This window comes from Bos indicus, chromosome 2 (assembly GCF_029378745.1).
Source record: "Bos indicus isolate NIAB-ARS_2022 breed Sahiwal x Tharparkar chromosome 2, NIAB-ARS_B.indTharparkar_mat_pri_1.0, whole genome shotgun sequence".
NCBI classification, from domain to species: Eukaryota; Metazoa; Chordata; class Mammalia; order Artiodactyla; family Bovidae; genus Bos; species Bos indicus.
Window position 1 is genome coordinate 125,823,144 of NC_091761.1, and position 69,609 is coordinate 125,892,752.

Here is a 69,609-nt window from a genome sequence, read left to right on the forward strand (position 1 = left end):
CAGAGCATAGAGTCTAGGCCTACGAGCTTCAGTAGCTGTGGCACAAGGGCTTAGTTGCCCCTCAGCATGTAGGATCTTTCCAGACCAGGCTTGGAACCGGTGTCCCCTGCACTGGCAGGCAGATTTTAACCACCAGAGCACCAGGGAAGCCCACAGTCTGGCTAGATTCGTAACCTTAACTTTTCTGTTCTACTGCATGGTCCAGGCTGGGCCTTGGTTGTCCCAGGTGGTTTTTCCCAAGGGCTCTTTCTTGGCACTGCCATGTTGGTGCAACCTTCTCCAGGCTGCAGAGGATCTCAGGGCTGGTATTTCCTGGTCCTCATGGGATCTGCTACTTCCCAGGCTGGTACCCAAGGACTGACTGAAGACTGGAGTGATGAGTCAGAGAGTGAGGAGGGAATGTTGCCCTCAAGACTGGAAAGAACTGGGAGCTCCCTGATGGTCTAGTGGTTAGGATTCGGCACTTTCACTGTCGCAGCCCAGGTTCAAGCCCTGGTCAGGGAACTGAGATCCTGCAAGCTGTGTGGCATGGGGAAAAAAAGGCTGGAAAGGTCTCAGGGTTCCCTCTCCATGTCACCTGCATAAAGTCCCTCCACTAACCCCACATTTGCCCTTCTTTTTGCTGTATTGAACCTGTGGTGTTTTGCAAGAGCTCTGGATTAAGATGTAAGAAAACTAACTTAAATCCTGGATCTATTATCTAACAGCTGTGTTATCTTGGCCAAATGGCTTTATGTTTAAATCTTCACTTTTTCTCCATCTGTAAAATGGAAATGCGAGTAATGGCTACCGTTGAGCAACAGGACTCGGTACACTGATAAACCTGGAGAACTTGGGTGTAAACTGTTTAGGACTGAACCGTTGTGAGGCATAATGCCATCATTCTCATTCTTGCCCCACACGCTTTTCTTCTCTTCGGTTATTTCCATTATAGCTGATGTTATCCTTTCATCTGCTGTCAGGTGACACAAGGCCCTTGGCTTTCTCTGAAGGCTCTTCTGGGCTCTTCTGTCATCTCGCAAGTAGCTGGACCTGTGCCAGGAGAATGTGAAGTGCAGAGAATCGGTTTAACGTTGGCACCTTCAGTCACAATCACATCACCCTCGTATCATTGGAATATACCTCCTTGTGAAAGGAGAGCATATCTTATGAAAAGTGCACAGATCATGAGCACTCGGTGGGGAATCACAGTATAACCTTTGTATCCACCACCCAAGAAAGAAAGGGAACAGTGTCAGCCCCTAGAAGCCCTTGTTGTACCTACTTTGTGCCCCCTCCCAATCACTGCCGCCTCCTTCCTCCCCATTATGTCTGTGTTGCCAAAGCCTAACATGAATCCTTGTCAAGAAGCCCATAAGCAGTTGCTAAACTGAACCGAGCCCCTTTGAAATCATTTTGTGATCTCAAGGTAATCACTTCAACTTCCTTGGCCTTGATTTACTCTTCTGAAAAACAGGGTTGGCATTTCAGTATTTTCAATAGTTTTCAATCCTAGCTGTACACTAGAATCACCTGGGGAATCTTTTGAAAAACTGTCCACCGCTCTTGGGCTCTGGCTACGAACCTCTGAAGGTCCCAGGCAGTGGTAGTTTTTCATAGCTTTCCAAGGATTCCAGTGTACAACCATGATCACTTGAATCTTACCAATTCCAATCAATACACATTCACATATACATTCAAATCTCAGTTCCACCCCTGCTGTGGGTTGAATTGTGTCCTCTGCAAAGATGTTGTTTCTAACCCCGAGCACCTGCGAATATGGACTTATTTGAAAACAGGGTTATTGAAGATGAGCAAACTAAGATGAAGTCGTTAGTGTGTGTGTGTGTGTGTGTGTGTTAGTCACTCAATTGTGTTCGACTCTTTTGTAGCCCGCCAGGCTCCTCTGTCCATGGTATTCTCCAGGCAAGAATATTAGAGTGGGTAGCCATGCCCTTCTCCAGGGGGTTTTCCCAACCCAGGGATCGACCTGGGGGCTTCTACATTGCAGGCAGATTCTTTACCATCTGAGCCACCAGGGAAGCCCAACAGGTCTTTAGGGTGGGTCCCTAATCCAGTGTGACAGGAACCCTTGTAAAAAGAGGAAATCCTGGACCCAGAGACAGAGGCCCAGGGAGATCACCAAGTGAAGATTGGCGTTACCATGGAGCATCAAAGATTGCTGCAAACCACCAGAAGCTAGGAGAGAGACCTGGAAGAGATTCTTCCTCAGAACCCTCAGAAGTCCTCTGCTGACCCCTTGACTTCAGACTCTAAACTCCAGTATATGAGACAATAAGTTTCTATTCTTTAAGCCACTCAGTTTGTGGAACTTTGTTACAGCGGTCCTAGAAAATCAACATAACTATTTTCATACTAGCCAAGGAACTCTCTTGACCTGTTTCTTCATCTGCAAAGCTGGAGGCATAATCATGGTTTCACATCCTGGGCTCCATTCTAAACACTTCGCATAGATTATCTCATTTAGTCATCACATATACTTTACTACTGACTTCCCTGGTAGCTCAGTTGGTAAAGACTCTGTCTGTAGTGTGGGAGACCAGGGCTCGATCCCTGGGTTGGGAAGATCCTCTGGAGAAGGAAATGGCAACCGACTACAGTATCCTTGCCTGGAAAATCCCATGGACAGAGGAGCCTGGTGGGCTGCAGTCCATGGAGTTGTGAAGAGTCGGGCACGACTAAACCACTAACACAACATACTTTACTACAACAGGTATAGGTACTCCTGTTATCTTCACTTTTTCAGATGAGATAGCTGTGGAACAGAGGTTAAGTAATTTGCTCAAGGTCACATGGTAACTAAATGTCTAAGACAATAAAACATCATTCACGTTTCCTGGGAAGTCTCCATGAGACTGCGAAGGTGGATGTGAACAGCGCTTTGTAATTAGCAGAGCATTTTACCCTTTTTAAAGTTAGAATCTCTGTAGATGCTGGACTTTGGCTATCTCTGACTCTTCCCTTCTCTTTCGACGCGATACTTTCTTTCCTCGGCGACAGGGGTCGCTGCATCGCGCGGGCACTGACAGGTCCTTCTAGCCCGCAGCGCCGGCTGCTCGCTGGTGCCTATAAGTGGCAGTACAGCGCTCAGTAGACAGCAGTCAGCCGCCGCCGGTGCCAGGGCCCGGGCTGCAACTGGAAGCGGAGCTGGATGCGGAGAAACTGAAGCTGGGCCGGGGCGCAGCGCAGCACCGCGCCGGGGCCGCAAGGAGGGGCGTTTCGCTGCTGGCCCACCGCGAGCCGCCCCCAGCCCGCGCCAAGGCGCCCTTTCTCCAGGCCGCCTGCCTCCGCCTTCCGCCTCCCTCCATTTCCCCGGAATCTCAGCCCGGCGCGCCTGCACCCGGGTTCTTCTTTGGGTGGGGAAGCTCCCGGCCGCTCTCTGGTTTCACTCCTTCCTCGCAGCCTGGGCTCTCAGCTCCCTTTCTTCTTTTCCTGGACTGGGTCCCACCCCCTTCGATCCCCTTCTTTTAGCTCAGGCTCTCTGCTCCTTCCCTTAGCAAGAGTCCCAGCAGCTCAGCCACTTTTCTCAGCAGAGGGTCCCCGCCTTCCCTTTTCCTTGCCTGGGGTACCCCCCATTCTATTCCTTCCTCTGTCCCTAGGGTGCCGCCTCTCCCCTCCCCCACCCTCTTTCCCAGGCCTGGAGTTCCAAACCTTTTGGTCTCTTCTTATGGTCCTAAATAGGTCCTGGTCCCTCTTCCCCAGTTTGGCGTTCTAGATCAGGAACCCAGCCTTCTTTCCACCTCCAGAGGACTGCTTCCACAAAAACACATCTCTCAAACATGAACTTTGTCTAGAGGCTCTCCTGCCCCCTCCTGCTGACCCTTGCTACCTATGTCCCAGGTCTTACTCTCATTTTGCTAAGGGTCGGGGGGGGGTGGGTAAGCAGCGGGATGCTTCTGTGGCCTGGCGCCAGTGGCCTCCCTCCGCCTCGAATCTTCCCTTCGTTGCTTGTGGTGGTAGCCTTGGTGGGGCTGCTACCCGTTCTCAGAAGCTATGGCCTCCAGATCAGCCCTACCGCCAGCACCATCAGAGGCTCAGAGCCGCCCCGGGAACGCTCAATTGGGGATGTCACCACCGCCCCACCGGAGCTCGCCCCCGAGAGCCGCCCTGTTAACCATTCCTTCGCTGAACATAGCCCAAAGGCTCGAAAGGCCTTTCCAGTCCTGGGCATCGACTACCAACACGTGCGCATACCCTTCGAAATCGCCCTCTGGATCCTACTGGCCTGCCTCATGAAGATAGGTAAGTCCACCTCGCCCCCGATGCTTCCGCTGTCACCTAACTGATGAGCCTGTTGCCCATCCTTACCACTTGAAGCTGCCCAGGAATGAGGGTCTGGACTGCTCCTGTATAGTAGGCAGCCTCCATCCGGCCATCCTGATGCTTCTCAAACTTGAGCTCTGCGGCCTCCTCACATGGGAGCGGGGTATTGTTCACGGGAGAGAGCAGGACTGGAGGATGCTTCTGGTCCTAGGTACTTTCAGCGAGGCTTCCAGGCCTGGCAGGTCTCCTCTGGAGCCAGGTGCCCAGCTGTGTGTGTGTGTGAGACAGGCGTGTCTTCAGCAAGTGACACAGTCTGCTCTGTCACCAGCCACCATTGTAATTACATGCTTCATGGAAGGCTGTTTCAGGACGGAGGATCTTTCTACTTGGTTTGCCTAAGGAGTTTGAGTAGAGTGGGCAACGTGTGTGCTGGAGACTTACAGGTGTGGTGGAAGATGAGGCATCACTGTATTCTCACCTTCCTTCCTTCATCCCGGGAGTGTTATCCGTCAGCTCTGCCTGCCCAGGCTGGTCAGGAGCCCCTGAGTCAGTTTCCTGCCCGGGAATGCCATTCTTTATACAGTTTATGGGACAGGGGGCCTTGGGAATTCCTGAAGTCTGGTTTGAGGCGGGGGAGGGGGAGTGGAGCACGGTCAGGCTCACCTCCAGGTTGCACCCTGCAGTGTCTCAAAGTGCTGTCCAGCCGGGCCAGTCATGGTGGCCTGCCTGCTACTCAGCCAAGTGGGAGAGGGACGGGTGGAGAAGCTCAGGATGTTCTGATATGAAGAGACTTTGAAATGTTCTTTTTGGAAGAAGGAAACAGAAAAGTGGTTCCCCTCCAGAGGCTGTCTCCCCGCTAGGTCTGGGCACTCTGTTCTGCTGGGTGATAGATGCTGGAGATGCTCCAGCTAATAGATGCTCCAGATGCTGCTGGAGCTCACCAGAGCCTGTCCAACCCAGAAGTCCCTGGAAGTGGTGTCCTGGGGGGCTTTGACATCCGCCTTTACCTTTTTAGCCCCCAGCCAGCTGTGGAAGGCACGAGGGCCTCGGACTCTGCTGGTTTGGGTTTGGAGAGTTTGTGATTCTTGGCAGGATCCTTGCAGCTCTCCCAAGGACACGCGGGAGCTGAGGGCGATGCCAGGCTGGTATGAGGCAGGCTCCGGAACATGCTGCAGGAGGGCTCGGGTGCTTCTGTCGTTACAGATCTAGGAGCTGGCTTCCTGATTCAGGGCTTTGGTGCTGTGACTGTGGCAGGCCTGTACATGGGGCTGGGCCACCAGCACCTATCCCCTGATGGCAGCCGGGAAAAAAAAAATCAAGGCCGGGGCGAGGGGAGTCGTGTGTACTGATTCTGACAAACACATGACCTTGAACAAACTGGGCTTTTTTCTGCAAGTCTCGCCCACCTGTGAAACTGGCAAGAATCTCTAAATTTGACCATATCCATTGAATCCTGAAGCCCCTGTGTCCTATTTTGCTGTAAGAACCTGAAGTGACTGATGTGTCATTTGCCTGTGTGAGACCGGGAAGAGGCCTCACAGGCACTATTTATAAATTGCCCTCCTCCTCTCTCCAACCCCGTCACCTCCCAGCCGCACCTGGCATTGTGTTAGGGCATGGGGCGGGGGGCTAGGGGACTAGTGCATGCGCGGTGGGTCTCAGTGACTTCTGGTAGGTCGACAGCATGACCACTGAGCTCCTACTCTGGACAGTCAGGAGTTTGTCTGTGCAGGCCTAACTCCAGTCCCAATGGGACCAGGTTTGGCCTGATTTGTCCCCGCCAAAACTGTGCCGGGGCCCCGGGCAGTTGGCAGAGGTGGTGCCATGACACGGGTATCAGCCTAGAAGTTAGGAAACTTGGCCTTTTGTCCCGTCTCCCTTGTGACCTTGGGCCAGTGACGCCTCTCCACTTGTCAGTTGATCTTTGTGGCTTCTTCCAGGTCTGACATTTCTGCCATTCCACTGACTTGGGTAACCCTGGCAAGTCATTCAGCCTTGGGCCATAGTTTTCCCATTGTAAAAGTGAGGATGCTGGATATGATCTCTGAGGGCCTTTGCAGTTGCGAGAGACTGTGTGTCTGCTTTGACAGGACGTTTTTCTGCCTCTGGAAACAGAGGTGCCCTCACACCTGGCCATCCTGGGGAAGAGAGTAGAGAGAAAGGTGATCTTAAGGGTCCCTGTTCAGGTGGCCAAAAGCGAAAGCCCATTTCCCCCTCTTTGTTTGGCTGTTTGTTTTTTGGCCACACAGCTTGAGGGATCTCAGTTCCCCACCCAGGGACTGAACCGAGGCTGCAGCAGTCAGCCTGGAGTCCTAACCCCTCGGCCACCAGGGAACTCCCCCGCCCCTTTGCAGTGTTGAACTGAGGTTGGCACCCCTCTGCCCCTTACCCTCTCTGACCCTCAGTTTTCTCAAGTATAAAAAGGGGGAAATACTAGTATCTAGTTATGGTGCTGCTGACGTGGTGAGGACAGAAATTAACACGCCTGAAGCTGCCTTTGTGCTCACAGGAAGCACTCAGTGAGGCGCAGCCACCCCTGTTTGTAGTTCAACCACCTCAGGTAAACGCCTCCCCACCTCAGCCTCCTAGAGCCTTCCTCGGAGGCTGGAGGATTACGGATCTCTCGGCCTAGGCTGCCGCCAGGAGCCCCTCCTTCAGGTTTCAGGAAGGACTGAAAGTCAGTCCCACCGACTTTATTCTTCCTTTCGCTTTAGCAGGTCCTGTGGGGAAGGAACATGGTGCCAGCTGACTCCGGGGGTGGGCTGGGCGGCCGAGGCCATGCTCCCTCTCTACTACGCTCTGGAGCCTTGGAGTTCATCTTGGGGTCTTGCCCCTTCTCTCAGTGCTCCAGCGTAGGTAGGCGCCCTGTTGGAGGCCTCATTCTGTCATCTGTGACAGCTGCTTCCCTTGCACGTCACCTCTCCTTTAAGAACAGAAGGTTCTGTGTGCAGTTCTACGCTTGTCCTGGTTGTGGAGCTGAGCCTCAGGTAGACACTGGCCGAGGGCGGATGGCGTTAGAGCCTAAGATTAAAAAACAATTCTTCACCTGTACACCCATGGCTGATTCGTGTCAATGTATGGCAAAAACCACTACAATATTGTAAAGTAATTAGCCTCCAATTAAAATAAATAAATAAATTTAAAAATAATAATAAAGTGATGCTATTAAAAAAAGTTATTTTGGCCGCACAGGTGTGGCACGTGGAATCTTAGTTCCTAGCCAGGAATTGAACCGGTGCCCCCTGCAGTGGAAGCACAGAGTCAACCCCTGGACCTCCTGGGGAAGGCCCTAGAGCTGAAGTTCTAGAGGAGATGCTTCTGGGTTCTTTCTGAGTGACTCAGTGGGTGACATGGGGCAAGTCTCTTCCCTTCTTGGGCCTTTCCTGTCTCTCTGACAGTCTCCTTCTCCAGGGGATCTTCCCAACCCAGGGATTGAGCCCAGGTCTCCCGCATTGCAGGCGGATTCTTTACCAGCTGAGGCACAAGGGAAGCCCGACAGTCAGAGATTCTTGCCTTTTTCCTCGTGGGGAGCGCCTAGTGATGTGAGTGGGGGGTGAGCCCACTGGGAGAACTGTGAGAACGACTCCAAGCCCTGGGTAGGACCACTCCGCATCCCACCCCACCCCACACTGGGGTTTGGACCCTGCATGAATCCCGCTTTGTCTCTCTATTTACCTGGCTCCCAGTCCTGTGTGTGTTTCAAGGGAGCGCCTCGCTGTAACCCAGCTCTCCACTGGCACCCCATACAGTTGTTCACCCACGTCCAGCTCCTGGCAGCCTGTGAAGCAGGGATTCAACTCGTCTCCTGACCGCAGACAAAAAAAAAAAGCCTTCCTTTGTCCCTTCACAGCTTATAGCTTTTCTTGGTTTTGGTCTTTGCAAGGTGCGTCCTGACGTGTCCTCCTCAGAACAGGTCTGTGAGGAGGGGAGATGGGAGTCGTTGTTGCCCAGTTCACACATGTGGATATCAGACCCAACGGCTGGTTTCCTGTGTAAGACTAGAACTCGCTTCTCTCACTTCTCAGAAGGAGAGAGGAACAACTTAAAGGTCACCTTGAAACTGTCCCTAGAAGCCCAGGTGGAACTCTCCAAAAAGGAAAAGGTGACCTTTTTCTCTTTGGGAAGAAACAGCAGAATACCTGCGGGACAGTGTGGGGAGGTCAGCTGGGGCCTAGGAGGGAGTTCAGGTAGGAGCCCTGGGTCCCGGGGCTCCAGGACACTTGGAGGGCCTCTGCTGGTCGTGTGGCTTGGGCTTCACTCAGCTGAGCCCCCATGAGATGCCCCTCTCCTCTCTGTCCTGCCCCTTGCAGCCGCTCCCCCTCTAGTTCTGGTGGGAAGGACAGACAAGGTCACAAAGTCGAGGCTCTGTCCCTGGTACCTGCGTGACCAGGCACCTGGTGTCTCTGAACCTGACTTGCCTCATCCGGAGGGTGAGGATGCCTTCTCTTTCTTCCAGCATTGAGACAGAGGCCAAATGTGGGATGCCCAGCACAGAGTCCAGCGCTGTGGCGGCTTTTCAGGGCCTGTTCAGGTTCCTCCCCTTTGGGCGTCTTCCCAGGCCACTCCAGCCCACAGCCATTGCTTTCATTTCTCCCCCAAAGCCGTATCCCGTATTGTTTATCCACAACTTTGGCGTCCGGCCTAGCCTGCCCTGTGACATCTCTTCTGCTGGGGGGGCTGTGTGTTTTAAAAAGAATTACCATTTATTGAGTATATGCAGAGTAGTGTCAGGCAGAAGTAATCTCGTTTAATTCTTACTAAAATTGGATGAGATAAAGGCTATCTCTGTTTCGCAGATGAGGAAACAGCTCAGAGGGCTTATCCTCTGTGATGTGGAGCTGCCGTTGTCTACTTGAGTCATGGTACAGCTTCCTCTCAGGGTACAGCTGCATCTCCCACCCTCACGTTCCCCTCAGCAGATGCCTGGCCTCTGCAGGGAGTAGCTGCCCAGCTCACCATACCTGCTAGCGGGGATTTTAGTACTCCCTGTCGGAGCTGGCGGCTTCCCAGGTGGCTCAATGGTAAAGAATCTGCCTGCCAGTGCAGGAGACGCGGGTTCGATCCTTGGGTCAGGAAGATCCCCTGGAGAAGGAAATGGCAACCTACTCCAGTATTCTTGCCTGGGAAATCCCAAGGACAGAGGAGCCTGGCGGGCTACAGTTCATGGGATTGCAAAGAGTCGGACATGACTTAGTGACTGAGCACTCACCCCTTAGGGGCTGGCACTTGTTGATGGCAGGAGCTCTCTCCCTCCGCTCAGAGAGCCATCGGGGTTCTGTGCCGGCATCCTCTGTCCCCATGAGCCTGCATGTGTGCACCTGAATCCCGCAGGGCTGGGCCTATCCTTTGTCCTCTGCTAGCGACCCTGCCTGCCATCTATTTGTTCTCTCAGTGGTCTGATCCAGAGTGCTTCTTCCCTGCTTGGACGGGGGAGGACCAATTAGAGGGTCATTTCCTTTTGCCAGCAGGGGTGGCTAACCTTGTGATTACCATCTCCTGCCTCTGGGTGGGAAGGGTGCTGGGCTGCTTTGGGTTACCCTTGGGGCCCAGCAGGGTCCCCAGAGAGGCAGCCTCTGTGTTGAGAGCAGGTGGCACAATTGTCTTTAGCCCTTTAAGGCATGTGGAGTTTAGTACTGATTCTCATTAGTATTGTAACTTGTTTCCAAAGCACTTGCATATACATTGTTTAATTCTGATCTTCTCAGTGGTCCTGTGGGCTAGAATAGCAGGTGGTGCTTTTGTTTTCGTTAATATTTATTTATTTGGCTGCACTGGGTCTTAGTTGCAGCACACAGGGAGCTTCAGTTTTCGTTGTGGAATGAAAATTCTTACTTGCGACATGCGAGATCTCGTACCCTGACCAGGGATCGAACCCAGACCCCTTGCATTGGGAGCACGGAGTCCTAGCCACTGGATCACCAGGGAAGTCCCTCGCAAGTGGTATTGATGTACCACTAATGACATCTGATGTACCAGATGTCATGTTACATCTAAGGAAACCTCAAGTAGGTCACTTAACAAGTAAGGACTCAGTCCCCAGACTTATAACCCAAAACCCTGTCCTCTTTCCTGCCTGGTCAGGTCATTGTGAAGACAAAGGGAGACCGGAGGTCCCAAGAGGCTTTAGCTAGAGTAAATGACCAGACGCATCCCTGTTGGTAACCTGAACGGTTGACAGGAGGGACAGTTTCCTCTTGGAGGAAGGAAGGGCGAAAGGAGCATGGTGGTTTGGGTTGCTCTGGAGCCCAGGCCACCTCAACTCCAAGTCCTTGACCCCTCACACACGCCTAGTATTTGTATGAAGAAAGAGCGTGAGCGTGTGAAGGCTGACTCAGCTTTGGAGTCTGTCCTTCTCCTAGTCTGTGGAGCAGCAAGCTTTTGAAATGGAGAGCTTTCCCTTTCCCTTGATGTGTTGTAGGCCCTCTGGGAGGAGAAAGGAGAGGCAGAGGAGTGAATTATAGCAGAAAACACGTGGGATGGGGCAGAAGAGGGAAAGTCGAGAGACCTGAGATCTGGTTCCAGCTTTTTGCCGCTTGTGTGACCTTTTAGGCAAGGTGCTCTTCTCTGAGCCCTCATTGCCTCATTCGCAGTGTTTATGTTAGATACTTGTTAATTATGTGAGCCGTCACATATCAAGCTCCTGTTGGAGACACTGTGTCAGATATTGCCCAGCTGGAAAGCACTGGGGCTGAAGCTCAGATCTGTGTGACTTTGCAGCTGGTGTTTTCCATCATCATGCCCTGATTCCCTTTCAGTTCAAAAGTTTTCTTTTTCCCATGATCATTTTAAAATAGGGAGGGAAGGAAGGCGTTGCAAGTCTTGGCTGCTCTCTGTGGATCATTTCTTGGGTTGAGGGGGTGGTAAAACTGTGCGCCCCCGTTCCCTGCAAAGCCTCGCTGTGAAGCAAAGAGGCCTTCTCGGAAGTGGTGGCATTCGGAAACACGGGAGGGACCTGGGCTCCCTTCGGAATGCCAGCCTGTGTGCAGCTGGCTGGCAGGCCTGCCTCTCTCCCTCCCTCCTCCTGTCTCCCTGCCCTCCCCCACCTCCCCCCTTTCCTTCCGTGGTGGGGAGAGAAGGCTCACTCAGCAAACCCAGGACCTGGGTTATCCCTGAGTCATCCATCGCCTGTGTGGGCCTCCTTCTGCAGCGCTCACTGCCCCTGCAAACGTCTGAGTCAGACACGTCTCCCCAAGGTTGTCTGCACACACCGCGCTGGGCCCGACCATCTCTTTAGATGCCGACAAACATCAACTGGTACTTTAAGGCAGCCCGTGATTACATGTGGGTATTTTTAATCTTATAGGCTAATCTAATTTTAACTGAACTAGGTTTTGAATTGGGCTCGGATCAGTGGGCTGCCCCCACCCCCTTCCCTGAGATCGTGCTGACTTCATTTCCTTACCCCCTAAAGTTCTATCAACATATGAGGCCAGTTTGGGGGTCTGTTAGGTCAGACATGACCCCTGAGTTCTGACACTGACTTGATGAGAGCCTGGAGTTTCCCCAAATTACCCAGTCAAGAGCTTTCCTGAAAAGATAGCATCCTTAAGCAGCTCTGAGCGAGATTCAGAAGAAGTCCTATTCCTTCCCTAGTCCCCTTCCCAGTCCCTTGTGGGGGACACTTGCCCCTAAGCCCAGACTGGCCCTTCCACAGCGCTGGGCCTATTTGAGACCAGGTCACAGAAGGCAAAGAGACAAACTCACAGAGGCTCTGGCTTTGGGCTGGCCAGCCAGGACTGAGGGCAGCTAATTAATTTGTCTGTTCCAGCTGAGGTCGTAGAGGGAAATGAGCCGAAACCCACCAGCAGGCTCTGAGCTTGGTGGCCCATCCGGAACCAGGAAGAGTGAGAGACCCAGGCCTGGCTCACCGGGACCTTCCAGTCTGCTTGGAGAAAATGGTCTCTGTGTGCTGAGGGCTGGGCGGACTCCCGGCAGAGGCAAAGTTCAGAGGGAAGAAGCAGTCCCCCGAGGGCACAGATGGTTAGGGAAGGCATCTCAGAGGAGGGGAACTTGAGCCAGTCTTGAAGATGGAGAGGAATTCGGGAAGCAGGCAGGACAGAGATCTATTCTTAGTACGCGATTCCTACGAGAATGTCAGCCCATTGAGGGCAGAGCCTTCGTTTGCTTTCTCCTCTGTGCCTGGCATGGAAGAAGGGCTCTGAAAGATCTGAGGGGACAAGTGAGCATATGACTGACTTCCATGCAGAGACAGTGTCCATGGGAAGCGTTTGAGGCAGCCAGGACACCCGCCTGACACAGGGATGTCGGGCGTCAGCCAGCCCGCGTGTAAGTGCCTCCCGCCTCTGCCTCTCCCATCTCCCTCCACTTCGCGCTAATGGAGGGTCTGCAAGGGCATCCTCTCTGAGCTGGGTGGGGTCTCTTTGGGAGAGTCTGGATCCATTTGGTTTGCCCTCAATTTGTGTAAGTAAAAGCAAGATACCAGAGCTTCCTCAGGGAGCTGCCAAGAGCCCTAATTGAATTTAGCTTTTCCCAGTAAGATTCCTCAAGTCATCACCCGCAGGATGACTGTGAATTAATGAGACCAGTGGCCATAAACTATGCAAAAAGGCAGTCTCGCTAATTTATAGTTTACCCGGACAGGAGGACTTAAGGCTTCTCTTCGTTTCTATTTATGTGTTGGGGGTGGGCTGGGGCCAGAATCTCCATTCGGTGGCAGATTTATTTTTATAATTTGAATACGTAAAACACATTCATGGTAAAACAAAACAAACAAAAATAAAATCCAGCAGTAGAGAAAGGTATTAAGGTAAATATTAGCCTCCTCACTTCTCTGACCACCTCCACTATCACACTCCCCAGAGGTTACCCCTGTTAACTTTCTTGTGCACCTTTTCAGAAACTCTCATGCATGTACGAGTGTGGGAGGACAAATTTAGCTTTTTTTTTAAGTGTATTTTTAAAATTTTGTTATTTATTTCTGGCTGTGCTGGGTCGTCATTGCTGTGCAGGCTTTTCGTTGCAGCCAGTGGGGCTACACTCCGGTTGCAGTGCACAGGCTTCTGATTGCTGTGGCTTTTCTTGTGCGGAGCACAGGCTCTTGAGCAGGCGGACTTCAGTGGTTGCATCATGTGGGCTCAGTAGTTGTGGTTCCTGGGCTCTAGAGACTAGGCTCATGGGCTTAGTTGCTCCATGGCATGTGGGATCTTCCCAGACCAGGGATCAAAGCCATGTCTCCTGCATTGGCAGGCGGATTCTTTACCACTGAGCCACCAGGGAAGCCCCCAGATTTAGTTTTTATCAAGCCACCTGTGTAAGGTAAAGAGCTCTAGGCTTGGACTCAGGGACTGGGTCTAGTCCTAGCTCCGCCTCTTTCTATGAATATTGATCTATGGCACGTCATTTTGCTCCCCTGGGCCTTAGTTTCCCTGTCTGCCGGTTTCAGTTGCTGAAAGGCTCTCTGGGACATTCCAGTAGGAAAGGCAGTCATCCCAGGGGAGCTCCTGCTCTTGTGAGGCCTGCGCAGACAGGCTCTTGGAGGGAGATTTCCGCAGCCCCACTGTTCTGGGGAATGCGCCACTGCTGTCATGAACCTTGGCTTCAAAGCACAGAGTTCTCATGTTCATGACCATGGTCATCTCCGACTCTGGTTCAGGGTTATGGGGTTAAATAAGTGGGTCCACAGAGAGCCAGCTCTCTTGCTTGGGAACAAAATACAGGTGGGAACTTGTGTGGCTCTGACTGAGATGCTGAGGGGCTCAGAGAGGAGGAGAAGAGATGAGGGAAGGCTCCCTGGAGGAGGTGATCTTGAGCAGTGGGCCAGATGAAGAAGAGGAACATCACTTGATGGAGGTGGGAGGCTTGCTGTTCTGTCAAAAGAGCTGTTCCTGGCCAGGAAGCCATTTGGCTTTGTCCAGACAGGTCCATGCAGGAGAACCAAGTGCAAGCCTTGCAACCCAGAAGCTGCTGCTCTCACCCATCAGATTCTTCAGGCCTTTGACTCTTTTACAAACCAGCAAAGAGCCTGAGAGCTCTGCTTTTTATTGGATCTTTGCCATCAGTCCAGGGGATGAGATCTTATCTCCTGGGGCCAGGGCCCACAGGAATCAGGATGTCATACCATGTAGGCAGGATGCCAGCATGGAGGTAGGGCCAGCTCACCCCACTGAGCCCAGCCCAAGGCTCTGAGTACAGCTCAGGGCAGGAGGGGAGTCAGCACCCTACCACAACCCTCTGGGCCTGCCTGACTGGTGGAGCTAATAAAGACGCACAAGAGCTGCTTCTCTCAAGGAGCTTAAGGACTCGTCTGAGGAATTCAGTGTAGATGCAGAAGAGTCAGGCAGTAGAAACTGGGTGTGAGTCGAGGTGCAGATAGAATTCTTTGAGGGTAGAGAGGAGGCAGAAAGACCTTCCTGGGACTTGCCCAGTGGTCCAGTGGCCAGGACCCCATGCTCCCAACGCAGGGGGCCTGGTTTTGATCCCTGGTCAGGACTCTAGATCCCACAAGCCACAACTCAGACCCGGCACAACCAAAATTAAATAAGTAAATATTAGAAAAAGAAAAAAAGGAAGACCTTCCTACCTCGGAGGACCAAGGAGGCTTCGTGGAGATGACTGGTGAGCTAGGCCTTGAAGAACAGGTAGGATTTAGATGAGACGCTTGAGTGAAACGGGGCTTACTGGGCACAGCCCAAAGCTTTGACTCGGGGCAGGACTTTCGGACTGCAGAGAGTGGCCCAGAGCAGTTTCCTCAGGAAACATGGTAGTTAGGAACAGAGGCTTTGCAGCTTGACAGACCTGGGTTGAAATCTTAGTTCAAATCTTAGCTCAATTCTGTAGTGACTCAGGCAAGTCACTTTCCCTATTTGAGTCTCAATCTGATGATTCCCGACATGGGGATCTTCCCAGGTGGCGTGAGTGATTAAAGAACCTGCCTATCAGTGCAGGAGATATAAGAGATGGAGGTTTGATCCCTAGGTCAGGTAGATGCCCTGGAGAAGAAAATGGTAACCCACTCCAGTATTCTTGCCTGGAGAATCCCATGGACAGAAGAGCCTGGCAGGCTACTGTCCATGGGGTCACCAAGAGTCAGACTCAACTTAGCATGCACGTGTGCAAGCATGGGGTAACGCCTGGCAGGGGTGTCGGGAGGATTCAGGGAGAGTGCCCTTGTAAGATGCGTGGCATAGAGTTTGACACATTCTGAACATAATGATCAGTGATGGCACTTAGGAGTCCTTCTAGGATCAGGAGGAGGAGAAATAGTGGCTTATTTTCTGTGACTCCTGAATCTCCAGCAACTGAAAAATCACTCAGCAAGACTTCCTGATCCCTGCTGGGCATCCAGTGCTGTGCTAAACGCAGGGGTGAGGTGGCTGCGGATAAATAAAATTTATTATTTCAGTGAAGTGGGTGGAGTGCTTTTGAGCATGCATCAGAAAACCTTTTGGAGAGATACTGTCATTCTCCTTTATACAAACGAGCAAAAGAAGGCCCAGAGCACTTGGGTGACTTGCCTAGGATCACATAGCCTGACTGTGGCACAGCTGAAGCCAGACCCAGGGCTTCCCATTCCAAGTGCTGCTGTATCTCCTACGTAACAGTCCTTTCCCCACCTCGCTGGAGTAGCAAGACTTATCACTTGAAGCATTGAATGAGCAAAGCGAGATTTTGTATGACAATTTGATATGTAACTATAAAAGCACTGAATTTTGCAGAACAGATGATGATTTTTAAAATAGACTCAGCCCTGATGAGGTGCCAGGTGATCTGTGCCAGTGTTAAGGGCAGAAGATTCTGCCAGTTCATAACTGCATCACCTTGTCTGAGCCTCAGTCTCCACAAGCAAGTGGGATAATGTCTGTAAAGCCCCGAGCACATCATAAGAGCTCAGAAATGGGAGTTACCACCATCCTGTATCATTACAGGAAGAGGAGGGAATTCCCTGGTAGTCCAGTGGCTAGGACTCCGTGCTCTTACGGCTGAGGGTGTGGCTTCAATTCCTGGAAGGGAACTAAGATCCCACAAGCTACAAAGTGTGACCGGAAAAAAAAAAAAAAGAAAAGAAATTGTTTTAAAAGAAGAGGAGAGGGTGAAGTCTAGCAGTGGAGGATGATTTTAGGTAAGGGGGCTGGAGGATGTTGGGGTAGGGCTGACTGTCATTGTGACTGGGATGAGCATAGAATGAGACCATGAGCTGAAATGTCTGAGTTTGATTGTCAGTTGGGAATCAGTCCACCCTAAAGGGAATCAGTCCTGAATGTTCATTGGAAGGACTGATGTTGAAGCTGAGACTCCAGTACTTTGGCCATGTGATGCAAAGAACTGACTCATTTGAAAAGACCCTGATGCTGGGAAAGATTGAAGGCGGGAGGAGAAGGGGACAACAGAGGATGAGATGGTTGGATGGCATCACCAACTCGATTGACGTGAGTTGCGTAAACTGTGGGAGTTAGTGATGGACAGGGAAGCCTGGTGTGCTGCAGTCCATGGGGTCGCAAAGAGTCGGACACAACTGAGCATCTGAACTGAACTGAACTGGGAATGGGGAGAGACACACTCAGTTAACACTGATTCATGCCTGATAAATGCTGTGCTAAAGATGGAAAGATGAATAAATATAATCCTAGCCTCACGGGAGAGGCTGGTGTATAAACAGGCACTTGCCCTGTGCTGTGAAGTGCCGCAGCAGGGCCCCCAGAACTGTGGGCGCATGGGGGGAGTTGGGCCGTGGGCGATGGATCAGGAAGGCTTCCCGGAGCTTGACGGTTAAGCAGGAGTTTGCTCATCTCGCATGGAGGGGGTGCTGGGGCAAGGTAAGACGTGGGTGATGCGGAGCATAGATGATGCAGAGTCACCAACTTGTGCTTTTGAAATGCACGGCGCATCCTGCATTCCCTCCATGTCACCCCCAAACGTGCTTCATCCCCCTGCCTGGCTGGGCAGAGAAGCCGAGCCTCCCTGCGGAGTAGTGAGCACCCGGGATGGGTGTCCTCAGACACAGGTGGTCAGGGAGGAGCTGCCCTTGAGTGAGACCTCCGGGTGCCTGGCCTTGTGCTGAGGGCTTCACGCAGCCTGTCATGGTCTGAGTGTCCCCACAACCCTGAAGGGTTCGAGTCTGGTGTCTGCCTTTATCCAGCTTACAGCTGCCTTGGGAAAGTGAAAAAAGGGAATAATGACATGCTCCCTGATAGCTGCTGTGGTGGTGGCGGTTTAGTCACTAAGTCGTGTCCCACTCTTGCAACCCCATGGACTGTATCCTGCCAGACTCCTCTGTCCATGTGATTTCCCAGGCAAGAATACTGGAGTGGGTTGCTGTTTCCTTCTCCAGGGCACCTTCCTGACCCAGGGATCGAACCCAGGTCTCCTGCATTGCAGGCAGATTCTTTACCAACTGAGCTGTGCCGCTGCCTGAAGCCCAGAAAGACTTCAGGGAGGGGAGAAATGAGGCTGAAATGAGCAGGGGTCTTTGTGCCGGTGTCTTAACCCTCACATGGTGGTGGTAGGGAGTGGCAGGTCAGGTGAGGGTTGCAGCATGTGCTGTGGGCATGGGTGGGCATGGGTGGGCATGGGTGGGCAGCTGAGAGGAGGCCGAGTCAGCTAGGGGGAAAGCCTGGGCTAGGGGTCGCTGAGAAATAAGATTGGGTAGGTGGGCTGGGATGGATTGCAAGCATCTAGAACTCCAGCCAGGGGGCTGCTGACTCACAGGCCTCTCTGGCTGGTAGGACAGACGGCTCCATGGGTCGAATGGAGCCCCTTCCTTGTGTTTCCACCTTTGACTAAGCCACGACAAGCATCTCTAACCCGGTGACTCCAGCAGTCTCCTGGCCCACTCCCCTCCACAGAACAGCCAGTGCGGTTCATTTAGAAATGTAACCCGCAACATGGTGTTCCTGTGTTTGCTGACAAGTGCTCAGTCGTGTCCGACTCTTTGCGAGTCCATGGACTGTAGCCCGCCAGGCTCCTCTGTCCATGGGATTTTGCCAGGCAAGAATACTGGAGTGGGTTGCCATTTCCTTCTCCAGTTCCTATGTTTAAAATCTTTCAATTGCTTCCTGATGAACTTGGGATAAAATCCAGGAGAGGTGTAGCCCATCTACCCCTCTCTCCCTCACTCCCTGCTTTTCTTTCCCCTGCTTCACTCACACCAAGCTTCTTGGGTTCCTCAAACCAACCAAGCCTTCCTTACCAGACCTCTTCCTCCATGGGGCCACGGCTCTTGCTTTCCCCCTCCTGGAAGACTGATTGGAGACGGCCACAGGCTGGCTGCCTCATTCAGGCTCTAAATCAGATGTCACCTCTTCAGATAGGCCTTCCTGGCCACCTAGTCTAGCATGTAGCACCCCTCACCACCCCCCACCCCAGCCCACACGCTTCTGGGTGCTGAGGTCACAGCTGGGAGCAAACTGAGGAGGCTCCTGACATCAGGGGGCTCACAGGCCAGCGCGGGGCGTTGGACAGTGGACACAATGGCAGGTGGTGATAAGTGGCCTGAAGGAAATAGATAGGAGAAAGATGTGCTGCTTTGGATGGTCAGCAAAGCCCTCTCTAGGGAGCTGGCTTTTGAGCTGACCACATGACAAGAAGGAGCCTGTCTTTCAAAGATCAGGGCCCCTGAAGAGAGCATGTTTGAGGAACCTGGGGTAGAGTAAGAGAGAGGGGGTGGTGTGAGGACAGAGAGGAAGGTGGGAGCCAGACAGAGGCTGCTCGGCCCGTGGGCCTTGCGTTAGGCATCGGACTGGGTTCTGGATGTGCTGCCGCTAAGCTAGGCCGGTGTGCAGATCACTGGTCTGACCCGGGGAGGGATAGGGCTAGCATCCTAGGGGTCAGAGATGGCTCCCAGAGCTGGCCGGGGCTCTGGGCTGGCCACAGCGAGCCGAGCAAAGCAGGACACTGGCCCAGGGCTATTCTGCCAGGTCTGCGAGAACAGGAGCAGAGCTTGGGAACAGTTACCTCTGGCCAAGCCAGAAGCAGGAAGGAGAGCCCTGTTCAGAGAGAAGTGGACCGGGAGTGGGAGGGGGGCGAGAGCTCTTGGGGTGGGGAGGGGCCAAGTGAGGTGCCAGGCTCTGCTGGACTCCTGGCCCAGCCCTGCACCCCCCCGCCCCGGGCAGGATGTCACCAGACCTGTCGTGTGGGAGGCGTGGCACTGCTGAGCCCCAGGACCCTGACATGCCTGTTCCCGGCTGAACCCTGGGCCCACGTGGCCTGGGGAGTTATCAGGCCCAGAAAGGGCCGGCCTGGAATCAGAGAATTAGCCTCGATTGTTGACAGGGATCCTAGAGACAGAGTCAGGAGTTCAGGGGGTGTAATGGAAAAAGATAAGGGCGGTGGGGTTTAAGAGGCCTGGACTCGAATCCTGGCTCCTGGTCACCCAGCTGTGCGGTGACTGATGGGCGGCGTTGGGAGGTTCGGTGACGGTGCTGTGGGGAGCACGCAGCAGCAAGGGCTCATCCGTGTCTGGCCCAGCCCCCTGTGTCACAGAGGAGGAAGCAGAAGGCCAGGGAGGAAATGGCTTGCCCACAGGCCACAGCGGGCGGTGGCAGAGCTGGGTTAGTTCAGGTCTCAAGCCCTGGTCTGGAGCTCTTCGGCGGTGGTGGGAGTGGGCCTTCGCTCCTGCTGGGTTCCAAGGGGTGAGCCCGCTGCCCCCGGCGCCCCACCTTCTCCCCGACTCGCCTCTGAGCACCTACTACGTACACATCTGCAGGGCTGTGTGGGAGGCGGCTGACAGTTCTGTGTGGGAGATAGACATGCAAACAGCTTAAATACAAGGCAGGCCGGAGGGACACCGGCAGGAGGCGCGATGCCGCGTGGGCCCTGGTGGCAGACGGGCTCCGTTCTGGCGCCGTCTCTTAGAACGGAGTGGTGCTGGGGCCCGGACCGGAGTCGGGCCCCCATGGAAAGGCCTCTGGTCCGCGGCCGAGCAGTGAGGATAACAGTACAGTGGCAGCAATTGCGGAGGTTTGGGAGCGAGGCGTGACTCCCTTCAGGCCGTGGCTGAATGGCTTGTGTTTAGGGCGAAGGCCCTCCTGGCGGGTGGAGAATGAACTCGGTGACGTTTTCCCCCATGTTCTTGGCTCAGGGAATGTTCCGCCTCCTCCCTCCACGGATGATCATCCTTCCTAAGAAACTGATCAGATGGGAAGCTGCAGGAAGTGGTTTGGGACAAGGACTGTGTAGGAGTTGGGGGGAGAGCAGAAAGGATGTCGCAGAAGGGGGATCAGTGCCAAGCAGCAGGAGGTGACTGTCTTTGGAGGGGGTGGGGGAGCCTGGGCAGGCTGGAAATTTAAAGCACAGGGCGGTGGTTCTGGGGAATCCAGCTTCCTCAAAGCTCCTCTGCCCCTGGTCCCTGGTGGGGAAGAAGGTGAGATCAACTGGCAGGGTCTGGCTTTTCTGAGTCAACGGGAGCTGGGGTCCTAATGGGCTTCCTGGGTGGCACTAGTGGTAAAGGACCCGCCTGTCAGTGCAGGAGACATAGGATGCCAGGTTCAATCCCTGGGTGGGGAAGATGCGCTGGAGAAGGAAATGGCAACCCGCTCCAGTGTTCTTGCCTGGGAAATCCCATGGACAGAGGAGCCTGGCGGGCTACGTTCCATAGAGTTGCAGAGTTGGACATAACTGAAGCGACTTAGCACTGAGAACAGGGTCCTAATGGGAGAATGTGAGACAGCAAAGTCAGATGGCTGGAGCACTGGGCCAGGGGTTTGAGCTAATCCCAAGCCCACCTCTGCTGCTTAGCTGTCCTTCCACATTTGAAATTCCATCGTTGTGGCCCAGGGCCTATTATGGCAGGTGGGTGGGTGTGTGCAAGGCTTCCTCTCCCTGCACAGAGCACTCCAGCCATCCCAGCTCCCAGTAGGCTCAAGACTTTAGTTTTGGGCCTGGCCTCTGCTCCCTTTTGGCCTGGCGGGTTAAACTGCAGCCCTCAGTGTGCTGAGCCTTCCGGGGAGCCAGGCTCCACCCACTTGATGTGAGCAGGTGACTGAACCACAGTGACTGGTGGTTAATATTGAGGAGCAAGCCAATCTTGAAGCCAGGGGCAAGGCTGCTTCTGCAGAGAGACACAGGGACTCTTTGGGGAGATTCGGGGCATCCTTTGGGCAGTCAGGGTTCAGTGTGGCCTGGCGGCTTAAGGTCTTCAGAATCTAACAGACCTGGTTTTGAACCTCAGCTCTGTTCCCTTCAAGCTGTATAGCCTTGGGCTAAGGACCTGTGTGACCTGTGAGCATTATTTTTTTCTGGAAATAATTCTCACCTGCATTTTTTAAAAAACCTTTCCCCCTCTGTTTATTTAATGGAGGAGTAATATACATCCATGGGGCTTCCCTGGTGGCTCAGGGGTAAAGAATCTGCCTGAGGTGCAGGAGATGCAGGAGACACTGGTTCGATCTCTGGGTTGCGAAAATCCCCTGGAGGAAGGCATGGCAACCCACTCCAGTATTCTTGCCTGGAGAATCCCCATGGACAGAGGAGCCTGGCAGGCTACAGCCCATGGGGTGCAAAGAGTCGGACACGACTGAAGCGACTGAGCACGCCTGCACCTACATACGTACATACAGTAGATTACACTGATCTTAACGTATACATACAGCTTGCTGATTATTTACAAATATTTGCACCCAGACGGAGATAGAGGACGTCTGTGTACCCCGCCAAGTCCCCTCTGCCTTCCCCAGTTTGTACCCCGACGTGCCGCCGAGAGAGCCACCGTTTTGACTTCCGTCATTGTCACTTGGTTGTACCTGTTCTTTGACTCTATATACCTACAGCCAGACACAGGGACTCTGTATCTGGCTTCTCTTGCTCAGTGTTTCCTGGAGGTTCCCCTTTATCCTCGCCTGTCCCAGCGGTTTGTTCTCTCTGTAGCTGTGTATGGTATCGCCTTGTGTGAGTAAGCCATAGTTGATTCATTGTGCTGTTAATGGGCATTTGGGTTGGTTCCCTTTTTTGACAATTATGAATAAAGCTGCTATGAATATTCTTATACGCCATAGGGTCTTCGTGAAAATTGAGATAAACAATTACAGCAACATGTTTAATACTGAGATTTTTTTAAAAATCATTTATTTATTTAAAAAAAAATTTTTTTTTTTTTTGGCTACACCATGCAGCATCCAGGGTCTAGTTCCCCAACCGTGGATCAAACCCACACCCCCACTTTGGACCACCAGGAAAGTCCCCCTAATACTGAGTTTTGACCTAGATCTGGTGCTCAGAAAATTCTGCCCAGATTTTTGTTGTTGTTGTTTGTAAAAAGGAAAATAACAAAAACAAACCAACAAACACTACATGAGTATTTAAAGAAAAATATTCAGGTCATATCCTTTTCACTCCACCTCTCCTTACCCGCCCTGCTCCCCAGAGTCACCCCCCCAAAAACCCCCGCTTAGAACCGATCACTCTTCACAGTTCAATGTGTCTGCCTGGACTTTTCCCTACAGTTGTGTGATGTTCTTTTTAATAAAAGTAGTTTCACGATAATAATCATGCTGTCCATAATATTTTGTGACTTCACTTTCGTCATTAAATCTGCTCTTTTAAGAGTCCCCTTATCCGCCTCAGTGGAGCAGTTTCGAGAGAGACAGGCTAGGTGAACTCTTGAACTGGTCTCTCGGGCCTTCCACTCTAGCCTGGCCTGACTGCCCTCGACTTTCCTCTGTGTGGAGCCCAGGGTGCAAGGTCTGGCTCAGTTGTGCCCTATGTGAGTATGTTCTTGGGCATAAGTGCCTTGAGCTTTGTTTTTTTTTCTTTTTTTTCCTATCTTTGACTTGGGAGAATCCATACTTGCCTCAGAAGGACGCCGTGATGTTCATATGAGACCGAGTATGGGGAAAGGACAAAGCAAGATGGAAAGTGACGCATGTGTGCTGTTTATCATGTAAAGTCAGGGGCTGTCAGAGGTAGAGGAGGCCTCTGAGAAGCTCACTCAGCCCATCATCCGGCACGCTGAGGAAACAGTGGCCTGGGGAAGGTCACAGAGCCAGCAAGTGATGGAGCCAGCCCCGAACCGAGGGAGGTGTTGGAGCTACAGCGTCCCAGGGGACCTCCCCCAACCTCCGTTCCACTCTCTCTGGACCAGAGCTTGGTCCACTTCCTACCTGAGGGGACTCCCTGCTAGGGAAGAAGGGTGGTCTAGAAAATTTCCCAGGCTCAGTCTCTCCCCTGGTTCCTGGCTGAGGCCACTGGGTGCTAGAAATTCCAGGCAGTGGTCTGGTTCCCCACCCTTCCCTGGTTCAAGAGTGCAGAGATGCAGGAGGGTGGGGGACAGAGGAGCCTTGGATGGGAAGGAGACGCAGCCCTGGTCTGGGACCTGAAGACCCGGGGCTCTGTAGCTCCCAGGGCTCTCCATGGGGCTCTGCCCCATGGAGCTCGCTTCTTCCCCCTTAGAAGCCAAGCTAGCACCCCTGCCCCTGTCCTCTCAGACAGACAAGGCCTGGATCTGAGTAGTCAGCTTGTAGCTCATTGTCCAGGTCTCCTGAACCTTCACCCTCACAGCTTCTACAGGAGAGTTGTAGGAGGTCTCCCAGGCTGGGGAGATTACAGCCTAGGCTGAGGTCAAGAATCTGGAAGCAAAGGCCTGACCAGCGTGGGCTGGGCCTCTGTCTCACCACCCGGCTCCTTCCCAGGAAGCATTTAGTGTGATAAGATATGGGCCCAGGTGGGCTGCACTTTGCTTGGTGTTACCGCCTGCAGTGCCAGGCACACAGTGGCGCAAGTGCCTCCTGTGCTCTGGCTCCTGCCTGTCTAGGAGGCACGGCTCATTGTGAAAGCACCCCGGGTGGTGATATCAGGGAGCCGGGCAGGCCCTTCCTTGGGAGTGCCCTGTTGGTCCAGGGTGGAGCCTGGGGACAGCCTCTGAGCCCTGGTATCTGCCTTCAGGGCGAGGTCGTGGAGTGCCACGTCTTCTAGTGGCGGTGACTGGTGGCGTCACAGGAGTCCGGCCCAAAGAGTAGGGGGCACCTCCACCTGGTGCCCGAGCCTTGCCCTCCAAGGCCCTCTCTGCCTTCCTCAACTCAGTGGGCCTCACCTGACCCTGTGAGGTGGTGGAGGTGTCCCCATTTGTAAAGGAGGACCCTGCGGTCTGGAGAGGTTAACTACTTACCCAGGGTCACACGCACCAGAAAGCAGAGGAACTGAGTGACTTTGAAGTGTAGGAAACCAGAGTGAAAGAGCCCCTGAAGTTCCCTGGTCCTTTCCCTCCACAGGGGAGCAAACCAAGGCCCTTAGTTCGGGCAGTGTGGGGCCTGGCATTCAGGGACAGTTTTCTGTCTTTTCCACTGGTAACAACAATAGTTATTCCATTCCAAGGCCCCCAGCCTGCTCCTTGGAACATTCTGAGATTGTTCCTGGAGAAGGAAGTGGCAACCCACTCTAGTATTCTTGCCTGGAGAATCCCAGGGACAGAGGAGCCTGGTGGGCTACCGTCTATGGGGTCGCACAGAATTGGACACGACTGAGGCGACTTAGCAGCAGCAGAGATGGTTGCAGTGAGGTCCATTCTTCAGAGAATTGAGAAAACAGTATCCAGATCATTTTCTCTGTGGCTCAGATGAGGAACCTGGCTAAGAGCCACCCTGGAGGATGAGCCGCCGTCAGCTCCGGAGTCAACCTCCTGGGCTGGAGTCCTGTTTGGTCTTGCCACTCACCAGCGAGGAGGCCTTGGGCAAGTAACCTAGCCTGTCCGAGCCTCAGGTTCCACATCTGGGAATGGATATGACAGGGCCTCCCTCACAGGGTAGCTGTGAAGGCTAAGGAGCCCTCAGTGAGGCTGTCATCATGAGCATCCCCGTCTCCTGGGGAAGCTGGGCCGCTGAGCTCGTTAGAAAACCAGGGCTCCACCTGGAGTTCCAGGCCTTTTGTCGCCCAGGCATGCCCACTTACGTCCCGTGTGAAGGGTCATCCGATTGGCCCTGCCCACGGGGAGGCAGGTGCTATGGAGCCTTTCTCTGTGCCTTCCTGGGTGCGGTGCGCTGCCTTCTACGGGACGGGCCGGCGGCAATTAGACAGCTCGGCAGCCTCTCAGTCTGCCTGGGCCCTTGCCCCTCCGTGCCTGGCTCCTCACCGAAGGACTCCCGGCCTCCAGCCAACCGCATCTGAGGATGTGCACAACCTGTGCCCTGAGGACCAGAATGACAGCAGGAAGCCGTTACGCGTCCTTTCCTATCCAGCAGCCTGGCTTGAGGGCAGAGCTCAGCTTCCAGGGTCCGGCAATCCTGGAATCAAACGCCAATTGTCTTGCTGGCTGGCTGTGTGCCGCCTGGGCAAGTTCTTTAGGCGCTGAGCCTCAGTTTCTCCCCCTCAAAAATGGGAACAGTAGCTGTCTCAGGTATTGCTGAGGTGAAATGAGAACGCACAGGGCTTGGTGTGAGTCTCCCTTCCTGTGCTGGTGGCAGCTGGAGGGCTGCAGCACGCCCCTCCGAGGCAGTGCGCGCAGGTCCACCCCAGGACTGAAGGTGCCTCTGCAAGGGTCCCATTCCTCTTCACCAGGGTACCAGACAGCTCCTGGTTCTCCCGCAAGCACAGCAGATGCAGAACAAGGGCATGTGAGTGCCGCCAGGGGTCCTGGAGGGAACCAGAGGTCTAGAGTGGGTGGGTGGCTCCCCCCCATAAGGAGTGACAGAGCTGGCTGTGAACTGAGGCTTCTGCTCCCAGCACAGGGGGACAGAAAGCCAGGGCTCGGAGATGGAGGCAGCCTGGTTGAGCCATGGCTCAGGAGTCAGAAAAGACTAGCTCTGGGGCCCTGGGTTAGGTCCCTTCACCTCTCTCTGCCTCCATTTCCTTTGCAGAAGGAGGATGGCAGTACCTGTGTAGAGAACTTTCAGGAGGATCAGGCAGTTAATGTGGACAAAGCATCACAACGGAGCACTAGGAAAGGGTAGTTAAAAGAAAAAAGGTGGGAGTCATGTGAGGGGTGGTACCATGTTCCGGTGAGGACTGGATTTGGGATGTTGAGTCCTGGGTGTGGAGTCTGGCACTGCCATCACGTTGCAGTATGACCTTGGCCAAGTCCCTGCCCGTCTCTGGGCTTCCTTCTTGGCATCTGTGAAGTGGAGGGGTCAGATTGAGATGGTCTGGGGAGATCCTGCCTCCTGTGACCTCCCTGGCTTTTTTGCTGCCCCTCTTCTTCCCCAGGAGAGGCCCGAGTCACTTTGTTTCTGGAGCCCTGGGCCTTCCTGGCACCAGGACCGAGGCCTGCAGCCGGCCGTGTCCTCATCTCTGCAGTGTCCTCTAAAGGGCAGCCTCCTCTGAGCATGCTTGGCTCTGTGTGTCTCCGGGCTCCTGGAGGCCTGGGGCGGCACACTGTCCCCGGTGGAATGGGGAGAAGGCTGGGAGAGGCCCACCCGCACGCCCTCTGTGTCCCCCTCCTTGCTGACGGTCAGCCAGCTGGGATGTTTTCAGGAGAAGCGTGTGGACACTTTCAGGGCAGACCCTAGACCGGTCGTCGGGCATCTTAGGGGGGACCTCTGGCCTCCCCACCCCAGCAGCCTACCTCAGGGATACGGCTGCTGAGGGTCCAGGGAGCCCCGGTCTTCACGGCCCAGCCACATCCCCAGCGCCCCAGATCTGTGTTCAGGTAGCCTGGCAGGACATTCTGTGGATCTTATAGGGAATGAGAAGTAAACCCAGTGGGGGCTCTAGAGGGCCTCTCTTCAGCCTCCCGTCAGCACCTCCAGAAACTCCTGCCAGCCGGGCTCAGCCTGAAATTGATGCTGACAGGGACAGGGCACCCTGCTGTGCTTCGGAGGGGCTGCCCCAGGATGTGGCCCCGTCTCCTGGGCGGCTGTGCTCTGGTGCCAGCAGGCCCTCTCCAGCCTGGGACTGGGGCGCAGCGTGGAGACCGGGCCCTCCGCTGAGCTCTTTCTTTGGCAGTCCCTTGTTCAAGATGTATCATCGCCTCGGACCCTCAGAACAGCTCTTTGACATAGACATGATTGTGAACCTCGCTTTTCAGATGAGGAGACAGAGACTCAGAGGGGCGAGTGCCTGCAAGTAGGTGGCAAAGCCAGGAAACAGATTACTGGGTTCTCAGGACCAGGCGCCCCGCCTCCCTGATTTGTGTTGAAACTCGAGACAGAACCCGGGTGTGACACCCCTGTTTGTTTTTCCAGCGTCTCCCTCCCAGCCCACTAGCTCCCAGCCCACACCTGAACCACCTCCCCTGGCCCAGCCCTGCTTGGAGCCCAGGACCAATCCCTCTGCTTCAGTCTCCCAGGGAGCTGGCTGCTGGGGCCCCCGAGAGAAGCCGCCTCTGGCGCAGACCCGCTGCCCGACCAGGGTGGGTCCTGCTCCCACCAGGGCCTGACTATGAGGCTTGGCAGTGATGACCGCGGCTCCCTGGGAGTTTATTAATGCCTCTTTTACTTCCTTTTCTCACGGCCACCCTGTGCCACAGTGCTGTTGCTAGAGAGGCAGGAAGCGGGGTTCAGGGCAGTACCATGGTTTGCCAGAGATCACAGAGGAGTTCAGGTTTAGAGCTGGGACAGAAGCCAGCACCCTGGTTGGCAGCCAGGACTCTTCATGCTGCCCCGTGCCGCCTCGTGCAGTCTTGATCAGCATGAAGGCTGCTCTGGCCCAGACATCATGCTTGTTGGCATGGGCAGAGATGGTGAGCGTTGCAGAGCCCTGGCTTTGTCCATCAGCAGGGCTCACCGGTCAGACGTCAGAACTGGAAAGGCTCTTGTTATGCCTCTGAGGAAGGGGGAAACTGAGGCCAGAGAAAGGCCAGGGCTTGTTCAAAGCACCTAGTGAGGTGGTGGCAGGGTCTTGACTGGAGCCCAGGTCTGCTGATCCCCGGCCTGGCTTTGGCTCAGGTGCTTCTCCTCTCAGTGTAGCTTTCTGGTCTCTGCAGGCATTTGGAGGTGAGATGGGGGCTAGGGCTCATCCATCTGTTGGAATCTTCCAGAAGTGGAGCCAGCTGCCCCCAGAGCCTAGACTTGCTTGCTAGGCAGTTGGAGAGCTCTGCTCCACCCCAGGGTGCTGAGCCTGGGGGCAGTACCATCTCCCGCCTCCCTCCCCGAGGGGCTTATAGGCAGGACTGTCAAAGCCCTCCGGTAGCTCTGCCTGGTCCACCGGGTTGACCCAGAGTTCCCTCTCCAAGGTATTTAAGGCCTTTCACAGTCTGGCCCTGTGTGAGCACTGGACTGGGAGTCAGCGGTGTCAGCTTTGTGACCTGGCTTGGCTGCTACCCATGTGATCTTGGGTCAGTGTCTGGACCTCTCTGAACTTGTTTCCTCATCTGTTGTCTGTGTGCCCTGGGTTTTAGCGAGGACCAGAGGAGAGGCTGCTTTATGACCACTTCTTCAGATGATTATTTCCTCCTCGGCCTTCACTCTCATTTGTGCCCAGTAGAAGCGCTCTACCCACACACTCGTTCCGTCTGTTCCGCCTTTCTGGACACTGGGGGCTTTGCCTGGAAGGCCTTCCCTGTGCCTCCCTAACCCCAGCCCTTCCTTCAGGCTCAGGCCAGTTCAGCTAGTGCTTAGTGCTCACGCGCTTAGAGCCAAAATTGAAGATTAGGTTCAATTAGGACAGGAATCGTGCCCTTGGATAGTCATGCAGACTCAACAAGGAAGTTTGATGCTTGCCTGGTGCCAGGCTCTGTACTGTGTGGGAGTCAGCAGTGAGTAGGACAGGGTCCCTGCCCTTGAAGAGCAATCTGGAGGAGAGACGGCCAACCAGCCCCATGGTGTGAGCAGACTCTCTCGGTCTGCTCCGGGCTCCTGTGTCTGGGTCTCATGCGGTCCTCGCATCAACCTTGTCAGGTCACGAGGCAGAAGACCATCATCCGTTGAGCAGATACTGATGGCGAGCCTATAGCCTGCCAGGCACAACTCTAGCCGCCAGGGACACAACAGAGATTGCGGCAGTCTGCCCTGACGGAGCTCACGTTCTGGGTCACGGGGACGTCAGTGAGTGCATACAAATGGTCAGGAAATGCCAAGTGCTCTAAGAACCATAAAGCAGGTTAAGCAGAGAGAAGGGAGGGTATGGGACCTGGTAGAAAGGAGGACCTGCCATTCACCTATTCAGTTTCAGGCAGAGGAGCTAACAGGTGCAAAGGCCCTGGGGTGGAATCGTGCTTGCACTCAAGACAAAGCAAGGAGGCCAGTAGAGCCAGAAGGGAGTGAGGGTTTGCCACTGGATTGGATGTGGGTTGTGAGAGGAAGAAAGGAGTCAGGATGATTCTGACGGATTCTGATTCAGGGTCTGGGCCTGAGCAACTGAGTGATGCTGGGGAGGTGGGGACCACTGCAGGAACAGGTTTTGGGGTCAGTGCAGCTCCCGTGTCCTTGTCACCCTGCAGGTCCACCCCATGCACACCCAGACACACTGGTCTCAGGGTTCCCCCATTCCCCCGCCACCCGCCTTCTGGACTCCTCCCCATCTTCTCAGGCCCGCTCCAAGCTCTGAGAGGTCACCAAAACACTCTAGTTGAGGGGTACCTGGTCTCCCTTCTTCATCACTACCCCAGACGCCATGAAGCACAAGTGGACTCTAGCCAATCGAGCTAGGAGGGGTGGAAGGGGCCCAGATGCCCCCCCTCGCCAGCCTGCCCCACCGGAGTCCTGGTCTCCCTTTGCAGCTCCCCCTCTCCCCTGCGGCCGCTGAAAATGGGGCGCCCGGACTTGCTTTTGCACGGCTATTGTCCTGGAAATGGTAGAATTTCTCTTTGTGTTGCTGTCCTGCCACCATCTCTCTGTACTCCCCCTCTCTCTGAGTGTGGTGACATCGTGAGCAAGTTCAAGTTATATATAAAGGATTGAATTCATTATTAGGCTTCTAAGCGGAGTGACTTGCAACTGGGACTCTTAAGAACAACAGGTATTTGGTATCCTCAATTTCAGTTTTCTCTTAAGCTTGCATTTGGCAAACTACGCCCTACCTCCACCAAAAGGAACAGGAAAGAAAAATGCAGCTTTCTCAAGGCTCTAAGGTTTCTGGAAATAGAACTTCTCTCACCAAGCCTCCTGTTTTCTTCCCCACCCCAGGTGTGGGGCAGACTGGTGCTTGGAGCTCCTGCTGCTGTCTTGAAGTCCTGAGAGCATCTGGCAGGAGTCATGACAGGTCCCGGGCATGGGGATGGGTGGGAAGGGCAGAGCCCCAGCTGGGGAGCTGCATACCTGGAGCATCAGGAGACGAAGGGGATGGTAGCTTGAAACTAGACTAACCCCTGGTTCTTTTCGAGCTCGAGCATCCTGTGCTTTCCTCTCCTCCACACTCCTTAGTTGAAATCCGGGGAGCCCAGAAGGGTCTCCTTTGCCAGGGGTGTGACTCAGATTTTTCTGATGCCTGTGGTACCAGGGGGTCAGGAGAAAGCAGAAACTGAGGCCCTCTGGTCTCCTTGCCAGCACAGAGGCACGGCCTGCCTGGGGCTCTTGGTGAAGGATCTCGGAGTGTAAGAAAGCAGGCTTCAGCCCGATGCCGTTGGTGCGGTACATCCAGTACATGATGGCACAGGCAGGGCCATACTCACAGGGAGGTTGATCCACGGGCTGGGGGGCGGGGCGGCCAAGGGATGGGACCTGGAGGGTGGGGTCAACCTGGGTCTGAAACGCTGCTCTGTAGCCCTGGCTCTCTGACCTTGGGGCATATTAGTGGTCATCCCTCTGACCTTCTCTTTACTTACCTTGAAATGGGGACTGTAATAATGCCTGTTGCCGGAGGGTTGTTGAGAGAATTAAACAGGAAGCTGCAGCGTTTAGTGCAGTCTCTGCTCCATAGAAGCCAGTATAGCACTGTGTAGAATATACCATTTACACAAACATTTTTCTAAATGTTTATCTAGTCAGGCTGCCTTGGCCCTAGCTGCCGCACACGGGATCTTCGTTGAGTCATGTGAGACCTTTCGTTACCTCGTGCAGGCTCTCTAGTTGTGGCATGCGGGGTTAGTTGCCCTGTGGCGTGTGGGATCTTAGTTCCCCAGACGGGGATCAAACCTGTGTCCCCTGCATTGCAGAACAGATTGTTAACCACTGGACCGCCAGGGAAGTCTCTACACAAAAATTTAAAACTTGAGAAATACAGAAGAGTTTTGAAGTTTATGTCTCTGTTTCTGGGGTTAGGGGATTGTGGATTGGGTATTGAAAGAGGAGGATCAATGGCAGATAATTCCCCTTTGACTTAATGCACTTATATACTTTTGGGGAAAAAAAAAGTTTTAAAGGACCATGGGTTTCATTTAAAATCACCAAAGTAATATATTTCTATTTTGAAAAAAATCAAAAGTAGCTGGTGTGTATCACATGGTCCCCCATCAGGGACCCAAACCAGCCTCTAGAGTCTTTGGAGCCTGAGGTCCTACCCCACCCCCTCCGACCGGCTGCCTGGAGGCCTCTCCTTCGCCAGGCCCTCCGGCTGCCCGCTGGAGCTCTGTGTCTTGTCAACACACGCAGGCTGTTTACTGCCAGTCCCCAGCCCGTGTCCCTACTTCCCCTGCCCCGTGTGAGTCATCATCCACCTCCCTGTGTGGGGACACTCCATCCAGCACCTTTCCTGTGGGGGTGGGGAAAAGCTGCCGGAGGGAAATTCGTTCAGCACATGTTTATGGGGGGCTTCGGCGACTGGGGAGACTGGACTAGGTCCCTGGAGGTGCTGCCCCAGTGCAGGGTGAGGGGGGTGGGGTGGAGGTGGGTCCCAAAATGGGTCTTGAGACCCGCAGAGAAGTCTGGTGGAGTGAAAGCCAGGGCAGGAGTAGAGCCTGGGTCAAGGCCAGGTCCAGGGCTGAGGGTTAGGGGTCCCTCTGAGCCCTGCGGTGTCGGCTCCAGTCCCTTGACTCAGGTCCTGGCACTCCTGCCTCCTCCAGCTGTGCCAGCGCCTCCCTCACTTGCAGTCTCATTTCCAGGCTGGTTGGAGGCTTCAGAGTCCTTGGAAGGCTTTGCAGATGCCGCCCTCTCTGTTCCTTTGTTCACTGTTCCCCCATCAGCCCTCTGCCCTCCAGACCCAACTTCAATCCCACATCCTTTAGGAAGCTTCCATCATCCCCTTAACTCACTTATCCCAAGCATCACTTTTGTGGGGCCCAGGGCCTTGTGCTGGGCTGCCAGGGGGACGAGAACACCAGCTGCAGAGCTCCCACCCCTCAGCTTGCAGGAGCACCTGACTCAGCCTGGGCTTTCAGGGAAGGCTTCCTGGAGGAGGTGACACCTGCACTAGGTTTGGAAAGGTGGGTAGGAGTTCAGAGTGAAGGATTGCCCTCTGTGTGTGCAGAGCTGGGATTTGGGCACTTCCAGCAACTGGAGTACAGGAGTTGATAGGTACGGGAGGTTAAGGGCTAAGGATTAACTGGCCCAGAATCCTGATCACAGCCTCTCTTGTCAGGTCTCCAGGTGGGCCCGGCAGTCACAGTATCTCTCTGCTTATTGCTTTCAAGTCTCCTTGACCCCCCGCCCCCTCTGTCCCATTTCTGTCCTTCAGTTCAATTCAGTCGCTCAGTCGTGTCCGACTCTTTGCGACCCCATGAATAGCAGCACGCCAGGCCTCCCTGTCCATCACCATCTCCCGGAGTTCACTCAGACTGACAGCCATCCAGCCATCTCATCCTCTTTCGTCCCCTTCTCCTCCTGCCCCCAATCCCTCCCAGCATCAGAGTCTTTTCCAATGAGTCAACTCTTCGCATGAGGTAGCCAAAGTACTGGAGTTTCAGCTTTAGCATCATTCTTTCCAAAGAAAACCCAGGGCTGATCTCCTTTAGAATGGACTGGTTGGATCTCCTTGCAGTCCAAGGGACCCTCAAGAGTCTTCTCCAACACCACACTTCAAAAGCATCAATTCTTCGGTGCTCAGCTTTCTTCACAGTCCAACTCTCGCATCCATACATGACCACTGGAAAAACCATAGCCTTGACTAGACGGACCTTTGTTGGCAAAGTAATGTCTTCGCTTTTCAGTATGCTATCTAGGTTGGTCATAACTTTTCTTCCAAGGAGTAAGCATCTTTTAATTTCATGACTGCAATCACCATCTGCAGTGACTTTGGAGCCCCCCAAAACTAAAGTCTGACACTGTTTCCACATCTATTTCCCATGAAGTGAGGGGACCAGATGCCATGATCTTCGTTTTCTGAATGTTGAGCTTTAAGCCAACTTTTTCACTCTCCTCTTTCACTTTCATCAAGAGGCTTTTTAGTTCCTCTTCACTTTCTGCCATAAGGGTGGTGTCATCTGCATATCTGAGGTTACTGATATTTCTCCCAGCAATCTTGATTCCAGCTTGTGCTTCTTCCAGCCCAGCGTTTCTCATGATGTGCTCTGCATATAAGTTAAATAAGCAGGGTGACAATATACAGCCTTGACGTACTCCTTTTCCTATTTGGAACCAGTCTGTTGTTCCATGTCCAGTTCTAACTGTTGCTTCCTGACCTGCATATAGGTTTCTCAAGAGGCAGGTCAGGTGGTCTGGTATTCCCATCTCTTTCAGAATTTTCCACAGTTTCTTGTGATCCATACAGTCAAAGGCTTTGGCATAGTCAATAAAGCAGAAATAGATGTTTTTCTGGAACTCTCTTGCTTTTTTGATGATCCAGCGAATGTTGGCAAATTTGATCTCTGGTTCCTCTGTCTTTTCTAAAACCAGCTTGAACATCAGGAAGTTCACGGTTCACGTATTGCTGAAGCCTGGCTTGGAGAATTTTGAGCATTACTTTACTAGCATGTGAGATGAGTGCAATTGTGTGGTAGTTTGAGCATTCTTTGGCATTGCCTTTGAGCTATTTGAAATAGCTCAACTGGAATTCCATCATCTCCACTAGCTTTGTTCTTAGTGATGCTTTCTAAGGCCCATTTGACTTCACATTCCAGGATGTCTGGCTCTAGGTGAGTGATCATACCATCATGATTATCTTGGTCGTGAAGATCTTTTTCAGTTCTGTGAAGACCTACAAGACCTTTTAGAACTAACACCCAAAAAAGATGTCCCTTTCATTATAGGGGACTGGAATTCTGTCCTTACTTCTCATGTGTTGATCATCTCCGAAGTTTGTTTGCCACATCACAAGGTACAAGGTGCTTCTGTGTCCAGTCCCTTGATTCTCACTTGTCTGCACACGAGGAAACCGAGGCCCGTCTGTGATTTCATGATTTGTCCAAGCCTCCTGATTACTAAAGGGCAGAGCCGGGCCTGAAACCCACGTTTTGATCTGACCAAGTCCTCTTTTCCCTATGCCTCAGGGAGCCCAGCGTATGCTGCTGTATTCTCCGCTGATTTATTAGCTAATTTCCCACCCAGACTGGATGTTCCCAGAGGGTGGGACACTGTCTCCCCTGAGACGGGGACTGAAAGAGGCCAGAGATAGAGGTGCCGTTTGGAAGAATGATGGGGGAAGGCACAGACAGAGACTGACTCCCCCGGTGTGGGGGACGATTCCTCTCCAGGTACTTGGAACACATTTATTTTTGGCTGTTTTGCAGGGGAGGCACATTGCAGACTTGACTTCTCTTTCCTCTGATGCTCACAGGCTTAGTTTTCATTGATGCAGCCTGCCACAAAGACTAGAGATGGGGAGACCTGGGTTCTGATTCTGACTCTGCCACTTCCCGGCTCTGCAGCCTTGGGGAAGTCACTTCACCTCTCTGAGCCTCGGTTTCTTCATCTATTAAATGGGGGTCAAGATATGAGATAAAATGAGAGGAGATGTGAAAGTCTTGCATCCAACCCTCTTAAGTGTCCAGTGTTTTTCTCCTTCTCTATGCTAGAGATTATATCTTAAAGTGAATTATGATCTTACTGGGTGGGCATATTTTTAAAAAATTGTCTTCACAGTTACCCTGCTCACTGGGTTCTCAGGTTACTCATCATCACCCCAGTGACAGGAGGGACCAAGACTCAAAGACATGTGTAACAGGTACTGTGCCAAGTGATTTATATACACCATCTCATTTAATCTTGGCAACTCTCCTGTTTGGGTATTGGCAAAGGCTTGGTGAATTCAGCCTTGCTATTTGTCTTTTTCTTTCCTTATTTTTCATTCATCCCATTATCCATACATCCATTTGCGGGGTACTTGTAATACAGACCCTGCTGCTGCTGCTAAGTTGCTTCAGTCGTGTCCGACTCTGTGCGACCCCATAGACGGCAGCCTACCAGGCTCCCCCGTCCCTGGGATTCTCCAGGCAAGAACACTGGAGTGGGTTGCCTTTGCCTTCTCCAATGCATGAAAATGAAAAGTGAAGTCGCTCAGTCGTGTCCGACTCTTAGCGACCCCATGGACTGCAGCCTACCAGGCTCCTCCACCCATGGGATTTTCCAGGCGAGAGTACTGGAGTGGGGTGCCATTGCCTTCTCCAATACAGACCCTAGAATGGCTTTTTTCTTCCTTCTCTCTCTGGCAAACTTCTCTTGATCCTTCAAAGCCTAATTCAGATGATCCCTGCTCTGGGAGCATCACCTACTCTTGAAATCTCAGAGTCTCTTCCATCTCCTTCCTCTTTCCCACACTTCACATCTGAAAGTCAGTTTTGTCTCAGTTCATAAATAGTTAATGCCCACTCTATGCTGACAGCTGGAGACCCAGATGACTTAAAAAGTTCGCACCATTGCAGAGCTTAAAGTGATGTCCATCCTAAATGATGGACAAGTGTAACAGGTCATAATAACATAGTGTGATTCACATTAAACCTGGTTTAAGCCTGGTTTTGAAGATTATAACAATAATAGAACCACTTTTTGCCAACATTGAAGGTAGCAGTGTTTGCCATTCTTTACCCTTATTAGGTCCTCTTAGGTTCCAGAAACCTTCTGAAACAGGCTTTTACATGGACGGGGAAACTGAGGGTAGGAGATGTAACTTGCCCAAAGTCACCAAACTAGTCAGTGACTACATCTGGCTTGTAACCCAGGGCAGAGTGGCGAGTGCCACACGTCTTTGTCTCTGCCGGTCTGGCTGCAAGCCTACTGAGGCAGCAGCTGCATCTGGACCTCAGAGCTGACTTGATGGTGGGAAGACTCAACACTGAGAAGAGTCAGAGCCCCTCTGATTCTCCTGCCCTAGGAGTTTAGGAGAAGACTGACCCCTTCCGGCTGAGAGGGGGCAGCCTTAAAAGATGGAAGGGTTCCCTAAGGTCTTTCCTTGAGCAGAACAGCTGCGGCAAGACTTCCCTGGAGAAGAGCTCATGGAAAGAAATACCACCTCCGGTCCCCTGGGAACTGCTTTGGGGCTCTTCAGTCCTGAGTTCTGAGGCGCCCCTTAGAAACAAAATAAGAATAAAACCAGGGATAATGTGGCAAGTGGCTGAGAACCCAGAGTGGCGCCAGACTGCCTGGATTTGAATTGGTTGCCAGCCACTAAACTTCGAGCAAGTTGCTTCGCCTTTCTGTGCCTCAGTTTCCTCACTGCGGGGCTGATGGCTGTGACGGCCAGAGCCTGGTGAGGTACAGGTGAGTTAGACATAGCAGAGCAAGCTGCTGTGAACTGTCGAGCGCCAGGCTCTCCTTGGGAGGGATCAGCTTTCATTACTGTAGCGGAGCCTGGTTGCTGGGGCAGTTGAAGAGGGAGTTAAAGACATGGAGTCGTTGTGCAACCGGGAATCCCTTGGGACCTGGCCGAGTTGCAGCCCCAGAGCAGTCCTCAGGCCAGGAACTAGGGCGGTAGAGCCCCTCATGTGCCCCTGGGTCCCTGCTGACCCAGCTCTGGGGGGCCAGGGAGGCCCCTCTTCCTGGCACACCCCTCTGACTGCCAGGCCCGGGGAGAGATGCGGCCAGTGGGGTTGAGCTATTCCTTCACCCTGGCAACCAAGGGTGACGTGGGACAGTCTTGCCTGCTTGCTGCACGGCGCCCAGTCTCAGCAGATGGGGACGGTCTGGGATGTAAATAAAACGTCCTCACAGTGAAGTACAGAGAGGCTGCTGGGGACCAAGAGCCCCTCATCAGTCTGCAGCTAAGTCGCGTGCCGGTTCAGTTTACCTGTGTGTGTCAGAGAAAGAGTATGTGTGTGTGTCTGTAAGACAGAGAGGGCAGGTGAGCATGAATGTCTCAGAGCGTGCATGTCAGAGACAGCAAGAATGTAGGTAATTGTGTGCATGTGTGTAAGAGAACGAGTGTGTCGTCAGAGTCTGTGTGTGAGAGCATGTCAGAGAGTGAAAGCGGGGGGAATGTGCGTGAGAGAGTGTGTGTGTCAGACAGTGGGCAGAGTGAGTGTGTGTCAGAGCTAGAGTGAGTGTGCATGTGTGTGTGCCCCCCATTGCCCAGCTGTCACCCACTCCGGGCAGAGTGAGAAACACCACTCCCCTGCCCCCACCTCTTCACCTAAAAAGGGAAGCCAGCCCCAAAGTCGGCGGTTTCGCCCCGTGGCCGGGAGATGTTGAATTCCAGACCTCTTCCTCCCGTCCTTGCTCTGGGAGGTCTGGGGGCTCCAGCAGGAGGCCGTGTGGCTCGAGCGATCCCTGGACTTGAGCTTCACGGGTCCTCATGGGGGGACCGGCCGTGACCTGACAGATCGCCACCCCTCTCTGCATCTCAGTTTCCCCAACCATGTGATGGAGGATCTAGGTGGCTTCTGAGGTCCGCGTCGGCTCTCACGGCTTGGGTCTGAGTCTTGTGGCCTCTGCCCCACCCCTGATTCCATCCTGGTGACATCACCACTGTCACAAGTTCAGGCCCAGAAGTTTTGCCTCATTTCGTGGCATCCTGAGGTCCTGTCTCAATGCTAGGTCTTGGTCAAGGGCCCAGAGGCCCAACTGTCCCCCTTTCACTTCACTCAGTTTCTGGGGTACAGGGTTGGGACAGCAGGTGGAGGCAGGGCCTCTGGAGAGGGACAAGTCAGAACAGGCCATCAGGCCCCCTTCCGCTTTGCCTGATGACAGAATCCGCCCCTCCCCCAGAAGCTATTTTCCAGTAATGTGCAGCCTACCCACAGGCCAGGAGCCAGGGTGGATCCCGGACTTTCCTCCCCTCCCATTCCCTTGCCCATCAGGGCTCGTGATTCTGCTCCCCGAGAGGCAGGGCTGACACAGGAAGACCTGGGGGTTTCTGCTCTGGGGACAGGGCACCAGCCCCAGGTACTGTGAGGACCGACTCACTTGAAGTGAGATGCTCTGAGCTAGAGTCGAACTCCTCCCCTGCACTCTGGGAAGGCTACTGAACCTTGCCAAACCTCAACTGTCTCTTCTTCAAAATGGGGACAATACCTATCCCACAGGGCTAGGTATTGTGAGGACTAAAGACGTGACATATGCCTGGCTCCTGGTGCACCTTTAGGAGTAATGAATGTTCTTCATGTTATTGCTCTTGGAGTGTTACGCACACACACAATCATCCCTCTGCTCCCCCAGTGGGCTGAGGCTTACTGGTCTCTGGTGCATTGCCTGGCACTTCCTGCAGCCAGGAAAGCTCTGTGGATCGGATGGATGGCATAGAGGGTGGTGAGGCAATTTCAAAGCCTAGCAGTCTGGGTGGAGGTGAACACTGTCCTCCACTTGCCCTGAGCTGCCTCTTTAGACTCTGTTTACTCCTGTGGCAGCTCTTGTTGCTCAGCTTCTGGGGTGGCGGTGGGGCGTTGAGGAAGTCAGCTGGCTGTCTGACTACTGATCAGCATGGGGGTTTCTACTGATCGGAAAATGCAAAGGGCTTGGCCAGGACCCACGTGAATCTCTATAACCTGTCTAGGGAGGGATGTTCCTCTTCCTTCCCAAGCTTCCCAAACCCCCATGCTGTCCGTCTTCCCTCAAGGCAGATACAGGTCCCAGGTGTGGTGCCATTGTCCTGTTTCACTGCGTCTGCCTGCGTTGTCTGACCTCACTGGGTGTTGGGGAGAAAGAGGAATCCAGGTCATGACTGTGGGTCAAAGGTTATGATGGGGGACACACCAGAGGACTCCTGCTCTAGCCCAGGCAGGCCGGGGTGGTCAGGGAATGCTTCCTGGAAGAGGAGGAACCAGAAGGATATGGTGTCAGCCACATACAGTGTGGGTAGAGGAACAGTGTTCTGGGCAGGCAGACTGGACTGGGCAAAGTTCTGCAGGCCAAAGAGGGTGTACCTCACTTGAGCGAATTGAAAGGAGTTTGTCAAGGTTGAAACATAAGAATACGCAGTCGGGGGAATTCCTCGGTGGACCAGTTGTTAGGATTCAGTGCTTTCACTGTGAGGGCCTGGGTTCAATCCCCGGTCAGGGAACTAAGATCCTACAAGATGCATGGTGAGGTCAAAAAAAAAAAAAGAAAGTAGGGAGCATGAGACATGAGCAAGACCTGATGATGAAGGGCGTGCTGAAAGTTTGGACTTTAATCTTTAGAGCAAGGGAGACTTGGACTCAACCTGACTTAGCCCTTCGCAGTGTACCAGCCACACGAACCCTGAGGGTTACTGACAGACAAAGACGGATGGGCATGGCAGGGTAAGAGGAGTGGACTTTTCCGCAAAAGTGGTGACTTTCTATTTTTGCCTCACTACCCGGCATGTGAAATCTTAGTTCACTGACCAGAGATTGAACCCACACCCCCTGACACTGGAAGCCAGAGTCTTAACCACTGGACCACCAGGGAAGGCCTAAAAGCTGTGACTTTGGGTCAGGTCTGTTTTGAAGTGTCCTGGCCTAGAATGGGGATGTGTTTTTTTTTTTTTTCCAACATGATTCGATTGTATCTTCTGGGTGCTTGGCCCTGTCACATCCAGGCCCTGGGTGCTTGGCTCTGGGCCTGGATGGTATACTGAGTCCTGACTTGTTGCTGGCACCACCCCGATCAGTACCTGAGAGCAGGAGGGCTCTGGGCCTGGGGAGCGATGTTCCTCTTCCTTCCCAGGCTTCTCCAGGGGTAAAGAGAGAAGAGGCCTGGCCAGACAGGTTATAGAGATTCACGTGGGTCCTGGCCAAGCCCTTTGCATTTTCCGATCAGTAGATACTTGTTGAGCGCCTCCTGTATCCCCGACCCTGGGGACATAATCATAAACAGAGATGGAATCTGCCTGCAGAGAGTTTACAAGCTAAGGAGGGGAGGAGAGCGAGAGCTTCCACCTCGAGCAAAGTGGCAAGCGGACCATCCTAACCAGGCGGACCTTGGGGGTTATGTCCCAGGTCTTCTCCACCCACCTCCTCACCCAAAACAAACCAGAGACCCATGAGCAGCTTGGGGGCGGAGCTGGCATTGAGAGGGGCCCTCTCTGAAAGGGATTTTTGCCACTTCCCTGCTTGGTGTTTGGAAACAAGGGGGCCGGCTGCAGAGGGTGGCCTACCGCTGCTGCTGGCCAGGACCTGGCTTGGGGAGACAGTTGGTGGGTCTCAGGCAGAGGGGCATTTTCACCTTAATGGGGAGAAAGGAGGGAGTGACTTAAAGAAGGGGGCATTTGATAGAAGCTGGTGGGGTCAGACCTGGGTTCTGTCCTGGTTCTACTATTGATGAGCTGTGTGACCTTGGGTGAGTCCCTTCCCCTCCCTGAGCTTCAGTTGCCCCTTCTTTAAAGTGGGTGGAATTGGGTGAGAAAGAGGACGGCAAACAGGTTTTGTCTCACGCGCAGAACCCATTGATTGCTGTCGGCTTCCTGAGCATCTCTCTGGGCTCAGCGGGAAAGCACTCGAAGCTGGGATTGGAAGTCGCTGCGTGCGTGCTGCACGTTTGCAGGCCCCGGGCAGTATGATCCCCAGGTTCCTTCCTGCGCTGATAGTCTTTGATTCCTCTGTGCTCCTTCCTGTCTCCTGTGTCACTTCTCCACCGACCATTGTCTGCCTTTTGCTTCTACGCCTCCGTGATGGGGAACTTGATGTCTTCCCTTAAACAGAATTCTTCGATTGTTATGCCTGGTCTTGAGCTTACATCCATCTCCATGAACTTGTGCCTGGACAGATGACTTGGGTTCAGGTGTTAGGTAATGCCCTCAGGATTGCAGATGGAAGTTGTGAGAGGGGAAGGCACCAGAGAAGGACCCCTACCCTAACCTGGGCAGACGGGGCAGTCAGGGAACTGGGTGGTACTTGGAGCCTTGGTAATCGGTGTATAATTTCTGCTTTCTGAAGGCATACAGACCTGCTTCTTTCTCCTACTTTATGACAGTGACAGGGAGCCTCTGTATGTCCTTTGAAAAAAGCACTTCAACAACATCATCATGTAGTTTACACATCAGTTACGTATAAACATAACCCATAACTGCATTATATTAGCCTGTGAGGCTGGTGTTATCAGCTCTAGGCGAGGAGGCTGAGGCTCAGAGAGTAACAGAGCGGCCCCCTGAGACCAAGCCTGAGCCCCTCTTGGTCCTACCCCTAGCCTTCAGCCCCAGCCATATTCTGTTCTCCTGGCTCCCCTCAAGCCCACGGCCTTCCGTTATCTCACCCTCTGCAGGTTTCCACGTGATCCCCACCATCTCGAGCATCGTCCCGGAGAGCTGCCTGCTGATTGTGGTGGGGCTGCTGGTGGGGGGTCTGATCAAGGGCGTGGGCGAGACGCCCCCCATCCTGCAGTCGGAAGTCTTCTTCCTCTTCCTGCTGCCGCCCATCATCCTGGATGCTGGCTACTTCCTGCCGCTGCGGCAGTTCACGGAGAACCTGGGCACCATCCTGATCTTCGCCGTGGTGGGCACGCTGTGGAACGCCTTCTTCCTGGGTGGCCTCATGTACGCCGTGTGCCTGGTGGGTGGCGAGCAGATCAACAACATCGGCCTTCTGGAGAACCTGCTGTTCGGCAGCATCATCTCGGCCGTGGACCCCGTGGCTGTGCTGGCCGTCTTCGAGGAGATTCACATCAACGAGCTGCTCCACATCCTTGTGTTTGGGGAGTCCCTGCTCAATGACGCCGTCACTGTGGTGAGAGGCAGGGGCCACGCCCCGGGGCACGCAAGACCCAGACCCAAGCCCAGGTCCAGAGTGAATCCCACATCCCCCGGCTCACGATAGTAAGACAGCAAGTGTCCAGCCCTGCCTGCTATGTGTGGCCATCGTGCTGGGCACCGGCAAGGATTATCTCAGTTATCCTCCTGACTACGTTAAGAGGTGCTTCTTAGTCTCACTTTGCAGAGAAGGAGTCAAGCTTAATGAGGTTAAATAACTCAGTAGAATAGATAGAACTGAAATTAGAAGCCAGGTCTATCTGACTGCAGGGCCTGAGCTCGGCCTGACCAGGTCGTATGCTCTGTCCCTGATGCACTCTGATATGATCTTGGTTAAATGACTGATCCTCTTTGTACCTCAGTTTACCCTTTATAGACCAGTTAGTCTCTGAGGGGCATTTTGGCTTTCTTGGTAGCTGTATCTTAAGCTAGGGCTTCCCAGGTGGCTCAGTGGTAAAGAACCCACCTGCCAATGCAGGAAATGCAGGTTCAATCCCTGGGTTGAGAAGATCCCCCAGAGGAGGAACCCACACCAGTATTCTTGCCTTGGAAATCCCATGGACAGAGAAGCCTGGTGGGCTGCAGCCAGAGTTGGACATGACTGAGCATGCATGCGTACACACACACACACACACACACACACACACACACACGTGTCTTAAGTTAGAGTTTAATTTGTGCAGAGTTTGGGGGCAACATTCATGGAAAGGAACCTTGTCTCTAAAACCTCCAGAAGGTGGCAAGTAAAGTGGGTCAGTCTGGGTTGGCCACTTGCTTACTGTGTGACCTTAGGCATGTGACTGTACCTCTCTGGGCTTCACCTTTGACAGCTGGGATGTGGCAGAGTAGTCAGTGCATTCCTGCCAGGTCTAGCGAGGACAGACACCCCCACCGCAGGGTCTGCACGTGGCAAGGCTGTGTATGTTTCCACATACCCTTCCTCCCAGCCGGCTTCCTCAGGAAGCAGGTACGTGTATGTGCACACCCGTGTTGTGTTGTGCAAACACCTACATCCCCCTCCTGGCTGGACCCCTCAGGGAGCAGCTGCCCGCACAGGAAAACTCACGGACCCATGTGCACGCCCTGTGCACGCTCGCACACGCACTCCCGCCTCACTCCCAGCCGCTCAGGAAGCCGCACCTCAAAGAAGCCACCGATGGTAGTGGTCGCCTGCCAACAGCCTCGGCTTCCTCTCCCGCTTCTTCCCCTGGCGCCCTGTCAGCTCCTCGTGAAGCCAGGGGAGCCGCGGGCTGGCCTATCTGTCCTGTCTCCTCGGGCACCCACCCTTGCCCACAGCTGCCACGCAGGCCTGTTTCCCCCTCTGGAGCAGGGACCGTTGTCCTGAGCCTGCCGTCCTCCCGGGGCTCTGACGGGAGTCACACTCACTCATACCTGCAAAAGCAGTGGGTGCCAGAGATGAAGCCCTCCCCAGAAGATCTGGGTGTATGTTGGGGTTCAGGCTGGCACTCTTGGGGAACAGTGGGGCGTGGCTGCAAGAGTGGATGCCCCCATCTGGCCACCGTGGGTCCATGGCCGTGCCTCCCCGAGACAGGGGCAGTGGTGGGAGTCATTGCTCGTGTTCTGTCTGATCATGTATTGTCTCAGCTAATCTACGCAGACTCCATGAAGTTAGCACGGTGATTTTTCCCAGTTTTTCGGGTGAGGGAACTGGGGCACTGGGAGATTAAGGAACTCGTCCAAGATCATAGTAGCTGATAAATGATATACCTGGGGTTCAGATGTACACAGTCTTGAGTCCAGAGTCCAGATGCTTAGCACTATGCTACTCTGCCTCTGTAGTCCCAGTGACAGTGGTGCCGGGCCAGAAGTGAGGACCTTGCCCTCTGCACCTGCCCCATCGGCCCAGGCAGTGCACTTTAGGGACCTGAGCATTTCCTCAGGCCAGGAGTAGGTTTATGTAGCCCAGGGCTGAGAACGCACTGCCAGAGCCCTGCCCCGTCTCCCAGATGGCTGTGTCCAGGCACACGGGGGACTGGCCAGTGCTTGGCATCTCCCTTCCCTGCCTGGCCCAAGTCGGGCCCTTTCTAGAGCTCTGGGCGTGGGTGTGAATGCCCCATTACCCAGATGGTAGGGCTGAAGGCTGCCCCAAGCTGTGTGGCCTCAGGCCTTGGCCCTGGAGCAAAGGTGCCCTGCTTCCACATGTGGCCCAGGTACTGGGGGCTTGGGAGGGTTTGTTTCGGGGATCCCCAGGTCTTCTTCCCCACTCCCTCTCCATTCCTTCAGCCTGGACACTCCCCGGCTGGTTTCCGGGCAGAGCTGTCTGGGAGAAGGCCAGGCAGACAGCACCGAAGAGGAGGTAGATAGAAACTCAAAGCTGGATCCCCAGGGAGGCCATCCACTGCTGGCAGGGACCAAGCTCTGGGCCCAGTTCTGTTGCTCCCAGGCGGGGGTTGGGGGGTCCTCTGGCACATCACTTCACCATTCTGAGCTTTAGTTTAGCAAGGGAACAAGCATCTTTAGCCTGCCTACCTCATGAGGCTGTTGTGTGGCAAACAGGATGACCATAATCAAAGGGCTTTACAGTGTATGAAGTGCCACTTAAAGTCTGATGGTGGTGTTACAATGACCATTTATTTCCCCAGCCCAGAGGTGGGGAAGCCGTGGAGAGCCTCTGGTTCCATAGTGCCTGAACTCGGTGGTTCATTGCAAACCCCTGGGGGCCTTGTTGAACAGAGATTTCTGGGTCCCACTTCCAGACAATCCAAGTAGAGTATGGGCTGGCCGAGTGTATTTTTAGAAAGCTTCAGCAGTTAAGAAGTCCTATTCTAGTTCATTATCTGAATTTCCCAGCTTTGTGCTAAAGGAAAGACCGAAATCCAGGCAGGGACGTGCACGATGAGCTTGGTGAATAGCAGCTAATGCTGTGATAGGCAATTTGCCCTCATTAACTAATTGAATCTCACAGTAGCCCTGTGAGGTTGGTACTATTGCCCCCATTTTCTGGACAGGAAAACTGAAGCGCAGGGAGATTGAGTCATTTGCCCCATGTGTACAGCTGGGGAGCAGCAGTCAGAATTTCAACCCAGGTGGTTTGGCTGCAGAGCCGGTTCTTTCTCTGCACAGCCCACTGCAGGCCCAAAGACCCTCTGGGCCCCAGACCCCTCTGCCACCTCTTGGCTGTGGTCAACAGAGGGGACAGAATCACCCTGGGTGACCCCCAGGAGCCATGGGGCAGGGTGCTCACCCCCCTGCCGACCAGCCTGCACACCCTTCCCAGGTCCTGTATCACCTCTTTGAGGAGTTTGCCAACTACGACCGCGTGGGCATCGTGGACATCATCCTCGGCTTCCTGAGCTTCTTCGTGGTGTCCCTGGGTGGGGTGTTCGTGGGCGTGGTCTACGGGGTCATTGCAGCCTTCACCTCCCGCTTCACCTCCCACATCCGCGTCATCGAGCCGCTCTTCGTCTTCCTCTACAGCTACATGGCCTACCTGTCGGCCGAGCTCTTCCACCTGTCAGGCATCATGGCGTGAGTCTGGGCGTGGCGTGGAGGCGGGGCCCCAACTCAGATCCCCCCGGGCTTGGAGGGTCAAAGGGAGCTCCCCAGGGCCCAGCCCCCCAGATCCAGGCTTCAGGTCTCAGGGCTGCCCAGAAGCACAGAGTGAGGCTTCTGGAAAGCCTCACCCCAGCCATTTCTTCCTTTCTTTTGTTACAAAGGGAGCCCCTTGGCAGTCTCCGGACACAGGCACTCGCGCCCACTACTCCTCTCAGCAGCTCTAGTGAGGGGGCGCGAGGCTTCCCTTGCTTTGGGGGTCCTGAGGCCCCAGCTGCATCTTGCAGTTGGGGTTGGGGGGGCGGCGGGGAAGTTGTGCTAAGGTGCTCCCGCTAGGAGAAGTCACTGGAAGTGTCAAGGCTGGATTGGGGGATGGGGATGGAGGGTGACAATGAGGAGGCTGGGCCAGCGGGAGTGAACCCCAAGTGTGGGTGCCAGGCTGGGAAGGGCTTGGGCTGCCGCCCGGAAGACAGCTCTCTGTGGGGACCCCCGGGTGTTAAGGGGACCCCACACTCTGGAGGATAAACCTGTGGCCAAAGACGTGACCCCTGTCAGGTGGAGAGGCTGTGTGGCCTCGGGGAAAAGGCCCAGGCTTAGGAGCCGGGCAGAACTTCTTTTGTTCGTGTCTTAGCTCTGCCACTCCCTGGCAGTGTGACCGTGGGCAGGTGACTTTATTTCTGCATGTCTCAGATCTCTCGTCTGGAAAATGCCAGAATACACCAGTGTCTGCAGGGTTGGCTGAGAGTATTGAGAACAGGGGTTGGAAGCCGGCAGAGGTGTCTGACCCATGAGAGGAGCTCAGGTGCCCGGCCCCTGCCTGCCTTTCTGGCGCTGGAGGCGCCCTGGGAGGGTGTGGCTCGACTTTGAACCCCGCTCCCCGCTCTTTCCTCCCCTGACCCCCAGACTCATTGCCTCGGGCGTGGTGATGCGCCCCTACGTGGAAGCCAACATCTCCCACAAGTCCCACACGACCATCAAGTATTTCCTCAAAATGTGGAGCAGCGTCAGTGAAACCCTCATCTTCATCTTCCTGGGCGTCTCCACTGTGGCCGGCTCCCACCACTGGAACTGGACGTTTGTCATCAGCACCCTGCTCTTCTGCCTCATCGCCCGAGTGCTGGGTGAGGGGCCGGGCCCGGGGAGGGGTGTGTGTGCACGTGGCAGGGGGTGTGTGCGCGTGGCAGCCGGGTGCATGCTATGTGTGGAGGTGGTGGGCTTGGCTCCAGGCTGCTCCTGGTGCCCCCGTGGGATGGGGGGCTTCCCCATTCCCTCTCCCTGCAGCACTGAGGCCCTTATGGGCCCTGGAGGGGACAGAGGGCCACGCTTCTGGGGGTAAACAGTCATGATGTGCGGGTGGAAGAGGCATCAGCAACCCTGGGACTCTGAGCCAGTCAGTATCTGAGGAGAGGACTGAGGCCCCCAGGGCCAGATCTGTGTTCAGGTCTGTGGTCTTTGCACCTCCTCTTCCCATGCGTGACTTTGGCACTTGCGGAGTCTTCTGCAGAGCCTCCCAACTGCTGCTGCCAGCCCCAGGGCACCCCTGGGCGCCAGGCCTCAGGCCCTTGGGCAGCTGCTTCACCTTCTGGATACATTGGATACCTCAGTGACCATGTGGCTTCTGCCCGTGGATCTCACCTCCTCTCTGAGGTTAGGTCTGGGCATGGCACTTAACTTGCTGTACTGTCTTAAAAACCCTTTCATCCTGGGCCTCATCCTCTGGAGATTCTGGGGCTATGGGGTTGAGATTGGACTCCATCCTCCCTCTGCAGTTTTTTTTTTTCTGGCTATGCTGCACATGCGCTCTTAGTTCCTCAACCAAGAATCGAACCCGTGCTCCCTGCAGTGCAAGCATGAAGTCTTAACCACCAGACTGCCAGGGAAGCCCTAGCATTTTTAAACAACTTTTTATTACAGAAAATATCAAACACATAGAAAAGTAGGCCCCGTGTACCTATCATATTTAATTGGTATCAACTTGTAGCCAGTCTTGTCTCATCTCTTTTCCTGGTGCCCTTCTGCCCTCCAGCTCCTGGAGGCCTCTATAATGTCTCTAAAGTGTACACAGGTTGAGGGACCTCCCTTAAAGATCCACCCAACTCTTGGATTGAGGGATTAGGAGCACCTTGGACTGAGGGACCTGAGATATGAGTTAGCTGGGTGGGTTTACCAGTGGAGGCTTCCTCCAGACAGAGAAAATCTCCCAGCTGCAGAAGCCATGAGGGGCCGGGACAACCTGACCCCTCGCTTCCCCTCCCTGGCAGGCGTGCTGGGCCTGACCTGGTTCATCAACAAGTTCCGCATCGTGAAGTTGACCCCCAAGGACCAGTTCATCATTGCCTACGGGGGCCTGCGAGGGGCCATCGCCTTCTCCCTGGGCTACCTCCTGGACAAGAAGCACTTCCCTATGTGTGACCTGTTCCTCACGGCCATCATCACCGTCATCTTTTTCACCGTCTTTGTGCAGGTGCTGGACAGGGCGGAGCAGCCCTGCCCGGGGGCCCTGACTCTGCCAGGAAAGAGGAAGCACATGACCGAGCGGGGCGGGGGGTGGGGGTGGCGGGGAACATGGGTTGTAGTTCCAGCTCCATCAATACCTCGTGTAGCCCTGGACAAGCCAGTCCACCTTTCTGGGCCTCAGTGTGCTCAATTGTAAAGGGAAAGTTTGGTCATGCGTCATTGTAGAGTGATCCTGCCCAGCTCAGTTAGGAGCCCAGGTAGCATTGAGAGGGATAGGTGCAGTCAGCAGGACCATGAAGTTCATGGTAGGGATTTAGGGAAGTGGTTTAATATCTTAGGGTCTCAGTTTCTACATCAATCAAATGGGGACAGTAGCACAACATGGCACTCCAGGACTCTTGCCTGGAAAATCCCAGGGGCGGAGGAGCCCGGTGGGCTGCAGTCCATGGGGTCGCTAAGAGTCGGACACGACTGAGTGACTTCACTTTCACTTTTCACTTTCATGCATTGGAGAAGGAAATGGCAACCCATTCCAGTGTTCTTGCCTGGAGAATCCCAGGGACAGGGGAGCCTGGTGGGCTGCCGTCTGTGGGGTTGCACAGTCGGACATGACTGACGCGACTTAGCAGCAGCAGCAGCAGCCGCACAACATGGGGACTGGAAAGGTGAAACGACCCCCGAGCTGCGCCGTAGGAGGTCGTTAGCCAGAGCTCTGCTGCTGTCAGTGTGACCCTGGAAAGATGCTCCTCCCATCTCTGGGTCTCAGATCCCCATCTGTGAGGTGGGGGGACTGGACCAGATGATCCTGAAGAATCCTTGCAGCTGCTGGCCGTGATTTCTGTGCATTTGAACAACCAGGCTTCGCTGAAACCTCACCCACCCCTTGAGTCCCTGAGGGAGCCCAGCCTGAGATGATGTAAATCATTTCTCGTTGTCTGACCCGTGACTTTGGGCAAGTGAGAAACACTTCATCTGTGTGCTTGTCCATGTGTTTCTCTACCACCTGCTCCGTCTGTCCTGGATAATAACCCTGGACAAGCCCTCAATGGGAAACATCATTGCCTTCTCCAGAGAACACAGCGTAGAGCAAACTTCTGAGGCTGGACTTGTCTTCTGTCTTTTAAAAGGAGAAGAGGCTGCCTCTTTGATCATCTTGCCCTGCCTCCATCTTCAAAAATACTTTACCACCTTGATTTTGCAGTTGGTTTACTGAGCCAGTTTTTAATGAATGCAGCATTGAGATAGGGACCTCCCTGCCTGAGTTTGAATCCAGCTTTACTACTTCTGTGAGACCTTAGGGAGTTACTTGACCTCTCTCGGTCTTAGTTTCCTCATCTGTACAATGGGGACAAGGAAGGGGTCATCGTAGGTATTGAAATGCTAATTCCAGTAAAAACACCACTGGCCCTGGCACTCGACAAGCGTGCAGTTAGATGAGCTACTGCTGTCCTTACTGGGTCCTTCTGGGTCAAAAACGTGCAAGGGGGCCAGAGCAGAGGTGGTCCTCCCTGTTACGTGACAGAGCACATTTGTGGTGGAACTCACACTTGAACTCTGGCCCGGGCTAGCTGACCTGTGTGTGAGTCCCTTGGCTGGATATGAACCCCCTGGCTATGTCTTCAGGAATAAGTGGGCTTAATATAACCACAGCTTGGCTGTTGGGAGACTGGGGACGTCAGAGCAAAGGGCATCCCAGGCTCAGGGACCTTAGGGTGGGGGACCTCTGTGGTCTCCCTGCCAGGGTGGCAGAACTGGAATGCCTGACACCCACCCGCCCCCCAGGGCATGACCATTCGGCCCCTGGTAGACCTGCTGGCTGTGAAGAAAAAGCAAGAAACGAAGCGTTCTATCAACGAGGAGATCCACACGCAGGTACCGGCAGCTGGGCCTGGGCCCTGTGTTGCAGGAGGAGGCTTAGGGAGCTAGGGGTCAGCTAGGCCTTGCATCCACATCCTCAGTCAGCCCTCCTCCCTCATCCAATGCCTCCTGAGGTCACCGGGTCACCCCATAGGGAGGGGTGGTGTGAGCAGCCAGGAACCTGAGGAGGGGGCGTCATGCCGCCTCTGCCTCTGCAGGAACCTGGCCCAGGTGCTGGGCACAAGTGGGTTCAGAGAAGAGGGTTCAGCTGGGCCCCAGAGGCAGAGGGCTGGAGGGGTCCACAGGGATTCAGGATGAGTGGGGTGTGGGCGCCACCTCCTGGCTGCTTCTGGAACTACAGGGCTGGGTTGAGCAGAGCAGTGCTGGGGTGGAAGGTGGGGGCCCACTCAGGAGTCTTGGTCCGGGAGGAGCCCAGTAGTGAGGCTTGACCTGGCCCTGGGCACGTTTCAGTTCCTGGACCACCTTCTGACAGGCATCGAGGACATCTGTGGTCATTACGGCCACCACCACTGGAAAGACAAGTAGGTGGCAGGCCTGGTGGGCAGGAGGGCGGGGAGGGGCTGGTAAGGGTCTCCCCCGCCGGGGGCCTGGGCATCTTCCCATTGCAGGAGCCAGCTTCACCCATCTCCTCCTGCCTCCCACCAGGCTCAACCGGTTTAATAAGAAGTACGTGAAGAAATGTCTGATAGCCGGTGAGCGCTCCAAGGAGCCCCAGCTCATCGCTTTCTACCACAAGATGGAGATGAAGCAAGCTATCGAGCTGGTGGAAAGTGGAGGCATGGGCAAGATCCCCTCGGCCGTCTCCACCGTCTCCATGCAGTGAGTGCTAATGGCCAACCCCGGCCGCGTCTGCAAGCCACACGCTGAGCCCTCAATACCCACCTGGAGCGGGTCCCTAGGTCACTCCACCGGGCGGGCGGATCATACTGAGGACCCAGGCTTGGTGCACCCAACCGGATCATCCCCAGGGGACCCTTCTGGCCCGGCCCAGCCCCCAGAGTCCCAGGAATTGTCTCATCTGTGCCCCGTTATCCCAGGAACATCCACCCCAAGTCCCTGCCGGCCGAGCGCATCCTGCCAGCACTGTCCAAGGACAAGGAAGAGGAGATCCGCAAAATCCTGAGGAACAACTTGCAGAAGACCAGGCAGCGGGTGAGGGGCTGCCCCTGCCCGGCCCACTTCACTTACTGCAGAGGAGGCCCCCGCCCCCACCCCGCCCCACCCGCCTCCGCTCCACACGCCCAGAGCCACCCCAGCCCCTCCAGGCCCAGCTTCTGGGCCCTGGCCGGGCCTGCCTGACAGCTGTTCCTCCCACAGCTGCGGTCCTACAACAGACACACGCTGGTGGCCGACCCCTACGAGGAGGCCTGGAACCAGATGCTGCTCCGGAGACAGAAGGCCAGGCAACTGGAGCAGAAGGTATGTCCGAAGCTGGAGCCGGCTCCTGCCTTTCTCTGGGAACCTGGGCTCTTCCTCTGCCTGCATCACCCCCAGCCAGCCCTCTGGGAGACAGAGCCACTCCCATCTGGTGTTTTGGCCTCCCCCAGTGTTCTCGCCTGGAAAATTCCATGGACTGCAGCCCTCCAGGCTCCCCAGTCCATGGGGTTGCAGAGTCAGACACAACTTGGCAACCGAACACACACACATACCCCCCATGTGTTTCAAAGGCTGAGCCCCAGGGAAAGTTCCAGAAAGCTGCTTTCTCCACCTCTTCTCCACTCAGAGCAGCAAAGAGGCCCCCCTTCCCCACTGTGTCCTTGGGTATCAGATCTAGAAGAGCCTGTCCATGTGCTCTAACCTCTCATTTTCTAGTGAGAAAACTAAGGCTCAGAATCAGAAGGCAAAGACACGCATGCCTCCATTCATTCGTTAAGGAGAATATTTGCGGAGCTCTCCTTAAGTGCCACGCGGCAGAACTGCCTCCGTGAATCGGGTGGTGAATCAGCCCAGTCCCTCCCTTATGGAGCACACAGTGGCCCCGGGCAGAACCGGAAGTGCAAGGGGCTCTGAGCACCTCAAACAAGGAAGTGGTCAGAGTGCGCTTAGGAATGAGAGTCACAGGGGAGGGAGTGTGGTCAGGGGAAGGGCCAGGCAGAAGGGAAGAAACTGCATAAGTTCCTGACCACACACAGGGGGCTCAGCTTTCAAGGAAGCTCGTTAATGGCGTTAAGGGTTTGGGCTTCCTTCCAAAGCATGGAGAAGTCATGAAGGGTTCTCAGTAAGGGAAGCACATGGGAAGGGGTGCGGGTGGATTAGGGGGGTGGCAGGGGGAGGGGAGGAGCAGGCAGAATTCAAGGGACATTTAGGAGGTTGGAGTGGCAAGACTTGGTTACCAGTTTGAGGTGGGACCGAGGGAAGGGGAAAAGGAGCCAGGGGTCATGTCTGGCCTTTGATTGGGGTAGGCGGGTGGGGTGGTTGAGGGGACACGGAGGAAGGAGCAGGTTTTGAAAGAAAAGAAGTAGCTGAGTTCAGTCATAGCGTGTTGCACTGAGAATCCCGGGGGTCATCCAGGGCCCGGGTGACATTCCTGAGTTGATGGTGGGTCTGTCCTTAGGGGCAGATGAGGGCCAGAGCTAGAGGCTGGGCTGGTGTCCCCACGGGAGAGGTGGGACAGTGTGGGGGTGTCCAAGGTCATCCCAGAGCTTGACAAGAGGCTGGGCCAAGCCCTCAGGACCCAGCACTGGCCCAGGCTCCACGGGTATGGGCAGAGTAGGTGTGGGCACCCCGGGCACCCAAAGGAAGGGTGTGCGGCCACCGGCCTGGGGCGCCATCCAGAGGAGCCGCCTCTGCTCACCCCCCTGCCCCCATCTGCTCTTCCTCTGTCAGATCAGCAACTACCTGACCGTGCCGGCCCACAAGCTGGACTCGCCCACCATGTCTCGGGCCCGCATCGGCTCAGGTGAGGCAGGCCGTGGGGGCCCGGGGAGGGGCCTCGAGGCTGGGCACGGGCCTCAGAGAGCCTGCAGGGAGGACTGGCTTCTCACGGGCCAAGCCGTGAGCTCCTCCTATGTCAGGTGGAGTTGGGGGTTCAGCAGAGGGGGGCCCCCAGAAGAGTAGCCCTGCCGTCCTCCCCAGGGAAAGAGTGCTCCACGAGGGGGCTCATGCTGAGGAGCTGGGTGCCCACGGGGAGGCCAGAGGGGGCTGCACTGTTGGGCTCTCTGACATGTGGGGGACCAAGGCAGGCCTTCCAGGACGGGGGACTCAGGAGGGAGCCTAAACTCTTTGTTAGAGCAGGGACTCCTATGGGAGCCCCAGGGCTGAGCAGGGGTGCACAGTCCTACCTTGGAGAGCAGTCCGAGGGGAGGAGGAACTATTGGCCAGGTGACAGGATTCAAAAAGGCCCATTTGGAGTGATTTGAAGCATACCAGGATGACTGCACTCACAGGCAGTCTCTTTGGGAGCCACTGGCGTGGGCAGAGGTGGGCCACACACTGGGAGGACCCAGGGCCGGAAGCCAGCATGCTCCTTGCTCTTGGTTTGCAGACCCGCTGGCCTATGAGCCCAAGGCCGACTTGCCTGTGATCACCATCGACCCGGCCTCCCCGCAGTCGCCTGAGTCTGTGGACCTGGTGAACGAGGAGCTGAAGGGCAAGGTCCTGGGGCTGAGCCGGGATCCGGGAAGGCTGGCTGAGGAGGAGGAGGACGACGAGGACCCCGATGGGGGCCTTACGATGCGGACCAAGGAGCCCTCATCCCCGGGCACCGACGATGTTTTCACCCCGGCACCGAGCGACAGCCCCAGCTCTCAGAGGATACAGCGCTGCCTCAGTGACCCAGGCCCCCACCCCGAGCCTGGGGAGGGAGAGCCTTTCATCCCCAAGGGCCAGTAGCACGGGGGGCCAGCGGGCGGTGCCCTCCCACCACGGACTCTCCCACCAGAGCTAGGGCTGCTGGCGGGGGGCGAGGGCGGGGTTCCCCTCCTCCTTCCCGACCTGAACTGGCCCCGGCCCTCCCCCACCGCATGGCAGCTGGGCCCACAGCCCCCACCGCAGCACGGCTTCCCCTTGCCTCCTGGGAAGCGCCCTCCCTCCCGCCAGAACTGCCTTCCAGATCCATCCATTGGAGGTGGACCTGCCTGGCTGTGAGGCAAACCCTGCCCCCTCCCAAGCCAAACTCTCTCCCTACCTGGACCAGGGCCTCTGAGTCCCCTAGACCTCCGCGGGGCCCCTCCCATTCCGTCACCCTACTCATTCAAGTCAATCTTAGTTTCTAACCAAAGAGCCTCTGGCTCAGCCTTGGTCCCTCCTGGGAAGGGAAGGAGCCGGGGCCTCCATTAACAGGGAAGAGACTAGGGGACCAGGCGTTGGACTTGGGGAGAGGTTGGGGACCGTGGCCATGCTGTCCCCCTGCCGGCTCTCACCCTGGCCACCTCACCTGACCTGTCCTTACTCAGAGCTGCAGGCTGAGGGCACCTCTGAGCTCTGTCTGGAGCTGGGACTCAGCTTCTCCAAACTGGGCTCCAGCGGGGACCACTGGGCCCTTCAGGGGCTGCTGATCAGAGTTCCAGAGAGTGCTGCCTTTTTATCTGTTTTGTTTGTTCACACTTCCATGTACGATTCTATTTGCATAGAGGGCATTCCTGTTTTTAAAACATTTTGAAACCTCTGCCTGAACAGAACTCCTGCCATCCTAACTCCAGAGCACCACACATCCGCATACGTGCCTGTCTGCCCAACACTTCCCCAAATCAGTCCTTTGTACACAGGGCTCTGATTTCAGAAATGACCTCACCACCCCCCATGCCCAACACACACACACACACACACACACACACACACACGGACACCCCATCGTGACTTTCTCTAACTCATAGATGCTGGGCCTCTTGGGACCTTCTTCTGGGCCTGGTCCTCAGCTCCTGCTGGCCTGTTCTCTCTCCTCCCCCTCCCCGCCCCCACTGGCCCCTGGAACCTCTCTTGTAAGCACTGCTGCAGAGCCCTGTCCTCGGGGGGCGGGGGTGTCCCCTGAGCATCTCCCACTGGCCAGGGCTGGTGGGTGAGCGGAGCCCTGGCCCCAGAGGCCTTTGCTCTCAGAAATACATGCCTACTCCCATGGCCACCATGGGCCCGGCCCAGGCCTAGTGATCTCTGTTCTTCTCTCTAGGGTACTCCTTTCCCCAGGATCGTGCAATAGTCAGAGCATCCCCTCCCCAGTGGCCTGGGCAGAGGGTGCTCACCTCCCCCTCCTCTCCATGAAAGTGCTGTTTTGGGCAGGAGTCACCATGCAAGGGTGACGTTGACAACCATGTTCAAAGCCACCACAGCTGCTGCCGCTCTGCCGCCTGTACAGAAGAAACCGAATCTTTTTCATATTCTAATAAATCCGTGTGAGTTTTTGATAGAGTTGAGGGCTGCTTCCTGGGAACCAGGGACTTGGGGGAGGAAGGTGGCCCAAGCACCCGAAGGACTTGGCTCAGTGGCCGGCACAGAGAGACACTTAGTCCGTGTCAGGCGCTGGTGTGCCGATTCCCGTGGCCCCAGCACCAGGGCACAGGCGCGAGCAGAGCAGAGCAGGAGGCTCCCAGCCCTCGGCTCCTTCTGACGCAGAGCAGCGCTCACCAGTCCTGCCAGGAAAGCCATGTGTGCGTGTCTCTGTGCGTGTGTCTGTGTGTGTTTGTTTATGTGTCTCTGGGTGTGTCTCTGTGTGTGTCTGTGTGTCTCTGTGCGTGTGTCTGTGTGTATCTATGTGTCTGTGTGTGTCTCTGTGTGTCTCTTTCTGTGTGTCTCTGTGTGTGTGTCTGTATGTCTCTGTGTGTCTGTCTCTGTATGTGTGTCTGTGTACCTGTCTGTGTGTGTCTGTGTGTGTGTGTCTGTGTGTATCTACGTGTCTGTGTGTCTCTGCATCTGTGTGTCTGTCTGTGCGTCTGTGTGTGTGTCTCTGTGTGTGTCTCTGTGTCTCTGTCTGTGTGTGTGTCTGTGTGTCTCTGTGTGTGTGTCTTCGTGTGTCTCTCTCTGTGTGTATGTGTGCGTGTCTGTGTGTCTCTGTGGCTGTGTGTTTATGTGTCTCTGTGTATCTCCATGTGTGTGTCTGTGTGTGTGTGTCTGTGTGTATTTATGTACCTGTGTGTGTGTCTCTGTGTGTGTCTGTGTGTATCTATGTGTCTGTGTGTCTCTGCATCTATGTATCTGTGTGCTGTGTGTGCGTCTGTGTGTGTGTCTCTCTCTGTATGTGTCTCTGTGTGTGTCTCCGCGTGTCTGTGTGTGTCTGTGTGTATCTATGTGTCTGTGTCTGTGTGTGTGTGTGTGTATATGTCTCTGTGTGTCTCCGTGTGTCTGTCTCTGTGTGCGTGTCTGTGTGTATCTGTGTGCCTGTCTGTGTGTGTCTGTCTGTGTGTGTGTCTGTGTGTTTCTGTGTGTGTGTGTGTCTGTGTGTCTCTCTGTGTCTGTGTGTCTCTCTGTGTCTCTGTGTGTATCTATGTGCCTGTCTGTGTGTGTCTGTGTGTGTGTGTGTGTCTGTGTGTATCTATGTCTGTGTGTGTGTGTGTGTGTCTCTGTCTCTCTCTCTGTGTGACAAGGGAAGGAGGGGTGTTGAGCGGGACTTTTCCTACGTGATACCCTAGGAGAGAACTATAGGATGAGCTGAGGTTAGCCCGGTGAAGAGCTTCAGCGAGTTCCCAAGTATTCTAACTGGGAGCTGCACGTGGGAACACCCTAGGAGCTGAAGAAAGGCTGGTGTGGCTGGGTCAGAGAGTGACAGGCAGGGAGGTGAAGGTGGGACCTTGCAGCCCACGGTCAAGATTTTGGTTTATGCTACAGGCAAGGGAGAGGCTCTCCATTGTAAAGTGGGGACAGTAACCCCTGGATGGAACATGCTCAGGAGTGTAATGGTCTCAGCACAGTGCCTGGTGGGCTTAGTTCAGCTGAAGTTGGATCCATGAGGTGCACTTTCTGGAGCTGACCACCAGAGGGCAGTGAGGCCTTGGCACGCACCCCAGGCACCCCTGGGACCTGCTTTATGGAGGATAGCTTCTCCTTTGCCCAGACTTGGGACCTGTGAATGGAGCTGGTTTGATCCATAAAATCTGAAGTGATGGGTATCAAAAAGACCATAGGGAGGGACCACAGCATCCATTCCTGTAACAGTGTCCCAGCAAGAAATGGATGGAACACTCAAAGGGTTACTAAAGAACCTTCAACTAAGGAATTCTTTACAGAGGTGTGGGCAGGGTTAAGGGAACTTAGCAGGGATGGGACTCAAGGGGATCACACTACAGGAAGCTGAAGGGCAAGAGGAAGAAGTTGTTACTTCGGTGGGGGGGGAGGGGGGGCTGCCTTGCTGGAGCTGCACCTGCAGGGATCAGAACACAGCCCCTGCCAGGCAGGGAGCCAGAGGAGAAATGCTCTGACTTTGATCCTGCTGGCGCCTCCCCTTGGTCAGACCAATGGGGAAGGGAAGGGAGGCAGCGGCTTCACTGAGCACAGTTCACACGGGTGAGCCTTCAGTAGGGGGACAAGGGGAGAGTGGATTTAGAGGAGGCAGAGCTGTTCCTTTTCCTCCCCCTCACCGTTCACTGTCGTCCTTCGGATGAAAAATGGGTGTCCCTGTTGCGTAACGGCTACAGAACTTCTGTTTAGAGTAATGAGAGAGCTTTGAAAATAGATCATGGTGATGGTTGCACAGATGCCACTGATTGTCCACTTTAAAATGGCTTGTTTTATGTTATGTGAATTTCACCTCAATTCTTAAAATTAAGGGTTTATTAAAGAAAGCTCATCCCTAACAGGAGGAAAAAAAAACCAGACTCATCAGCTCACCATATCCTTGTCTTACCACAGCATTGTTATCCTTCAGTCACACTCACTGGGAACCTAACTCAGTCATCATCAAGGCTCTTTCAGCAAGACAGCAGAGGAGGGATAACAGCAGAAACCCGCTCCAGACCCCCTTTGGGAGCTGGTCACGAGACCTGTGTTAGCAGTCATGCCTTCCTCCTCCCGCCCCTCCCGTGGTCCTCTCACCAGCTGCCAGCACTTTGGCTGCTCTGGGCCTTTACTGTGTGTGTGTGTGTGTATCTGGGTCTTTACAGTGTGTGTGTACCTGGGTCTTTACAGTGTGTGTGTGTGTACCTGGGTCTTTACAATGTGTGTGTGTGTATGAGTGTGTATCTGGGTCTTTACAATCTGTGTGTGTGTGTATCTGGGTCTTTACAGTGTGTGTGTATGAGTGTGTACCTGGGTCTTTACAATGTGTGTGTGTGTGTGTGTGTGTATCTGGGTTTTTACAGTGTGTGTGTGTGTGTGTCTATATCTGGGTCTTTAGAATGTGTGTGTGTGTATATCTGGGTCTTTAGAATGTGTGTGTGTGTGTGTATCTGGGTCTTTACAGTATGTGTGTGTGTGTATCTGGGTCTTTACAGAGTGTGTGTGTGTCCTAAGTCTTTATTCCTATGGAATTCAGGTTCGTATTGGTCTTCAGTTTGTTGGGTTGCCATTTCTCACTGTCACTATTAGACGTGGGAGATCTGAGAGGCGCTCAATCAGCCCTCTGGATTCTAGGCATGGCCTTCTTGCCCACCCTCCCTTTTCTAGATTCATCACCCTACCTGGTACACTTGATCCCCTCTCTACATTTGAGTTAAGCAATACAAGGAGCTCAAAATGACCAGAAGGAAGACTACTTGTGACTTCAAGGAACCACATCTGTGTTCTCTCCAGGCCCACTGAATACAAAGTCGAGAGAGGGAAAGCAAAAATTCCTCCAGGAGGTTATTTGGAATCACAGAAGAGCCACCCTCATTTCCACTGCTTGGTTCCCAGGCCTCTGCATCCAGGCTGTAAGAGAGGCGGAGCCACTGATTTTAAACTTACACTGCATCCCGCATGTCAGTAACCCAAGTCGCGGTCTCCCAGCTGGCACTGGAGGTCTCTATCGACTCATCTGCTTCTGAGCGATGGGACTCACTGTGTGTCCAGTGCTTCCATGGGCGAGACCACTGCTCTGCGCCTTTCACCAAAAAAGGAAAATAGGCTATGTGGGGGATAGCAGAGTGATGAACAAGCAGTACAAAAATGACGAGGCTGGCAGAAGCACTACAGGCGGGGAAGGCAAGTCCATAGCAGGAATGCACATTTATTACCAAGAGGCAATAGATAACTGATCCTTTATGAAGCAAGGGGACAGGGCACTCAACCTGCCAATAGATAGCTAGCTGGCCCCTGAAGGGTGGTGGTTCTCAAATTTTTTGATGTCAGGATCTTTTTACACTCTAAGATTATTGAGAGGTTATACTCTTAAAAATTGTAAACGGTTTTTGTTGATGTGGGTTATATCTATTTTACTGGATTAGAAGTTAAAGCGCTAAACTATTTAAAGCTAATAAACCCATTACATAGTAACATAACGTAAATAACTTTTTGAAAACAAAAGTTGTGAGAAGAGTGCCATGACTTGACATGTTTGCAAATCTCTCTCTTTTTTGACCATGATGTGAGGCACGTGGGATCTTAGTTCCTTGACCAGGGATTGAATCCGTGCCCCCTGCGGTGGAAGTGCAGAGTCCTAACCACTTGACGTCCAGGGAAGTCCCTGCAGATCTCTTTAGAATCTGGCTTAATAAGAGACAGCTACATTCTCAGATCTGCTTCAGCATTCAATCTGTTGTATACATACTGTGTAGCCTCTGGAATATTCCACTATACACTCATGAAGGAAAAAGGCAAACACTGTCTTAGTATTAATAAAGTAGATCTGACCTCATAGAACCCATGGAAGAGTCTTCCTGGTCCACACTTTGAGAACCATTGCCCCAGCAAATAATTCCAAACAGGAAGCTCAGCTGGGTCTTCGCTGATGGCAGCTTGAGCACTCAGCAGTGCCCGCTGCCTGATCAGATGTGGTGAGGGAAATCTTGTGTCTATGTGTACTGATTTTATATGGCTGCTGGAATAAATTACCAAAACCCTAGTGGCTTAAAACAACATAAGTTTATTATCTTACAGTTTGGGAGGTCATAGGCCTAAAATGAGTCTAACTGGGCTAAAATCAAGGGCTTCCCAACTGGCTCGAGTGGTAAAGAACCTGCCTGCCAAAGCAGGAGACAGAAGAGACCTGAGTCCGATCTCGGGGTAGGAAGGATTCCCTGGAGGAAGACATGGCAGTCCACTCCAGTACTCTTGCCTGGAGAATCCCATGGACAGAGGAGCCTGGTGGGCTACGGTCCATAGAGTCTCACAGAGTTGGACATGACCGAAGTGACTGAGCACGGGCTAAAATCAAGGTGTCTGCAAGGCTGCAGTCCTTTCTGGAGTCTCTAGAGGAGAATCAGTTTTCTTGCTTTTTCCAGCATCTAGAGGCTGCCTGCATTCCCTGGCTTGTTCCCTCCTTCCATCTTTAAAACCAGCCATGGCCAGGAGACTCTCACCTCACTCCACCCTGCCTCTGACTCTGTCTTCTGCTTCCACATTTAAGGACTCTTGGGATGACACTGGGTCCATCTAGATAATTCAGGAGAATCTCCCTATTTTTTTTTTAATTTTTCTGGTTAGAGGCTTATTCAACCCCAAACAATCTCTTTCAACTTTATTGAGGTGGCTGACCGCATCCACGACCAAACCCTCCTCTGACCTGGAATTCAGTTGCTGACCCAGCCTCGGTCGGCACCAGGGGGCACGGCGCTTTGTCTGTAGGTGTCTCTGTCGGCTTCTCCTCACGTGAGTCTTGCAGGTCGCTCTCCCTCCAGACCTTTGGGCCGCGGCCAGCCAGTCTCAGGACGGCTGCGGCGCAGAGTTGGCAGGCACGATCTCAGGGGGCAGGTGGAGGTAATTGCGGAGATAGTGGATGCCCTCGTTGGTGAGGTACCAGCAGAAGTGTCTCCAGGCAAACTGTTCCTTCACGTAGCCTCACGATTTGAGAGACAGCATGGCTTTCATGACGTGAAGATCAGGCACGTTCTTGTCTCCCAGCTCTGGGTGCTTGGGCATCCTTCTTGGCCACCATCACCCCCTCCTTAAAAAGGAGTTCATAAATGGCAATCCGGTTCTTCTTGGGCATCAACATCACAACGGCTGCTGCGTCCAGGGGCTGAGCTGGAAAAGCGAGAATCTCCCTATTTTTAAGGTCGGCTGATTAGAGACTTAAGTTCTTTCTGCCTACTTTAAACTCCAATACTTAAACTCCAATACTTTGGCCACCTGATGTGAAGAGCTGAGTCATTGGAAAAGACCGTGATGCTGGGAAAGATTGAAGGAAGGAGGAGAAGGGGACGACAGAGGATGCGATGGTTGGATGACATCACTGACACAATGGACATGAGTTTGAGTGAACTCCGGGAGTTGGTGATGGACAGGGAGGCCTGGCATGCTGCAGTCCATGGTGTCACAGAGTCGGATACGACTGAGCGACCAAACTGAACCTTAATTTACCCTTTGCCCTATAAAATATATCCCCAGATCCTAATCCTAATTAGGATCCTAATCCTCGGATCACAATGTGGCCATCTCTTTATTTTTGACTGTGCTGGGTCTTCATTGCTGCACATGGACTTTCTCGAGTTGCAGCAAGCGGGGCTACTCTTCGTTGAGGCGCTCGAGCTTCTCGTTGCCGTGGCTTCTCGTTGTGGAGCACAGGCTCTAGAGCGGGCGCTCAGTAGTTGCGGTACATGGGCTTAGTTGCCCTGTGGTGTGTGGAGCCTTCCAGAACCAAGGGTCAAACCCATGTCCCCTACACTGGCAGGCGGATTCTTAACCACTGGACCACCAGGGAAGCCCAGGACATGGACATCTCTGGCAGGTCATTATTTGTCTACCACGCTATGAATGGCCTCTATCCCTGCCACGTGGCCACTCTGTGTGTGGGCCCATTGAACCGGAACCAGAGTAGCTGGGAAAGGAAGCTGACATCAACAGATTAGGTAATCTTGTCCACCTGACCCCTGAGACCCTCCCTCACAATGGATGCCCTTCAGGACACTTGTGTGAGTTAAAACAGCTTCACCACCTCCGCCCATTTCAAGCAGCTCATCCATGAATCTTTCCCTTAGACCTCTTACCTCTTCATCACCAATCTTCCAATCTTGTTTTCAAATCCCCGAGCAGCCAGTCAACTTGTTAACCCACTGCTCATGAATCAGAGGAGATCTGTACCTCTAGTCATCTCTCCTTCCATGCAAAATGGACAATCAATGTGACCATAAGAGGATATCTCTTCATCACTGTCTTTTAGAGACACTCTGAGTGTGGCTTTAATGTGGCAGTTAATCCTTTTGTGGCTGGTGCTAACATACCATGCAGACTCATTTGGAAATCATGTCTGTGCTTTTTCCTCCCTGATAACCAGTCATAGCAACTTCCCCAACTGGGGGCTGAGAGAAAAGCAGTGAAGCAGTAAGACAGCCTACCATGGGAATCTGAGCCACCTGTTCCTGCAATCTCCTTGTGCCTCCTGGACTTACTCAGACCTGATCTAAGATACAATACTGAATAATAGAATGTTGCCATGCATGTCCAGTTTGACAAAGAGATGGATCCGATGATGTCCAGTTCTGGTTGCATGGGTCACTTGGTGTCCTGAAGTTAGGCATTCAGTCTCCACCATGCTCGGGTATGAGCCAGGAGCTGTTTTTCAGTGGAGAATAGTTATTGGAGAATAGTTACTGGCAGAAGAGGGCACGAATTAATCCAGAACCCTAAGGGTCTATAACTGTGCTGCATCTCTCCTGCTGGAGCTTGTCGATACAGCATATTTTCCTGCCATAAACTTCTAAATTGTAAAGCTCGAGGGACGGGGCAGCTTGCTCTGCAGTCTGGACCTGCTACAGCGTCTTATCTTGCCGCAGGCCTCTCTCAAAACTTGCAATATTATGAGTTTTTCCAGTAAATCGGTAGAACAGCATGACCAAATGAAGTATATATTACCTCAAAAATCCAGAGTCCCGTCAAACATTTTGCCTCTTTCTTTGTTGTAGGCAGTATCAGGTTCAGCAACTGTCATTCTGTAGGAGGTGTACTGACATGCCCCAGACCTCCAGGTACCCTAGAAACTTCCCTGACAAGGCATTCCTCTGAATACTTTGTGGGATTTATCACCCTTCCTTTGGCATACATATGTTCTGCTAAGAATCTAAAGTACTTGCAGTTTCCTGCTCACTAGGCCCAATTACCATAATGTCATCAATATAATGGACCAGCATGTTTGGAACTGTATCAAGATGATGAGCATCTCTTTGGACTAGATTATGGCAGAAATCAGAATGAACAAAGCCTTGGGGATGTAGACTGAAGATATACTGCTATCTCTAATACACAAAGACAAATTAATTTTGATGATCTTTGCTTAGTGGGATAGAAAAGAATAGGGGGGTCAAAGATGGGCCCCAGGGCAGAAGTTGTGTTGATTTGCTCCAGTGAAATTTTCATGTCTGGATCGACAGTTACAGCTCCATCCCACCTAGTAGTTACAGTAATCTAGTCATTCCTCAAGACCCAACTGGCTTTTGCACCAGCCAAATAGGTAAGCTAAACTGGGTCTCAGTAGGAACGACCACTTCTGTGTATTTCAGATCATTGATGGTGGCACTAATTTCTGGAATTCCCTTAGGGATGTGAATATTGCCTTTGGTTTGCCCCCCTGCTTTTTTGGCCTCACCACAGGGCAAGTGGGATCTTAGTCCCCTAACCAAATATTGAACATGCATTCCCTGTATTGAATGGGAACCTACTTGGCTCAGAGGGTAAAGTGTCTGCCTGCAGTGCAGGAGACCTGGGTTTGTATTGAAAGCCCTGAGTCTTAACCTCTGGACCACCAGGGAAGTCCCCAGTGGTGTGTCTGTCAGTTAATTGTCAGAATGGGTCCGTGGTCCCATTGAGCTCATTCAGGCTAAGAACAAACTGAAATCCTTGAACTCATGACTCAGTGCAAGGGTGGACATTCAGAAAGCCTCTAGAATGACTCTGAAGGAATCTTTGATCTCTGGGGGCCACAGGGAAGATGTAGCCGAGGACCAAGCCCAGGCCTTAAAGGTCACAGCACAGTCCATGGGGTCTCAAAGAGTCAGACACAACTGAGTGACTAACACACACACACACACACACACCAGGGTGGCAGAGCCAATTAAATGTGCAACCCACCACATCTTTATGCTAACGGAGGGGCACTGGCTAAGAAAGGATGGGACATCCAGGCATGGGATGGGGACATTTGGATAGAACTTGGAACCCCAACACCTCCTGAATCTTCCTTGTTGGTGAAGGCAGCACCCCGGCTTCAGTCTGAAACCTTCACACCTTCCTGGCATGAACACCCTGCAGTGACGTCACCTGGGGCCTTTTCCTGATGCTGGTTTTCCTCAGGACACCTCCATCACCTCTCACTACTTCTAGGCCATAATGAGAATTATATCCCATCAAGCCCAGTTCAAGGCTTTCAATCTGTTTTGTTTCCTTAGTGTGTGTTCCCGAGGGCAATCAGATGTAGAGTCAGAAGGCCGTGCCAGTCTTCGTAATCACTACTGTCACCATAGTGACTAAACGTCCTAGCTACTTGGTCTCCCGACATCATACCAGTGCATCTCACACCACCACTGGTCATAAAGGCAGTCACTGTGATGTCGCAGATAACCATCGGCCCTCATGCTCACCAAGGAGGATGTTCGCACACTAATCAGGATGTGTGAGCCACCCATCCCAGAACCCCAGAATCCCAGCCAAGAATCTATTTCCCAGGGCTATTCTGGTACCAATTACTGTAGCAATCAGGACACTGGATGGAAACAGATGGCATATTTAAAGGGGTAACTGAAAAGAGCTTGATGAAGGGACGAGAGCAGAGCAGTGGGCACAGTTGGAGGAGCTAAAAAGGCTGCTGTGGTACTCAGGGGCCGGCAGAGGCAGGAAGCTTTACCCCCCAGGGAGCAAGGGACGGTCCCTGAACCTGATGAGGGCTGCAGCCCTGGGAAAGGTCGGCCTCCACGGACCAGAGCAGAACGGAGTAAAGTGAAGGGTGAGCCAGTGCTGGTACCTGGAGAACGTCAGACACGAGGCCCCATTTTACAGATCAAGAGACTAAGGCTTAGCTGCCCCTGAGGGATTCATTCAGCAAATAGGCCCTGAGTGCCTGTGTGTGTGTGTGGTGGGGATGTGTGTGTGTGATGGGTTGTGTATATGTGGTGGGGTGTATGTGTATTTTTAGTGGGGTGTGTGTTTAGTGGGATGTGTATGTGTGTGTGATGGTGTGTGTGTGTGTGTGGTGGGGGTGTATGTGTGGTGTGTGTGTGTGTGGTGCGATGTGTGTGTGGGTACGGTGTGTGTGGTGGGGTGTGTATTTGTGCGTGTATGGTGGGGTGTGTGTGTGTCTGTGTGAGATGGGTGGAGGTGTATGTGATGGTGGGGTGTGTGTGTGTGTGATGGTGTGTGTGTGTGTGGTGGGGTGTGTGTGTGTGGTGGGGTGTGTGTGTGTTGTGGGGTGTGTGTGTGTTGGGGTGTGTGTGTGTGGTGGGGTGTGTGTGTGTGTGTGGTGGGGTGTGTGTGTACAGTGGTGTGTATGTGGTGGGGGGTGTGTGTGTGTGGTGGGGGCTGTGTGTGTGGGGGGTATAGTGGGGTGTGTGTGTGGGGGTGTGGTGGGGTGTGTATGGGGGGTGTGGTGGGATGTGTATGTGTGTGGTGGGGTGTGTGTGAGTTGTGGGGGGTGTGTGTGTGTATGTGGTGGAGTGTGTGTGTGTGGTGGTGTGTGTGTGTACAGAGGTGTGTGTGTGTACGGAGGTGTGTGTGTGGTGGGGTGTGTGTGTGTGGTGGGGTATGTGTGTGGTGGTGTGTATGTGGTGGGGTGTGTGTGTGTGGTGGGTGTGTGTATGTGTGGTGGGGTGTGTGTGTGTGTGTGTGTGTGGTGGGGGTATGGTGTGTGTGTGTGTGGTAGGGTGTGTGTGTGTGGTGGGGTGTGTGTGTGTGTGTGTGTGGTGGGGTGTGTGTGGGTGTGTGTGTGTGGTGGGGTGTGTGTGGTGGGATGTGTGTGTGTGGTGGGGGCTGTGTGTGTGTGTGGGGGTGTGGTGGGGTGTGTGTGATGGGATGTGTGTGTGGTGGGTGGGGTGTGTGTGTGTGTGGTGGGGTGTGTGTATGGTGCCGTGTGTGTGTGTTTGTGTGTGGTGGGGGTGTGTGTGGGGGGGTGGGGTGTGTGTGTGGTGGGGGGGGTGTGTGTGTGTGTGTGGTGGGGGTATGGTGTGTGTGTGTGTGGTAGGGTGTGTGTGTGTGGTGGGGTGTGTGTGTGTGTGTGTGGTGGGGTGTGTGTGGGTGTGTGTGTGTGGTGGGATGTGTGTGTGTGGTGGGGGCTGTGTGTGTGTGGGGGGGTGTGGTGGGGTGTGTGTGATGGGATGTGTGTGTGGTGGGTGGGGTGTGTGTGTGTGGGTGGGGTGTGTGTATGGTGCCGTGTGTGTGTGTTTGTGTGTGGTGGGGGTGTGTGTGGGGGGGTGGGGTGTGTGTGTGGTGGGGGGTGTGTGTGTGGTGCGGTATGTGTATGTGTTTGGGGGGGTATGGTTGGTGGGGGGTGTGGTGGTGTGTGTGGGTGTGCGTGTGTGTGGTGGGGTGTGTGTGTATGTGTGGTGGGGTGTGGGTGTGGGTGTGGGTGTGTGTGGTGGGGGTGTGTGTGTGGTGGGGAGGGGGTTTGGTGTGAAGAGAGGGAGGTGCAGAGCCCTGTCCTGGAAGGACGGACAGTCTGGGGAGGCAGACATACTCAGCCTCATTTTCCCATCTGTAATAAAGAATTCCTAATTACTGCCCACATCATAAATTCAGTAAAAGGATCATGCCACTGAGAGCCAGGAAAGCAATTATCCATCATGAAAATTTTTTTAATTTAATTTTTTTGGCTGCACCACATGGGTGCAGGATCTTAGTTCCCAACCAGGGGAGCCTGCACCCCCTGCTTTGGAAACGCAGAGCCTTAACCATGGGATCACCAGGGAAGTCCCAAGAAAGTATTTTTTGAGGGTCCATTTTGTGCTATTTTCTGCACTCAGGGAAAGGACGGGGGATTGGAAGGGGACACTTGTAGAGAATTGAAGCCCACCTTCCTAGTGCCCAGGGTGTCCCAGAGAGGGATTGAGGAAAGAGGACAAAGAGAATTGCTGTACACCTGGAACTAACGAAACGTTGTGAATCAATTATCGTGCAACATAAAGCAAAGTCACATTTACACTGTACTGTAGTCTATTGTGTGCAACGGCATTATGTCTACAAAAACAATATCCTTCTTGCTAAAAATGAAAAAAAAAAAAAAAAAAACTTTAGAAATGGGTCTCATTGGTTAAAAAAAATAGTGATGTCAAGGTACATGGATTGGCTGGAGTATTATAGAAACAGACCGCTGCTCTTTCCTGAACAGGGAATAAAAATCCAGTTACCTATAGTGATTACCTGTGGAGTTTTGAGATTGATTGGAAAGGGGAAAGCAGGAATTTGGGGGGGATTAGAGAAGTGTTTTACATCTTGATCAGGGTGTTACCAAAACTCATTGAATTGTACACTTAGGATGTGTGCATGTTACTATGGGTAAATTTAATATCCACTTTAAAAATTATATTAAGAAATCTAATGCTCAGCCCTCAGCTTACATCCTGGATAACAGACTCCTGCAGTGCTCACTGTTCTGCTGCTACTTGGGAGGCTTCTGGGAACCTGGCTGGTTAGACATCAGCCTGGTCCCACAGCTAGAATAGGGTCCCATTCTCCTCAAGTTTGTCAGAATCCCTGGTGACTCAGATGGTAAAGACTCTGCCTGTAATGCAGGAGACCCAGGTTCAATCCCTGGGTTGAGAAGATCCCCTGGAGAAGGGAATGGCAACCCACTCCAGCATTCTTGCCTAGAGAATCCCATGGACAGAGGAGCCTGGAGCCTGGAGCATGGCAGGCTGCAGTCCATGGGTGCAAAGAGTCGGACATGACTGAGCAACTAACACACACACGTCAGTAGTGTATATACGTCAATCCCAATCTCCCAAATCTTCCCATCCCTCCTTCCCCACCTTGATGTCCGTTTGTTTGTTTTCTATATCTGTGTCTCTATTTTCCATTTTGCAAATAAGATCATCCATGTGTGGTTGTGCTTATACGAAATAAAAAATCAATACAGATGCTTGTCTTGTTTCTTTGAGCGAGATGAGTGATATTGAGAGACATTCGTGAGCTGTTGGGAAATGACCCAGGTGAGATGGAAACACTTTAAGAAAGTAAAGGGGTAGAGATTCAGAGTCAGACACCTTTGAGAGCAGCGGGGACAGCTTCTCCAGGGCTTTCCCCAGGGCCGGGAGCAGGTGGGTTTGCAGATTTAGTGGCAGGAAGATAAAGTATGACAGTGTGATTGAAGGCTTTAGTTCTCTTAGGAAAGAATGAGGGAAGTTCACCAAACAAGAATAAGCTTCGAAAAGGAGGTAGAAAATTTGAGGAACGAGGCAAAATCATGAAACAGTAATCTTGAGAGTGTAGAGAAGAAGGAAATTGTGCTTATTCAGAAAATAAAGTAGAATTTTCCATGTTGAGTCCATTTGATGTTTGAGAACAGGAAACCAGTCAGCCTAATTGTATGATGTTATCAGTGATCTTCAGATACTTGAGCACAGGCACCGGAAGGATGAATTTTGCCAAGTAAGAAAGATGAAATAAAAGGAAATGAAATGAAAGATGTGATTAGCATAAGAAACCATAGAATCGAGTAGAGATTCCAAGAGAACTAAAGATGGAAGAAGAACTGAGGTCAATGGACTGGATATCTTCATGAGAGGGAAGCATTATTAAGCAGGTGTGTATTAGGGGGAAAGGCAAAGGAGCTATATAACAAAGATATCCCACAATACAGCAACTCAACATTAGGTTTTTTTTTCTGCATATAACAATCTTGCTCCAGTATTCTTGCCTGGAGAATCTCATGGACAGAGAAGCCTGGTGGGCTACAGTCCATAGGGTCGCAAAGAGCAATTTAAACAACACAACTGAAGCAACTTAGCACGGACGCAACAATCCTGAGATAAGTGGTCCAGGCTGTCGGGGCCACTGCGCTCCCTGCAGTCATTCAGGGACAAGGCCCCTCCCATCCTGAGGCTCTGACAGCTCCTTAGCTGTTGTCTTCATCTTCATGGTCAAATTATGGCCCATGTTTAGCCCAATGGAAGAGAAAAGGGCATGAAGGGGAATGCACCTAAACTCGAAAGCAGAGGCTCGAAGGTGACCCCCATCACTTCTGCTCACATCCACTGGTAACAGCATGTTGTGTGGGTGCTCCTAGCTGCGAGGGAGGCTAGGAAACGTAGTTTCTAGCTGGGCAGCAAAGTAACTCTACTGCTTATACAAAAGAGGGAGACAACAGATTTTGATGGACATCTGACAGTCTTCGCCATGGGGGATGCTTGAGAAAATGGGCATTGTAGTTGTCATATTTGATAGCATAATTTAATACTTTCCCCTTTTTTGAACACTACCTAGCATACCTAATTTTTATGTCTTTGAACTAATTTGCCAGTTAACATCTTAGTACATCAGTCTTTGGGAGTAAAGTTTCTGGTAAGCATCTTCCTAAAAGCATCTTCCTGAAAAGAAGATATTTTAGGAAGATGCTTATAATGAATAAGCATCCTTGAATTCTGACAAGCTTATGATGAAAAACTAGGCAAAATCTAAGTGAAATGAGGGAGGTTAATCAAGGTCGGGAACTGTTTTTCTCTGAGGTCTTTTGCCATCTGTGGGTTTGGTATCTAATGAACTTTGGGTTTGATGGTCTACAAAACTTAGAACCCATCGAAGAAGGAGAAGCTGATAAGAGACCCCAAGGGACCATACTCTCAGTGTAAGAGTGAGCCAACAGAAACCAATCCCACACTG

The 69,609-nt window shown here is 53.5% G+C and overlaps 1 protein-coding gene, 1 non-coding gene and 1 pseudogene across 2 annotated transcripts; 2 read left to right on the top strand and 1 right to left on the bottom strand.

Moving 5' to 3' along the window:
- Nucleotides 1–432: 432 nt before the first annotated feature.
- TRNAE-UUC (transfer RNA glutamic acid (anticodon UUC)) lies at nucleotides 433–504 on the top strand. Its single transcript has one exon. It is a non-coding gene; the product is annotated as a tRNA-Glu (tRNA).
- A 2,579-nt stretch (nucleotides 505–3,083) lies between these two features.
- Nucleotides 3,084–55,155, top strand: SLC9A1 (solute carrier family 9 member A1). Its single transcript, XM_019980388.2, has 12 exons — nucleotides 3,084–4,242; nucleotides 41,481–41,941; nucleotides 45,203–45,453; nucleotides 46,381–46,598; nucleotides 47,739–47,941; nucleotides 49,717–49,806; nucleotides 50,263–50,333; nucleotides 50,458–50,631; nucleotides 50,850–50,964; nucleotides 51,130–51,231; nucleotides 52,639–52,711; nucleotides 53,297–55,155. The coding sequence occupies exons 1-12, from the start codon at nucleotides 3,891–3,893 to the stop codon at nucleotides 53,641–53,643; spliced, it is 2,457 nt and encodes an 818-aa protein (XP_019835947.1). The 5' UTR covers nucleotides 3,084–3,890; the 3' UTR covers nucleotides 53,644–55,155.
- A 5,126-nt stretch (nucleotides 55,156–60,281) lies between these two features.
- LOC139178265 (small ribosomal subunit protein eS10-like) lies at nucleotides 60,282–61,132 on the bottom strand (annotated as a pseudogene).
- Nucleotides 61,133–69,609: the final 8,477 nt, after the last annotated feature.

Bases quoted from the DNA above. Each gene is read 5' to 3' on its own strand.
- SLC9A1 (XM_019980388.2), top strand. From the start codon at position 3,891: ATGCTTCTGTGGCCTGGCGCCAGTGGCCTCCCTCCGCCTCGAATCTTC. The intron at 4,243-41,480 runs GTAAGTCCACCT...CACCCTCTGCAG, and splicing joins GGCCTGCCTCATGAAGATAG to GTTTCCACGTGATCCCCACC. The intron at 41,942-45,202 runs GTGAGAGGCAGG...CACCCTTCCCAG, and splicing joins TCAATGACGCCGTCACTGTG to GTCCTGTATCACCTCTTTGA.